Raw genomic sequence first — 72,089 nt, forward strand, 5'->3', positions numbered from 1 at the left:
AAGAATCAGACATGACTGGGTAACCGAACAACAACAATGTGGCCCCTTCGTAACAATTAATGAACCAGTATCCATATATTATTATTAACTAAAGTCTATCGTCTATTCAGAGTCCCTTAGTTTTTACTTAACATAGTTTTCTATTCAGGATCCTACCCAAGATTCCGCATTATGTTTAGTTATCATGTCTCTTTAGGACTGTGCTTTGGCTGTGATAGTTTCTCCTTAGAATGTGACAGGCTCTGACTTTCCTTAGATGCAAGACCATATTTAGGGAGTGTAGAGTAAGGCTCTACCCTCTCTACAGTGAAGATGTATCCATATAATTTAGTTATTTGTTTGGGTTATGTAATTTATTTGGATTTCTTCTGCACAGGAGATATGACTTGTCTCCCTCATTTATTAATTTATTCATCTGTATGAACTTATGAATATTTATATTTCTCATTATAATACAATACTACTTAATTTTATTGCTCTAGTTGTTGCAGCTTTGGCCACCGGGTGCTCTTTCAGTTGACCCTGTGCCCTCTGACATACCCCACATCAATATATTTTTAAAGGACCCCTTTTTAATATAAGCTCTAATGCTAGAATATGCCTAATTTTTCTGGAGATGAACCACTGTGAAAAGACAATGTGAAAAAAGAATCATAACTTGGCAATGTGAAAAGCAAGTGATGATTATTTCAATAGTCAGTGTTGAAAATGTGAGGTAATAAAAGGATAGAGGAAGTGGCAGAACACTATGCAAAGCATTATGGACACAATAAGGATCTTTCACTGGTAGAGAGCTTGATAATGGGGTCACAAAGTTCTCTCTAAGCCTTTTAAATCATTGTGCTGTCCATATTTAGCAAAACAAGATGGTATTAGCTTTTCTCAGATGTACACATTAAAAATCCTGGACACTGTATTCATTGTTTTAGTTTAATATGTAGCAGGAAGGCATCTGTATCACTTTGGGGAAATCATAAGAGTCCAGATTGCTTACTACACTCAGATTCAGAAATACTTCCTCTCTTTGGGAATTGGACTACCTCAGTTTTGCAAACTGAAGCTAAAGCTCCAATACTTTGGCTACCTGATGTGAAGAGCCAATTCATTGGAAAAGATCCTGATCCTGGGAAAGATTGAGGGCAGGAGAAGAAGGAGGCACAGAAGATGAGATGGTTGGATGATATCACTGACTCAATGGACAGTTTGAGAAAACTCCAAGAGATAGTGAAGAACAGGGAAGCCTGGGGTGCTGCAGTCCATGGGGTCGCAGAGTCAGACACAACTTAGTGACTGAACAACAAAATTTTGCGAAACTCTATTAAGTAAAATCCTTTTCTGACATGTAGGTGACATTTTTAAAGAAATTATGGGCCTAGTTCTTCCACTGCTGGAAGAGTTGTGTTCGAAGAAAATTCCTAGGTTTTCAGGAAAACAGGCCAAAGGTTCAGTGGGGACAAATGCTAGAGGAAGGAAAATGATTTCTTGTACTACCCAAACCCACAAACACAAAAATCTTCTAGCGTTCTTCTTTAATCAGTACTGTAAAAGTGGAAACATGCTATTACCAGAAGAAAACAAAGAAACAAACAAAAAAAAGAATCAGATCTAAGGGTAATCTTTCATGCCCATACTCATGTTTTGAATCATCGCTCCACTCCACTATGAACACCAATCACTATGCCACTTCTTAGGAACAAAAGTGCCATATAAAAATCAAGACAGTGCTAAAGTTAAGATAGTTCCTCAGATTATACTGATAATTCTGTTCACTTACTACTTTTTAAGATCAATACACTTGGAGGAAATATTTGTAATTGCCAGTTGTCAATTGTATGACCTGAACAACCGTTGTCTCTGAGTCTCACTTTTTCTTTTTAATCTAATAACTTAGTTCTTTAGGTTGTAGTGAGAATTCAAAGAGGAAAAACTATGCATCAAGGTTAAAATTAGGGATATCAATATCTACATATAATACAAGTCATCAGTTAAAAATGCCAACTGATTCAACTACCTAACATCTAATCATAACTTAAAATATCTGGAGATTAAAATCCCCTAAATGGTGTGCACACTATTTCCTTCACCTATAGCACACATTAGTGAATTCAAAGTGTTGCTCATTTTTCATTAAATCTTCTTGATAATTCTGAGTGGTCAGTACATTACAAGGCTTATTATCTACTTTCCAGTGGAAGGAAATTGATGAGAGAAAGTTGTGAGTCACCCTCGTGAATCATTAATTGAATGAAATATTACCACATTTCTTCAGTTGTACTAGAGGATTCTGATGGTTCTTCCTTTTTTAAATTAGTATAACTAGAAAACCAGAAAATTAAAGTAGAACGAAATGCTTTCTAAATCACTTCTCTGGTCATCACATTCCTATTCCCTTGTTTTTTAACAGTGAATAACACAAAACACTATTTTTTGAAGTTCTAACTTGCAGTTTAAATGTTATCAAAGCCAGTTTATGTAGTTTACCATGTATTTCTACTGCTTGTTCAGGTATGCATTGAATTTATTTCAGTTCATGATTTGTGTTTTAATGCCAATGTAACATGGGCTGACCTCTGGCTCATAATGTGGTAAATGGAATTCCCTTTGGGCAATAGTTCCAAACACATCTATTCTGTTATCATCAATTGTCTTGATAATAAAATAGGAGCCTAAATTGGTAAATTTGTAAAAACAAGATTTTTTCCCTTCTACTTTATTTTGAAACTGTAAGAATAAGAATGCTGTGACATAGACAGTGGGTATAATTGCTAATTAAATACCAAGAAAACAAGTGGGTTTTATTGCTTTTCTTGGGTCATAAGAATAAAACACAAAAACAGCCTATGGGCTCATAAGGGCTTGAAATTTCTTTCTGAAAAGCCGTGTGCAGAGAATATATTTACAGGAGAGAAAGACAAAAAGAAATGCAGAGAATGAGAGGGAATCAGAAGAGCATTCCCAAGGGATAACTCTATCTGGAATTTGGAAACTAAAAACAGAGGAAGCTAATGGACCACGCCACCAGCAAATCTGAGTGTAAATGAGGGGGATTAGTGAAAAGTAGGTTTGAATTCTAAAAGACTGTTTCATACAAGTTCATCATTACTGTTAATCTCCTAGCTTCTGTTATTTTCAGCATCAAATAACACAAATTATAGCCCTGTTCGTTTATGCCTTCTCCCATTGATTCATTCATTCACCCATTTATTCTTTCACCAAATAATTTATCGAATGTCCAAAACAAGCAGAATCTTTTCTTTCCCTCTGATCTGTGGTTCCAGAGAAAGACACTCACTAAAGTGCTTCTAATCGATCTCATCGACTCACAGTACTTTTATTTCTGTTAGCAAATGAGCCCGGAAAAGTGCACGTGGTCCTGAGTGGGCATCCGGAAGCCCTGGGCTCCCCACACAACTTTGCACATCAAAAACACTGTGAAGGGAGAGGACAGCTGCGTGGTGAGACTCTCCCAGGATCCCACGGGGCTTAAGTTGGTTCAAATAATGTTTTCATCGTTTCAAGTATGCATGAACTTTCCAGACTCTTGCTTATCACCTTCCCAGGAGAACAACTCCTTTCTGTGTCTGAGTGATTCTACAAGGCTCATTTAGACCTTTCAGGATCTTGATAGGGCCTTCCCTGGGGGCTCAGCAGTAAAGAATTTGCCTGCAATGCAGGAAACCTGGGTTTGATCCCTGGATCAGGAACATCCTCTGGAGAAGGGAATGGGTACCCACTCCAGTATCCTTACCTGCAAAATCCCATGGACAGAGGAGCCTGGTGGGCTAAAGTCCATGGGGTCGCACAGAGTCGGACACCACTGAGGCATGCATACAGAGGATCTAGATAATTTATGTTAAGATACACGATTTCACTTCTCCCAGGTCCCAACTTGAGTTGTAGCCACTTTTAACCTCTTACTGTTAATCACATCAATCTTATATGACAGATCCAGAATTTTCTTAAAATAAATACTCTATGCCTGTAATAAACCTTTCATCAAGGGCCATTTGGGACTCTAAATTTGGTTTAATGTTTCTACCACCCATGTGTGGTACATCCCTTTATTTTGTATCAAGATTAATTTTTTTTTCTGATATTGATTATATAGAATTAGTCAATCAGATCTGTTGCCTGAGCTTTAAAACCCTCACTGAACTTTTACACAAGACAAGCTTTTATTGAGAACTTTGTTTTTGCCAGACATAATACTGGGTGCTGGGGTACAGAGATAGATGAAACAAAACCTTTACTTTCTGGTAACTTAGCATTTAGTAGAAAAGTCAAGTCAATACATTAACTATTCACTTGGATAGTCTTTTCAAACAGGACTACTTTGGATGTCCATTCTATACGTTTTGATAGTTTATTTTCAATTTTTAAAAATTATTATATAATTTACAGAAAACTGTTTTCTGTTTTTAGTGTATATTTTTGTGAAGTTTGGCAAATGCATACATTTGAGTAACCACCATCACCACATTCACGATGGTTTCAGGAGTTCCACCCCATTCCCAAATTCTTTTATTCTTCTGTGTGGTCACCCACACCCACCCCAAGCCCACACTCACACACACACACATACAGACTCCCTAGCAACAAATTAGGAGAACTGCTCTTGCAACTGAATCTTTTCCAGAATGTCTCCTAGAGTAAAGTCATAGAAGAATATATATAAGACAGACACTTTGTGTCTGACTTTTTCACTTAGCTTCCCAGGTGGCTGAGAAGGTAAAGAATCCACATGTGATGCAGGAGGCCCATGTTCAACCCCCAAGCTGGGAAGATCCCCTGGAGAAGGTATAGGTACCCACTCCAGTATCCTTGGACTTCCCTGGTGCCTCACATGGTAAAGAATTCACCTATAGTGAGGGAGACCCGGTTCAACCCCTGGGTTGGGAAGGTCTCCTGGAGAAGGAAATGGCAACCCACTCCAGTATTCTTGCCTGGAGAATTCCATGGACAGAGGAGCCTGGCAGCCTACAGTTCATGGGTCGCAAAAAGTTGGACACGACTGAGCGACTAACACAACACTTTTCACTTAGCAAAACACACTGATTATTCATCTATATTGCTGACTACATCAGTAGTTTATTACTATTATTATTATTATTATTGAGTGAGTAGTACTTAATTACACAGACACCACGGTTTATTTATTTTCCTGCTGAGACACATTTGGGTTGTTTTACGTTTTAGGATATTATGAATAAAACTGCTGCACACATTTATGTACAGGCTTTGATGTGGACATAGGATTTCAATTTACATGGCAAACATCTAGGAATGCAATTCCTGGGTTACACGGCTCATGTGTTTAATATATAAGAAATTGCCAAATTGTTCTCTACAGTAACTGTGCCAATTTGTTAATCTATCAGCATTATGTGACAGCTCGAATTCTTTGCATCTTGATGAGCACTTGGTATTACACACCTCCTTTTTTTAATGTTAACTATTGTTATAAGTGTATAGTAATATCTCTTTGTGATTTTTTAACCTTTGTATTGTCCTAATTATTTATCTCAGTTGTTAAAGAATCTGCCTGCCATACAGAAGACCTGGGTTCGATTCCTGCATTGGGAAGATCCCCTGGAGAAGGAAATGGCAACCCACTCCAGTATTCTTACCTGGGAAATTCCATGGACAAATTACATGGAGCCTGGAAGGTTACAGTCCATGGGGTTGCAAGAGTCGGACACTACTTAGCAACTAAACCAACAACTATAGTTTACTTATTTTTTATTCCTATGTCTTCTCTGGGAAAGCACCCAAATCTCTTGCCCACTTATCTACTATATTATTTCCTTATTAAGTTTTGAAAATTCTATTATATATGCATATATATATATATATATATATATATATAACACATTTCCTGAGTGCTGAGAATGAATGGATGTTGAATTTTGTAAATGACGATTTCTGAATTGAGAATTTCATATCTTTTTCCTCTTAATTAGTCTGCTAATTGGTGAATTATATGAAATTTTTGGGTCCAGATTATAATGCCTCTTTGTGCATGTTAATTTACATTTTCGGTTTAAATGAACGTTCACTCTGATGACACTGAGCACAGTGTTATGACTGTCAATTAGTTCAGTCTGGTTGACAGCGTTGTTCAGGTGCTCTACATCCCTGCAGAATTTCTATTTAGCAATTTCACTGATGAGAGAGAGAACAGTAGAAATCTCCAACTACAACTGTTAATTGTACATTTCTTTTCTCAGTTCTTTCAGTTAAATATTTTTGTTTGTTAAAATTTTGTTGTTGGATGCATATACATTTAGGATGGGTATGCTTTTCTTGGTTAACTGACCACTTTTCCATTATGGAATATACTTCTCTATAGGTAGTAATATGCTTTGTTCTAAAGTCTACTTTAATATTAATATTGCTACTCTGCCTTCCTTTAGTATTTAAATTTTAACATCTTTATATTTTATGCTTAAATTGGGTTTTCTGTAGAAAACCTATATTTGGGTCTTAATTTTTAAATTCTATTTAAAAATTTGTTTCTTCTATTATATTGATGTCATTAGACCATTCACAATTAGTGTAATTTATGGATACAATAAATTCAGTACAGTCGTTCAGTTGTGTCTGACTCTTTGCAACCCCATGGACTACAGCACGCCAGGCTTCCCTGTTTATCACCAACTGCCGGAGCCTACTCAGACTCATGTCCATAGAGTCGATGATGCCATCCAACCATCTCATCCTCTGTCATCCCCTTCTCCTCCTGCCTTCAATCTTTCCCAGCATCAGGGTCTTTTCCAATGAGTCAATTCTTTGCATCAGGTGGCCAAAGTGTTGGAGTTTCAGCTTCAGCATCAGTCTTTCCAATGAACACCCAGGACTGATCTCCTTTAGGATGGACTGGTTGGATCTCCTTGCAGTCCAAGGGACTCTCAAGAGTCTTCTCAACACCACAGTTCAAAAGCATCAATTCTTTGGCACTCAGCTTTCTTTATAGTCTAAATCTCTAGCTTTGACTAGATGGATCTTTGTTGGCAGAGTAATGTTTCTGCTTTTTAATACGCTGTCTAGGTTGGCCATAGCTTTTCATCCAAGGAGCAAGTGTCTTTTAATTTCATGGCTGCAGTCACCATCTGAAGTGATTTTGCAGCCCAAGAAAATTAAGTCTGTCACTGTTTCTATTGTTTCCCCATCTGTTTGATAAAAAGTGATGGGACCAGATGCCATGATCTTAGTTTTCTGGATGAGTTTCAAGCCAACTTTTTTACTCTCCTCTTTCACTTTCACTTATTTAATTGCTGTCATTAGACCATTCACAATTAATGTAATTTATGGATATAGTTGGATTAAAATCTACTAACTTGCTAGCCATTTTCTGTTTGCTCTGTTCTTTGCTTCTTTTACCTCTTTCTCTTTTCTTTTAGGTTAACCAATGAATTTTATTGCTTCCATTTATGTCCACTTGGATTTATTTATACTTTAACACAATACACTTTTTAGTGGTTCTTTCTATATCCTGGGTGGGGAGGTGGGGAGGGAAAATTTAAGAGACTGTTCCAGGTGGAACATTTATATTAATACTTTAGTATCTACTACACTATGGGAGGGTTATCAGACTCTTGCTCCTCACTGGGTCTTATTTAAATCAGGGTAACAGGGTTTCTTTTTCTCACTTTTCCCCCCAAAAATCTGAGTGGACCCTGACATGAGAGATGGAGGGCTCAGCTCCAGGGCAGACAATGGTGAGGCCCTCCTTGGGAATTCGTAAGGTTTCCTTCCTCTTAGATTCCCTCCTAGAAAACTTTAGCTAGGCTGGGAGAAAAGAGAATTTCTTCCCTTATTCCTTTCATGCTTTTTATATGCTAATCCTTCTCAAGGAGTAGGTATTTGGCATTAAAGTAATTTTCTTGGATTCCATCATAACATCATTCATGGAATAATTGAAATCTGGATTTTAGGAAGCCACAGACCTATATGAAGGGGGAAAAATGCCACAGCTGATATATCAAAATATTATCCTGCCAACTCTTCATACCCTACTAAAGTGTAAACTTTTTATGGTGAGGATTTATTAAAGGTCAAGAAACTGTTTATGATATCTTTATTAGAAATTTCATGCTGTGGTGTTCTCCTATCATTATAAAATTCAAATTTTGTAAGACCTACCACATGCATTTAGCAACTAGTATATTAACCGATTCCAAGGACAAAATAAATATATAAATTTCAACATGCTGCAATTGTTTCTCCTTCTTAAGCTTAAAATGCATATGCTCCTGGGTCAGGCTGGAACCACAGCCAGAACTGTATTTGCCACCTTCAGTCCACGGCTTGAGCGTTACAAAATGTGTGCAGCAGACTGTAGAATATGGGTGAAAGGTTTCAGAAGTCAAGAGACACAGTGTTTTAGAAAGTGAATCAATTTAGGTCAGAGTATTGTTTTGTTATATGGCATATACAGGAAAAAACATTTCTTCATTTCACATGGGATATGATATGCTGCAATTTTATCTTTATTTCTAAAGCTTCTGCAAACTGTAATTCACCGGTTGGCATGACTTCAGTGGATGCTAACTTACTGAAGAAGAGGTTTTTTTTTAAAGCTTTATTTATATTTTCTGCACCACACTGTGAAGTGCCCCCAATGCTTTGTTTCTCAGAGGCAGGATTAGAGCACAGATGGGAGAAGAAAGGCATGAAATTCTATACTTTGAAACATTCAGTCAAGATTTATATTGTATCTCTAGTTACCTGGCGCCTCTATAATACCCTTCAGTGGAGAATTTCAAAAGCCCATGCAGTTTCACATTTGTATAAAATTTTAAAACTGTTATTTGTGAGAAGATTAATCAAACTGCATTGAAAGTGACATTGTAAGAAACAGAAAGGGGCTTTTTTCGTTTGCTTGTTTGTTTGCTTTGTTAATACAATCTAACATCAACTAGATCTAACCCTGTTTAGAAAGCATAAAAGCCTTCAATTTTTCTGTTTATTTCTTCTTGGCTCTAGTCCAGTTAGGCCATTGACAATTAAGGGAAAATACTGCTTTCTCTCTCATGTGTCTTACATAGGCATACATAGTACAAACTAATCTGTACCACAACCACATCAAATACTTTATTTTTGGTTGCCCTTTTTATACTTACCATTTTAGTAAATTATAATCTAACTCTTGCATAAACACGGTCTAAAAATATAAGCCAGCAGCTATCTCCCAAGATATAACCTTGCCAAATGGGTCACATTGAAAAAAAAAAAAAACAGTCGATTGTAGGAGATGGATATTTTTCCAAAAATTAAAATAGTATTCTTTTAAAAAGTAAGGATTCTATTATATTGAAAAATTATCTGTGGGAAAGAAACATAAACCATGAGAATGTTTAACTTCTACTTAAATATTTTATGTAGCTAAACTTAAAATATTTTGGATTACTGACATGCAGAAAAGAATTAATCAGTTATGTCCTCCCCTTCAGTAAAATTTGGTTAGACTATAGAAGCCAATGTAAACCTGAAATAAAGAGCTTAATTTAGGATTAAGTGCTTATGCTACTGTTAGCAGGGCTGGAATAGGGATGTCAGGAAAGCACTGCTGAGGGTCAGAGGTCGACAGTATATATTTGAGACCAGTGGTTCTCCACTGAGGGTGATTTTAATCCCTTAGTCTTGAGACATATTTAATTGTCATGATGGGGATTGGGGAGGGTCATTCCTGCCTGTAATGAGTACAGGCCAGGCCCTGATGCTGGGAAAGACTGAGGGCAGGAGAAGAAGGGGATGACAGAGGATGAGATGGTTGGATGGCATCACTGACTCAATGGACATGAGTCTGAGCAAAATCCAGGAGATCGTGAAGGACAAGGAAGCCTGGAGTGCTGCAGTCAATGGGATGGCAGAGCCAGACATGACTTAGCGACTGAACAACAACAACATTTTAACCATATAACCTTATTCCCTTGTGTGTGGTTTGGTGAGGATGGATGCAGGTCCAAAGAGAGAAACCAGAAAGAGATTGCAGATCTGTTGCACCCACAGTTCACACAGGGCCACTGAGAAGACAGCCTTGGGGGGGGGGGGTGGTCACCAGACTGGGGGGGTGGTCACCAGACTGGGGGGGGTGGTCACCAGACTGGGGGGGTGCAGAACTGTGCAGGTTGCTGTGGTTTCTGGGAGAAGGAGCAGGTGAGGCAGGGTAAGCTGGGCATGGGGTTCGGGATACAACTTCTCAAAATGCGACACCCTGGGATAGAAAATAGCTCATGCTGAAGGAGTTTGAGAAAACGGAAGTAGCAGGAAGATCACTCTGACCCCCTCCTTCCGCATCCCCCTACACACTGGCTCTTCTTCCCAAAACAGGTCCTGTGAGAGGTACCCTCCCTGCACCGGGAGGACGGAAGACGTTCACCAGAAATTGGTACAAAGAAACATGTCAACCGTATCCACCTGGTTATTATCTCATCCTTCACTACCCCTGGGCTTCCCTGGAGGCTCATAATGCAATGCAGGAGACCGGGGCTCAGTCCTGGGTTGGGGAGAGCCAGTGGAGAAGGGAATGGCAACCCACTCCAGTATTTTTGCCTGGAGAACCCCATGGACAGAGGAACCTGGCGGGCTACAGTCCATGGGGTGGGGTCGCAAAGAGTCAGACACAACTGAGTGACCAACACTTATTACCTCTAGCCTAAACCCCTTTATCTTGTACATTCTTCACAAACTTACTCTTTCTTTGTTTAAAAAGATACAGAAGCTTCTTTCTCTGGTCACTTTTTTATGAGACAAGATGGGATGTGAAATAAATAAATACATCTGGTAACTATGGAGAATGAGATGGCCTCAGAGTGTGGATGAAATCTACTAATCTTGATAGAGAAAAATATATAAAACAGACAAAACTAATTAATGGATATGGAGTTGGGATATAAAGAAGTGCAATTTTACTGTAATGCTATAGAAAAATTTTTGTGATAAGACTTATTTGGGAGGAAATAGATAAACCAATTAGTTCTACCAATGGGATCTGAAGTAAAATATTCCCTCAAATTTTAGCTTCATTGTTAGTCACTGAAGCATCTTTAAAAGATGACACTCTTAAAATTGGTTTCCTTATTTGTGCAATGTAGTAAGTTCCCAAAATTTCTTTGGATTGTTGCTGACAAGTGAGACACAGTAGGAAAGCATCCAAGTGATGTCTGATGCAAAGCTGATGCCCAATGTGTGTGTGCCTGAGTGCTAGGAAGCTTCCACGGTGTCCAACTCTTTGTGACTCCATGGGCTGTAACCTGCCAGGCTCCTCTGTCCATGGGATTCTCCAGGCAAGAATACTGGAGTGGGTTGCCATTTCCTTCTCCACTGGATCTTCCCAACCAAGGGACTGAACCCAGGTCTCTGATGTCTCCTGCATTGGCAGGTGGTTTCTTTACCACCAGACCCCATCCAACCTTGCCTCTCATCCTCTATGATTATAACAATGAAATCCAGTCCAATTCCTCTTTCAATAAAGAAAGTTAAGTGTATTTCTTTAAAACGCAAATAAGGAGAAGGGGATGACTGAGGGCAGGAGAAGAAGGAGATGGTAGAGGACGAGATGATTGGATGGCATCACTGACTCAATGGACATGAGCTTGAGCAAACTCCAGGAGATGGTGAAAGACAGGGAAGCCTAGCATGCTGCAGGCCATGGGGTCACAAAGAGTCAGACATGACTGAGTGGCTGAACAATAGGAAGAAGAAAGAAAGTAGAGCATTAGGAGCTTTAATGACAGGAGTGTTGAAGTTAAATGGAAGTAGAATTTGGTTTTGTTTCATCTGAAATGGAGATTATACTAATATTTTCTTAATATGAAGAGTATAAAGATTAAATGAGATAAAAATTATTTAACACAACTTATTATATACAGTAAAAGTATGTATTTGATAAACCTTAGTGGATAAAAGAATCTTAATAGAAACAAAGATAATAACAGAATTTCCCTGAAAAAAATAAACAGTTAATTCTTTGGAAAGATTAATCCATTTGACAAGTCATCTGGATTCTGGCTGACTTATTCTGGATATAAAATTGGCTTCCATATAAAAAAGGAGGGGGAATTTCTATAGTTCTCCAGTATTTTCCCTTATTCAGAAAATGTTTTTTCTCTCTCCCACGTCTCCTGTTAGTGCTATTGTCTATCTACAGTTATATCTACACAAGATGGGAAGAGATGGAGTGCCCTATTTTCAGGGTCAAAATGGACTATTTGAGCTGTCTGTGTGGGCTTTTTGGGTGGTAGAGCTAGGGTGCTTCATCATAAAATCTGAAGCTGGTTTATCTACAAAATCTCTCCAGATTGAAGTGTTTCTATGTGAGACAAAATTTGATTAGAGTTCTAAAATTGGGGTTTTTAATCAAAGTTGGGGATTTGACATAAATTTAATTTCCTTATGGAAATACTGAAAAACAGACTTTTTATGCACTTACGTTAAACCCAAATAGCTTGACATTATTCAGGTTTGCTTCATTTTGAGCACCAATGCCTCCTCGCTGTACGTTAAGCTCGTCTTCTCTCCAGGGCTCTTGTGAGCTCTGAGTATTTATTTCGAGCCTTCTTGTGTATGCTGCAGCTGACTTATAGCTCTCTAAAACTGACTCAATGCTCTCTTCCTCTGGTAAGAGTTCGCTGCTCTAAGAATAAATTGCAATTACACACTTCCTTCCCCTCCAGCTTTTTTTTTTTTTTGTAGTACTCCTTTCTCTTCTCTATTTTTTCCTCCTTTTCAAACCATCCCTTTACTCTCGCCTTTGTATCTTCACCCCATGACACGGCATTCATTGTCTCCTCTATAATTTCTCTTTTCCACAGGCTGTACCAACATGCTATTCAGTGAGCAAGTACCCATTAAACACCTACCACGTGTCAGACGCATATGTCTGAAAGGGCATCTTTGCCATTCTGTGGCTTCTCTTTTAATACGTGCATATCTGGCTCCCTTTGGTTGTTCTATCCTGCAATTTCTTCCTGACTGTCTCTTTGTGTGGTGGGAGGAGGATAAATTTTCTGACAGAAATTCTATTATTTGGAGGGAAAGACACACTCGTTTTCCAAGCACAACATATCGGACATAACCATCTCCACAGGACACTGAAATATTATCACAATTTAGGTCTTTTGATTTTAGGTAAGTGGATGCACTTCAAAAACGGTTGGGAAAAACGCAATCATCATCTTACTCTTCTTATAATACAAGGTCAAAAATCCCTCTTGGCTATATGTTTTGGAACATTTTCATTGTTTGAGGAAAAAGTCAACACTCCTTAAAATGGACTGCAGTTTCTTTTTTTATCTGTTTTCTGCTAACCCCAGTTTTATCTATCAAATATTCCCTCTTGGCCTTCAATATTCAAATACTGTGCATGCTGAGTAACTTCAGTTTTGTCCGACTCTTTGTGACCCTAGAGATTCTCCAGGCAAGGATGCTGGAGTGGGTTGCCATGCCCTCTTCCAAGGGATCTTCCTGACCCAGGAATTGAACCTGCATCTCTTATATCTCTTCCATTGGGTTCTTTACCACTAGCACCACCTGGAAAGTCTCTACCCCTAATTTTAAGATGTGTTCCTTCTAGCTTCCATCTTGTTCATGGTATCTGCTGTTATGTATATACGTGAAGCATTTTCTCACTCTTCTGACTTTGCTATTAATAGTATAATTTCTTTTTTTGTCACAGTATGGGTGTTCCTCTCTCCACAAAGCCTTCCTTGAATTTCCAAGATTGGACTGTATGCCTAGTCTTGTACTTCCATGGCAGCCTATGTGACACTCATTCTGGTACAGAGGTAGTGTTCAGGAAACATTCTTTCAATTAACGTGGATAAATTTTAACACTGATAATAACCAATGCATATTTTATTGTTTAATAAGACATACTGAAGATCTTTCCAAAATAATCTAATTCCTGAAACTGTCACCAAGTAGCAAATTTCTCTCTACATTTCTCCAATGAATAATAAAACTAACATTTTGTTTTCCCTAACTGTTACCCCCTTATTGTACTAGCTGATTGAATATTTGATCAATTCAAGTTGCATTGCTTTACCATGGCTTCTCAGTTTCTCAGTGGCAAGGGATTGTTATTTGATAGCAATGTAGTAAGGAAGACAATATATTTTAATTGTTTTACTGCATTTTAATAGAGGCCAGTGATTGTTTAACAGAACACCTAAGACTAAGATAATGGGTACAGTTAATTGTTTTTTGAGTATGGACATTAACCATGCAACTTATATTTCCATTTAACTGCATAGAAAAAAAGATAAGAAAATGTATTTATTAAAAATTAATAAAGAATAAAAAATGTTGACTGATTGCCACTCTTTTTATTTAGCTCTTTATGTATGAGGTCAGTGAAGGTAAAACCCATAGACAGTTGGGACACCTTCTGACACGTCAAACATCTTCCTAAGGCAGGGATCAGCTTCTCTGTTATCTTTTCTAATTACTCTTTCCATTTTTAATTAAAGGGAGAGAAAGTCCTTCTCTTCATGTCAACGTATATCTTGAGAGTCATCAGTAGATTTAAGTATGTGATTCATGGAAAGGAAACAGGAGTTTGGAGAAGTCAAATATTTTAAATTGGGTTTAGATGTTTTAATATTAAAAATACAAATTACTGGTCAGAGCTCTTTGTTGTTGGTGCTGTTTCTGTTGTACAAATAAGGAATGCTATTCTACTTTATAGTTAGAAGTTATAACCTCTTTCTCCAATTTGTGTGGATTTGAGAGTATCCGAAGTGTGGCAGGGAACCAGGGTGATGTTAATCACACTGCATGCATTTAACGTTTAAAATATACAAAGCCCTTTCTTATGGATCACTTCTTTAAAAATTCCCTACTTAATCCCTCTGAAGGGTATTAGAGAGCTATTTTTGCCTCAGTCACTGTAAACTTCTTGACAGAAGGGGTACGTCATGATCTCTTTGCATTTTTAGCACCTGGCATAGCTCCTGGAAAATTGTTGGTGCTCAACGCATTTTTTAAAAAAATGAACAAATGAGCAAGTAGTGAATCAAGGAAAAATAAGTAACTTTTGAAAATGCACAGTTTTAGTAAAAAGCAGAAATAGAAATTGGGCCCAGGATTCCTGAATTCTAAGCTATTTTGAATTTAAGAAAATGCAATAAATAATAGCAAACTTCCTGAAACCGAGGAGGTAGAACTCTATGTCAAAAAGTCTATATATGCATTAAGACACATCCTGTTGGGATGTGGAAGGCTAGAATAGTGCAAAGATTATGGAACTGAAAGTACAGTCAGGACAGAGAATAATTAAGACTGTGTGAAGTGCCAAGGTAGACTGGCTGACTTAGATTCTTTGACACACAATCAGATTTTTGTGGCTTTGAGAGAGATAAGAATCTATTCAGAATTAATAGCTCCTGTTTCTGTGGTAAAGTATATGTAAATCCAAATTTACCTTTTTTAGCTGTTTCCTCAAATAATTCAAAAGTTGTCATATCATCTAGCAATATTCTACTGCTGATACATACCGAAAGAAATGAAGGCAGAGACTCAGGTATTTGTACACCTGAATATTTAAATATCTGTATATTCATAGCAGCCTTATTCACAATGACCAAAAAGTGGAAGCAAGCTAAATGTCCATCCATGGATGAATGGATACACAAAATGTGGCATATAATACAGTGGAATATTATTCAGCCTTAAGAAGGAAGGAAATTCTGACATGTGTTATAACATGGATGAAACAAACTTGAAGGCATTATACTAAGTTAAATAAGCTGATCACAAGAGGACAAATATTGTAGAAAATTAATTTTAAAACAGTCAAAAATGATATCATAAGTGATTCTTTCTTTTTTGTTTTAGGAATTTTTCTGTTTTCAAACATGAAAAGTCTTTCTCAACCAATCTATCTTGTTTCAAGCCCCTCTGTTCTAGTATCAGAGAAGACTCTTTACTCTGTTGTCTTGCAAAAGTAACTCCAGAAGTCTGTCTGAAATGTAGGACTATAGGGACTATATAAAAATCTTATTTTTGCAAAAAGCTATGCCTCATTTTGAGGGTATGTATGCCATACGCTTTGGTAACTCAATAAACTTTCAAAGGAAATGAAATAAAAATTCCTGCTTTTTGGCTTATTCCTTTAGTTTGTTTTATTTTCTTAGCTGTTGTCAATTCCTTATTTATTAGGAAAAGAAGAGTTAAGGAGAAAGAAGAAACCTAATAAAATATTGCCACAACATTTAAGAACATTATAAAATACTTTGAGACAAATTGTTAGAGCAATGTAAATTGAAGAAAATTTTAAAATGGTAATTACAATTACTTTTAATTTATGACACATAAAAATGGTCTAATTCTAAACCAGTTAATTCTGTTACAAAACCATAAAAGTTATACAAAAAGCATTGTAAGAATGTGAGTGAAAGAGAAACTATTTGAAATTAAAATAAATAAAATGTCTGCTTATCTTCAATTTCTTTATTTTTTACTTCTACTTACAAAGGGTAATTAATATTAAATTTTGTCACCCTATCTGCAAAGACTTGCTTGTGTATTTCCACATGCATGTATGTATATTCTTTGATTTCATAATCTTATAAAATGGCCTTTTGCCCAAAACAACATGTATAGATCTACTGTATTTTTTTATTATCAGCACAGCATCCTAAGTTTTGATTTTGTATAACTACTCTGCCCATATCCATTATTTCTGTCCCCTTGCCGTTACCAGCCTTCTCACATCTGTTATTCACACTGCCGCTGAAGTGATCTTTTAGAAATTTTTTTAAAAATCCAAAATTTTTAAAAAGCAGGGCACTATGTAACATCCAGCAATGACTCTTTATGAGTTTTTACAGAGCAAACTTTCTGCTTAATATTTGATGAATGAAAGAAAGAAAAATAGAGCCTTATACTAAGGAGGGAAAAAGGAGGAAATGAAGAGAAGGAAAAAATCTAACTACATGCATTTTCATCTTTCACTATTTTTAAACTATTTTGAGTGAGTATACTTACTATATATGTTTAGGCATAATTTTGCAAAGATTTATTTGCAAAGATACATAATATCTTTATAAGATACATGGCAAAGGAATCTGCACTATTGGAAGTTGGCCTAAAGGGTCAAATGAGTTTGATTCCGATATGGCGCCAATTTCCACTCCCACTACAGTGTATATTAATGACTGCTACCCTATATCCTGACCAATATTGTATATTACAAAGTTTAAAAAATTTTGCTAGCATGGAGGCATTTTATTTTTTAACAGAATGAGATTGAGCATCTTTTCATTAGGCGTCTAATTTGCTTTCCCAAAAATGTCTCTTTCCATCCCTTTAATGTCCTACAACAAATTGATGTTTTCTCATGTTTTCAATTATGCGTATTTCCTCCTTAGAACCCATATGCTTTCATTTTAACATATATCTAATGATTAAGTAGCACACTTTAATGGTTGATATAGTTGGAAATATACGTGTGTGTGTAACTCTAAACTGCACCAGGCATTTGGATTAGTGTGTGGTAGTATTTCATAATCTACATTATCAAGTATTTATTTAATAACAGTATGAGGTCATTTGTTTCACCTGGAGAAACTAGCTAGAGAATATATAACCACTTCCAGCCTCGTTCTGACGCAGATATGCATAGAGTCCCTCTGGGAGAGGGTGGATGAAACTCCAAACTGGTATTAGTGGAACAAGACACAGAACATGAGGTTGAATAAGTAACATCAGCCTCATATATTAAAGCAAATCACTGTTTTTATTTTTGTAAGTTTTAGCAATAGGATGAATAATGCCCTATAAAATTTGTATTGCTGCATTATATTTTCATCTAAATGTTTTCCTAATATAAATTACTTTCTGATACATGACAAATACTACTTTTAATTGACAATAAAGAACCAACATAAAATTGTTCACTGCTAATATTTATTTTTCATATTTATAGAGTGTGTATTTCTATGAATTTGAGGTAAATATTACAATACAAAATAAATTTTCAGGTAATTTTTCCCCAATGTTTAAGGGAATGGTAGATAGTAGTACTGTTTCTGTAGAATTTTAAATTTTTTAATTTAGTTTAATGGAAGAGATATAATGTCCAGGTATTTTACAAAATGCTAACTTCCCCCCAAAAGATTTTAGTATGAACTGATAACTTATAATGAAAAATTATTTACGCAATATATAAATGCTGTGATTTAATGAAATCCCATGTTCAGTACTGTAAAGAAAAAAATGCAAAACTAGGAGTCATATAATAGGGACAAATGTAATTATATCCTTTGGTTAACTTCCTATTCACAGTAATTTTTGTAAATTTAGTCTTTAATAATCTATTTTTAAAGTAAAATACAGAGATATGTTCATTTTTCTGTCACTGAAACCTGAATGTGTGTGCAAAATCAGTGTTCTTATTTATAAAAATAGTTTATTTTTTAATTTTTGTTTATTATTTGTTTTCCTGATGTCTGTATTGTTAAGAACAGAAATAATTAAGCTTTAAATTGTTATCTTTGTTATGACATAAATAGAATGGAATAATTTGGTTTTTTATATGAAACACAAGATAAAGGTACATTCCTCTTGGTAACTGAAATGTCTGGGAAGTTTAATTTGACTTATTGCCTTTAGTTATGATTTGCCCAGGTGGCACAGTGATAAAGAATCCACCTTCAAACGCAGAAGACACTAGAGATGCAGGTTTGATCCCTGAGTGAGGTAGATCCCCTGGGGCAGGAAATGACAACCCTCCAGTATTCTTGCCTGGAAAATTCCATGGACAGAGGAGCCTGGCAAGCTACAGTCCAAGGGGTTGCAAAGATTCAGACATGACTGAGCATGCATGCATGCACCCAATTAGACTTAAATTACTCTACATTTATACTTACTAAACATGTTCCACTGTGACTACTCACAGTTTTCTGCACTCTCATAATCTAGACTTTAAAAGTGGAGCAATTTTTGAAGAAAATGGTATTCACAAAAATATTCAAATATGTATTAATAAAAATGTATTTTTATTCAATCTGAAAAGAACAAATTTACAAAATTGAGCCAAGAATAAAATTTATAAAACTTTCTTAAAGAAAACCATTATAAGGCCTACATTATATGGTTCAACTTAATAGAAATTTTATTGTAGGGCTTCCCTGGGAGCTCAGACAGTAAAGAATCAGCCTACAATTTAGGAGACCCAGGTTTGATCTCTGCACTGGGAAGATCCCCTGGAGAAGGAAATGGCTACCCACTCCAGTATTCTTGCCTGGAGAATTCCATGAACAGAGGAGCCTGGCAGACTACAGTCCATGGGATCACAAAGAGTTGGACATGACTGAGCAACTAACCCACACACACACACACATAATATATTGTGGCCAACCATCTGTGTATATAAGGCAAAACAAAACAGCAAATGTTGTGTTGTAGAACCATGCATGTCAGTTGCTATCCCAAATAAAAAAGAACACTTGATTCTTAAGAGGAAAACAGACTTTTAGCACTCCCCTGCTATGAAAATCAGAAATACTAGAGAGGAGATTAGTATATTTTGGTGACAAGAACATAATAATCTGTAGAAGGAGATGTTCAAATGTAATCAGATTTTTATCACATTGGGAAAATGACTGCTTGCTCAGCATGAAGTACAGTAGGACAGCTGTAAGCTTCTGCAGGTTATTTGCACTACCATAATGTTCTGGCTGATCTTCAAAGAGGTTTCCAAGCAGAGTTCAAAATGTAAACCATGAAATTCTCACCACAATCCAGATTAAAGGTTGAATCTGCACACTAAATCTCAGATAGGAGGTAATCAGAGAGTTGGTGATCATTTAAGGATCAGATGGCAGCTGTTGCTTTAGCTTTCCGGGACTCTCTACAGAGAAGAACAGAACATGTGCCTTCACTTCATGCTTTATTTTATAGGTTCTAAATGCTTTAAAATTGTTACTATGGCTTTTTCTTTTATGGGTCATAGCTTTGTCAAACTCATGCTTAATTCTCATCTTGAGCCAAATGTCTACCAAGTTCTGTATCACTTACAATGTCTGAAGCTGCAAATAATACACAAATCAAATTGACTTAAAGAGTAAAGACATTAAATCTTAACTCATATGACTAGCACTCCAGAATTAGGCTTCATTTTAGGATTAGTTGGTTTTTCAGTTCAAATATAAAAGTTGGCTTTATCCTAAGGTTGAGGAACTTCGGTTATTGCTGCCAGCGACATTAGGGTCTGAGCTTCATTCTTCATTCTTTGTGTATAACGTGAGGAAAAGGGCATGGCTTCCCAATGTTATCTTTGAGGAAAAATGTTTCCAGAAATCTCACCATTTTGGAATGTAATGCATTTCTTCTAAAAATAGAGAGCTCTTTGCTTGTCCTGAAACTTAAACTCCCACGTGGAGGTGAAACAGAATAAAGCTGACTGTAATTCTGGGGTGACATTGCAAATGTTTCCTAATTGTGAACAAGCTCTTCAAGGATTCTGATGCTCTCAGCAAGGATGTGCTCAGTTGCTTCAGTCGTGTCTGACCTTTTGTGACCCCATGGACTGTAGCCTTCCAGGCTCCTCTGTCCATGTGATTCTCCAGGCAAGGATACTGGAGTGGGTTGTCATGCCCTCCTCCAGGGGATCTTCCCAACCCAGTGATTGAACCTGCATCTCAGGTCTCCTGCATTAGCAGATGGGTCCTTTACCACTAGAGCCAGCTGGGAAGCCTCCACACCAATGATGAGCTCATTTCGAATCCACGGAACTGAAGGAATATGACGAAACATTCAGAGCCCACATCCATGCCTGGTGTGGACTCCAATGAATACATTACTGATCAAAGGTAATCAATGATGGATCACATGGGATCAGATGGCAGGGGCCCCTCCTAGGAGGTATGGACAGAGGACCCTCCTTCTCACCCTCCACTCCCCACTGAGACACACACACACACCCCTACCAGAAGTGACAGGGTGCCCTCTAGCACACTGGTTAAGAAAGTAAATGTACAAGTATTTACAGTTAATTAATGCATTTACACTTACATTTAATGTCCCAGGGACACAAATGTTGTTAATATTCATGCCCTGGGCCAGTGCTGACTTGGATTTAGTATCACAGAACTGGCTGGGGTTTTCTCATATCTCTGGTCAGGATTGGAACACATGCTCATACGTAAATAAGTATCAATAAATCAATGACAGGTGTGTTGGGGGGATATATTCATCCTTAGATCAATTACGTTTATCTCCCAAGCGGATATTCTCTTTTTTAAGTTAATTTTTATTGGAAAATAGTTGCTTTACAATGTCGTGTTAGTTTCAACTGTACAGCAAAGTGAATTGGGAGTTTGGGATGGACATATATACACTACTGATACTTATTATTAAATAGGGAACTAATGAGAATATACTTATAAGCTCAGAGAACTCGACTCAGTATTCTGTGGTGACCTAAATGGATAGGAAATCCCCAAAAGAGGAGCTATATGCCACTACTTCTTTAAACACCATACCAGCTTCTCAGGGATGACTGGCAGAATGGACATGAAGGGAGCAGTCTCACTGTACATGACTGCTTGGCCCTTTCACCTCCCCAACATCCATCCAGAGCTCTCTTTCAGCTTAAAGAATATTTGCTTTGACATAAAATGTTCTCACCCACTTTTCAGGATGGGGGCATGGTAAGAGCCCTTTGGCTTTTATTTGGTTGAATTTTCTTTTTCTTTTTAACCAGATAATCTTGAATTTAAGTCATGTGACTTTGTGGTCACTACTTCGCTTTCAAGAGTGTTTTCAAGTTTGTCTTAAACATTTTCCCCATATTTTCTATAATTTTTAACATACACCTACTGCTTTCAGTTGATGTAATCCTCATCATCACCGATCAGTTGGTAACCTGAGTTCCTTATCCTGGATCTGAAACACTAGAAAATGAACCTAGTTAAATTCTTTTAAATGATAAATATTAAGCTACTAGGTTATTTATTTTATCATAAGAACTTGAAACTGAACTCTTTAATTTTTATCAAGGGAAACACATACTTAATATAATTTCAATTATTTTGTCACTATCTACTACATATGTCTTCATATATGCAGCATTATGTATTTCTTATTAAAAACCGCAGTATTGTATCATAAGAAAAATCTACCCATTTTGAAATGAGTGAATTTTAAATTAACTAGACTTGTCAGGAATCCTGTTAAGTGTGCACATGCAGATATCACTGTGTTTTAGAGGCAGCTATACTTAAGGACCGGGCTTCCCTGATGACTCAGAGGGTAAAGCAACTGCCTGCAATAAAGGAGACCCGGGATCGATCCCTAGGATGGGAAGATCCCCTGGAGAAGGAAATGGCAACCCACTCCAGTGTTCTTGCCTGGAGAATCCCATGGACGGAGAAGCCTGGTGGGCCACAGTCCATGGGGTCGCAAAGAGTCGGACAGGACTGAGCGACTTCACTCACTCACTCACTCACTCACTCATACTTAAAGACCACGGCTCAGCGATAAAGAATCTGCCCGCAGTGCAGGCAGTGCGGGAGCCACAGGTTGGAACCCTGGGTTGGGAAGATCCGCTGGAGGAGGAAATGGTAACCCACTCCAGTAATCTTGCATGTAAGATCCCATGGACAGAGGAGCCTGGTGGGCTACGGTCCATGGGGTCACAGAGATTCAGACATGACAGAGCGCAGCACGCATACTGAAGGACAGCAAACTGCTTTTAGAATTTAACTTCTAGAATGAAGGAATGATGTGTCTCTTGTGTCTTTACCCACTTAGTAATAAATACAAAAGAGCTATATGGCAGCAATAAGCAGTAATTTCTAATGGTTCTGCTGGTAAAAGAATAATTCCAACTCACAGTGGTCAGATGAATGGCAACCTTAAAATTAGGTAATCAAGACTGTCCATTTTAGAGCAAGTTTTCACAAAATAACATTTATATATATATTATATTTATATTTATGGCTAAATGTCCTTAAGATGATTATGGTTAAAATTATTGTACATTAAATCCATTGGTTAACTGTACTTTTTCCATGAATTTTATCTGCTTTTGCCTAGCTGAATTGTAGTTAGTTTCTTTTCAATTTGTATGAGTAATATATATTAAGGGTATTGTGTTGGAAAAATCCAATTAGAAACATTATTACTAAATTTTTAAATGTGAAAATATGTAATTTAGAACCTCCACATATAAAAAAATAAACAGCATTCTAGCCTTCATAAACATAGCACAATGACACTTATATCAAGATTTAAAAATTTATTATGCAATAAGTTTAAAGTTAAAAATGTGTTATATACTGAATATATTATGAAATTAAAAAAACACTGTAAAACTTCAAACACCTTTTAAAAACATCAATGGTTAGGGTATTTTTTGTACTGTGTGTCTGGAGCAAAACTATTCTATTACAGTATCTGAAAATTCATTCATTAATTTCATGTAAGCTATTGACTGACTTAAGAATAAGCATAATAATGACAAATCTTTTTCAATAGTGCCATTATATGCACATAGAAACACTCAGATGAAGCTATTTTTTAAAAAAAATACATATAAAAACATAGGTACATTTTTTAGTCACTTCCTGTAAAAGTTTAGTCTTTTATTGTTCAGGCAAATCAAGTCATGTTGCAATTGATGTAGACTTAAAGTGGTTTAGGATAGAAACCTGTATTTTGACACTAAATGGTTTAAGTTTAATACTTAAATTATATTCTCAGTCTTATTTTTAACACGCTTCTTGTTGTGGGTTCTTTCTCTTCTTTTTAAAAACAAATTAGCCACGAGTTATAATTACGTGTCTTAGTGTAATTAATGTAAATATGGTGTGTGGAAGAATCTGAGAAGGATGCCAGAAAATGCCTTCGAAATTAAACGTGGCAAAGTACCAAGGGTATAAGATTGCGGGGTGATTTCTATAGCACTTCTCCCTCTCCTTCACCCCCAAAGCCAAATTTTGTTTGCAGTGTTTTTAGTGCAAACTTCAGGAAACTACTTTCCAAATCTAAATTTGAGATTTGTATACCCTTTAAATTAATCTTAATGTTTAGATCTGCAGAAATGTAGCTTCAAAAGTTAAGGAGTAAGTTTTTTTACGTCTCAGATAACAGTCTTAAGGAATATGTACTTGTCTTCAAGAATTCAAGTTTATTGGAGATTCAGAATGAACTTGCCATTCTTCCATGCTTATCATTTTAAATATTTTTTAGGAAAGGATACTTGACATTGGGGACTGTTAAAAATATTATATATATACCCTGTAAATGTTTATCACTGCATTAAGGCCCTTCACCATCTGGCTGTCTACCACTTTTTCACTTCATCTCCTACCACAACCTTTTTAACTCTGCCTCAGCAACCCTCAGGTCTCCCAGCTATTTCCTCGAACATTTCAGGTACCTCTGTCTCAGGGGCAGATATCCACACCCCTCATTTCTTCACCTTTCCAATATATAAATAAACAGTTGCTTCAAATCTCTTTCTTGGATCATTAAGGGAGGCAAACCCCAAATTACTTTGAACTTTAAACTCAGTATGCTCAGCACTCAAGGTTAATTGTGAGTCAGCCAGACTTTTATATTCATTCATTTATTATACAATTATTTACTGAACAATCATACATTGATTTAAGTGTTGGAATGAAGTGGTGAACAAAATAGATAAAAATCCTTGCACTTATCAAGCTTGTAATCTGGTGGGTGGGTATTTTACACCTAAAAAAATACTGATATAAATGCGAAGTGGAAAAATAAAGCAAGAAGGAATCTTGTGTGTGTCTTAAATGTGCCTGAGAGCTATCACGACTTGGACACAGGAACCTGGGGAAACCTCACTAAGAATGTGGCATTTGAGTAAACATTGAAATAGGTGAGGAAATGCGGAATGTGGATACCTGCTCCTGAGGCCTGGAGTGTTTGAAGGAAAAGTCACTGAGGCTGCGGAGGCAGAATTAAGGAGGCTGTGCTGGGAGATGACGTCAGAGGCAATAGAGGGCCAGGACATGGAGGGACTAATGTAGTGACAAGGAGTTATTCAGTTTAGGAGTGCCCTGACTCCTCTGTTAAGGGATCACTTTTGTGTCCCTGTGAAAATGAGACTTAAGTGAGGCAAAGTTTGCAGCAGAGACAGAGGTGCAAGGATATAGCAGTTACCCAAGTGATAAATGAGGGTGGTGTGGCCAAATGATGGGAGCAGAGGTGTTTAGAAATAATTCTGAACATATTCCAAAATTAGAATTGATAAATCAAATATTCGGAATAAAAATGTATATTTTTTGGGGGGGTGATATACCATTAGAATTGATGGACAAAAAAATAAAAGTTGGTATTTCAGGATATAGAGGAAACACTGGACTAGGGTTTTACAGACACATGTACTAGCTTCAAGATCATCAGCAAAATTCTTTAAGCTTTCAAATCCTTGGTTTTACCAGCAAAATAGGGCTAGGTTAAAACTGGTCAATTCATACTACTGACAGTATTTTTTTTTTTTTTTTTTTACATAGTCCCGTGCGTGCACCTCTTGTTAGAGCCCACATTCTTGTCTTTTTTTTCCTTTTAATTTTTTATTTTTTTCTAACACCAAAAACATTTTATTTTGGGATACAGCCAATTAACAATGTGATAGTTTCAGTGAAGGGACTCAGTCATACATATACATTTATCCACTCTCCCTCAACACTCCCTCCTATCCAGGCTGGCACATAACATTGAGCAGAGTTCCATGTGCTATACAATAGGTTTTTGTTGGTTATCCATTTTAAGAATAGCAGTGTGTACATGATCTTCCCAAAATCCTTAACTATCCCTTCTCCCTGGCAACCATGAGTTTGTTTTCTTAGTCTGTGAGTCTCTTTCTGTTTTGTAAATTCATTTGTATCCTTTCTTTTTAGATTCCATATATAAGGGATACCAGTGATGATTTTTGTATATACATTTTATTGAAACAAATCCATGCTTAGTTATTAATGTATTGTTATTGGCTGCTTTTGCATTACAACAGCGGAGTCAAGAAGTTGCACGGAGACTGTATAGCTTGTGAGCCTAAAATATTTACTATCTGGTTCTTTACAGAAGTTTTCTGATTCTTGGACTAGATAATAAAAATCGCTGCTCTATGAATTCAATGAAGAGAGAATGCAATTATTTGGGATTTTAATTAGTTTTTATAATTAATATTGCAAGAAGGCCTATAAAAGCTGAATATTTCATATGCAATTAATCAAGTAAAATCAAACCATGAGTAAGAGGTGGTTAGGCTGAAGTTCAGAAAAGACGTGTGTTTCTTTACCATTAAATAGTGTATCCTAATAATAATTTATTTCTACATTTACTGAGATTAAGAGATAATCAGAGTTTGTGGTCAAATGAAAAAACAGGTTTTTATCTATATATAATGGAAATAGTGTTAGACTTTATTTTCTTGGGCTTCAAAATCACTGCAGATGGGGACTGCAGCCATAAAATTAAAACATGCTTGCTCCTTGGAAGAAAACTATTAGAAACCTAGATAGCATATTAAAAAGCAGAGATATTACTTTGCTGTCAAAGGTTCATGTACTCAAAGCTATGATTTTTCCCGTAGTCATGTATGAATGTGAGAGTTAGACCATAAAGAAAGCTGAGTGCCAAAGAATTGATGCTTCTGAACTGTGGTGTTGGAGAAGACTCTTGAGAGTCCCTTTGGACTACATGGAGATCAAACCAGTCAATCCTAAAAGAAATCAGTCCTGAATATTCATTAGGACTGATGCTGAAGCTGAAGCTCCAATACTTTGGCCACCTGATGTGAAGAACTGACTTGTTAGAAAAGACCCTGATGCTGAGAAAGATTGAAGGCAGGAGGATAAGGGGATGACAGAGGGTGAGATGGTTGGATGGCATCATCAACTCAATGGACATGAGTTTGAGCAAACTCGGGAGTTGGTGATGGACAGGGAAGTCTGGCATGATGCAGTCCTCGGGGGTCAAAGAGAGTCGGACACGACTGAGGGACTAAACTGAACTGATACACACACACACACATATACACAAACTTATATAATTTCTCATTTTGCTAAATTATTCATTTATTCACATTCACTTACTTCTCATTTATTCATACCTCATTCATTTATGTATACACATATGTTTAGCTTCTCTGGTGGCCCAGACGGTAAAGAATCCACCTGCAATATAAGAGACATGCATATGATCCCTGGGTCAGGAAAATCCCCTGGAGAAGGGATTGGCTACCCACTCCAGTATTCTTGTTTGGAGAATCCCATGGACAGAGGAGCCTGGCAGGCTATAGGGTATGGGGTCACAAAGGGTAGGACAGGACTGAGCGACTAACATTTTCACTTTTTCTCATGTGTTTAGAAACAAGTCTGGAATGACATATTTTGCAATGTTAATGAAGTGTGATTATTGTTGACATTCAGTTCAGTTCAGTTCAGTCGCTCAGTTGTGTCCAACTCTTTGTGACCCCATGAACTGCAGCACACCAGGCCTCCCTGTCCATCACCAACTCTCAGAGTTCACCCAAACCCATGTCCATTGAGTCAGTGATGCCATCCAGCCATCTCATCCTCTGTTGTCCCCTTCTCCTCCTGCCCTCAATCTTTCCCAGCATTAGGGTCTTTTCAAATGAGTCAGGTCTTCACATCACATGGCCAAAGTATTGGAGTTTCAGCTTCAACATTAGCCCTTCCAATGAACACCCAGGACTGATCTCCCTTAAAAATGAAGGCAATACATGCAAAAGTTAAAGTAAAAGCCTGGTGAGCACATATTCTGTGATCCTGAATCCTCTATTCATCTAGAGCTATAAAGAGAAGGTCAATACTGAAGGCCAAGTGAGAGAAGAGGCAGGCTATAGTGGTGGATTATCTAGTAATTAATATAGCTTTATTGACAGCTTTGGTCTGTTCCAGCGGCGTTTAAGTACACATACTTCACAAAAAAAAGAAGCAGATGAAAAGAGAATGGAAAAGGAAAATTTCCTTTTCATAATTTTTCCCTCAGCACCTTATAAGTAACACAGGCAGCTTAGCTGATCATTAAGTGTGGCTTCCCCAGTAGAGCCCTTTGCCCCTTAGACTGTCATTTATTCTCCATTTTGTCCTGCATATAATTTTAAAGCAATCTAATTTTTTGAACTTTGTGCTCATAAAATTGTGAATTACTCTTTTCTTGTGCAATCCTTCTAAATAAGCAGGCATCCCTTACCATTTATAACAAAACAAACCTCATATAAAAACCTTTCTAAAAATAAAATGAGAATGCTTTCCTTAGTCTATTGGACTCAGCAGTGACCACCTGTGAATAAATAGTCTCCTCCCTCCAATTCACGTATTTATGTCCCTGAATACAGCAGAGAAAGCTAATCCCTAAAGCCCTATTTCTACAAAGCTTTAAGAAACTAACCAATGGTGAATAAAATTAGAAAGACATTGCAAGATGTAAAGCAGAATGGTAATGAAATTAAAATTTTTCAGACATGGGACGGGAACAATAAAATAAAAGGAGATACCTAGGAATACACCTACTAAGGAGGTGAAAGACATCCTTAGCAAACCATAGGACACTTATGAAAGAAATTGAAGACGATACAAACAGATGGAAAGATATACACTGCTCATGGACTGGAAGACTTAATATTGATAAAATGTCCATATTACCCAAGGCAATCTACAGAGTCAGTGCAATCACTATCAGCTCGATTAAAACAGTTCCTGTGTGCTTATTTACTCAGTCGTATCTGACTCTTTGCGACCCTTTGGACTGTAGCCTGCCAAGCTCCTCTGTACTTGGGATTTCTCAGGCAAGAACACTGGAGTGGGTTGCCATTTCCTTCTCCAGGGGATATTCCCAGCTCAGGGATCAAACCCACGTCTCCGGTGTCTCCTGCATTGCAGGAAGATTCTTTACCCACTGAGCCATCAGTGAAGCCACCGACTGTTCACTGTTAATTCTATCTTGTTTATTTACTTGACTGATGCTGAAAATTTTATCATTGCATTTTTTATGAGGAACTGAGTATGTATTTACTCTTCAATTATTTGACTTTTTGAGTTACAGTCCTTTTTCTTCATAATCAACTAACAGAATCTTTCTTATAGCTTTTATCGTCCCAGATTTTGGGTGAGAATCCTAGTGCAAGCTTAAAAATTTTTGTCTCTCTTTTTTTTTTTATATTTTTCTCTTGATGGTATTTTTTCTATATGCCTGGAAACTTGTAAATGTTTCTTTATCTTCAGTTTAAGACTTTTATTCCTAGGCTTTAACATTAGTAAATGAAAAAAAAGTTTCATTTACCAAACACAATGAAACTTAATCTGATTAAGTTAAACTTAAACTTTCTTCTATTATTTGTCTGATTATTTCTTCCCCTCTATTTGTTCATTTTACTTCTAGAATTCCTAGTATTCACATTAACTCTCTGGGATCTTGGTTCCATTTGTCTTGCATTTTTTCCCCTTTGGTCAGTATTTCAATCTACTTTTATTTTCATGGTCAACAGATACCTGTATAGGGAATGGAGTAATCTACTTATACTTTGTCCTATGCTTTGTGTTATTTATTTAACTTGATTTTCCACACCACTGGTTTAGATCTCAGTGGAAACCTTTCTTTCATCAGGTGATTCGTTTAGAAGATAGTGTTTTTAAATTACTATTTCTCTAATCTATAGAAAGATTATTTTTTCCTTTATTTGAATTACCTTATTTTTTCTATTTTTTTTCCATTTTCATTTATCTCTCCTGGTTACTCTATTTGTCTGTATGTGTTCTACTTCTTTCTGTTTCAGTTATGAAGATAAGGCACTTCAGCTCTCAAACTCCCCTTCTGCACATGGCTTTTGATCCTGAGACTGTAGTTCAACTAACTTCATTCTGCTTTGTCAGCTGTTCCCCTTAAAGCTTTGTCAATAGGGGTACGAGAGAGAGAGAGAAGAGAGAGAGAGAGAGAGAGATTGTAAGCAGGAGAAAGAAGTGACTTCTTATTTTCTGTTTTCTTCTTGCCAACTTCCTGTTTCTTTCTGAGTTTTTGTTGCCCTAGCGAGGCTTCATCACCTTGGTAGCAGCTGTGTTCATCCACAGTAGCAGTTGAACCTTGTTTGTAGTCTTTCCAACTACGACAAGACCAGCTTTATCACCTTGCTTCATATATACCATCACCAGATGGCTGACACCCCTCCTTAGAAGTTTGGGTTCCAGCCCCATGGGATCCCCTTCTCCCGCTCAAATATACCATGACTGGTGGAATAAGATCCCTTCCTAAGAGGTCTGAATTTTAGCTCTGTGGGGCCTCTACCCCAAGTTTTAATATTTCTAAGTGTTTTCCTTTAAGCCCAGCCCTATGGGTAGGACCTGCTTACTTGAAATTTCTCCCTCCATGAGACCCTAGCGTAAGTGCATGCTAAGTCACTTCGGTCATGTCCAACTCTTTGCAACACTATGGACTGTAGCCTCCCAAGCTCCTCTGCTCATGGGATTCTCCAGGCAAGAATACTGGAGTGGGTTGCCCTGCCCTCCTCCAGAGGATCTTCCTGTCCCTGGGATTGAACCTATGTCTCTTATGTCTCCAGGATTGGCAGGCGTGTTCTTTACCACTACTGCCACCCAGGAAGTCCATGAGACCCCAGAGTTCTCCTTTTGGTTTTCAGTTACCTAATTTACATTGTTTTTACATATCATTAAGCATTCTTCATTTCACATTCTCTCTGTTAAAAAAAATTGGTATGATTTCTGTCTCCTAACTGGACTTGGACTGAGATACTGACTAATCATTCTCTTTGTTGGGGTTCCTTAAATGGTTGAGTTTTTTTTTTTCCTTTGTTAATCCACAGAGTATGAGAGCTGGTTGTTGGAACACTCTAAATGATGCACAGATAGTTGAAACCACTCCCTTGTGGGCTGGAAGTGTATGGGCAAGCAATGTGCTGGCGCTGCTGCTAGGGTACTTAGAAGAAGGATCTCTGCCCCTCAAACTCTCAATGCTGTCTCAGTGCAAAGGACAGGAAGGATTGGATCTTCCCAGGATGTGCTTCTTTCTGACATCTGTCTAGGATCCTTGTAAATCTAGTCCCCAGGGTCTCAGTCAGTCCCATAAAAGATAGAGCACCTTGTTAGTTGTTAGTCATCATCTGGAGAAGATCTTCAAATTCAGAGTCTTGTTTTTCATAGCCCTAACAGCAATTTGACTTGGTAGATGCAAATAAAGTGAGAATACAGGCAAAGGGCTCTGCATATTTTTGACATTTTGGGGAGACCAAGTCTTCAAATAAAAACATGACAGTTACTAATTGTTTTGCCAAGTGACTCTTTTAAAGACAACAAATATTCTTATTTGATCTTTTTTTCCAAATTTGAAATCTCAGATAAAAGAAATCATTCCCAACTTCAATTAGAAGGTATGATTTTCATTTATATTACAATTAAACAAGTAAATTAATCTTAAAATAATTTTATACTAGTGCTTGCTTATAGAAAATAACTTTAAAAATTAATTTTAACAATCATTTTTGGATTTCTTATATGTTATTTTGTACATAGATTTTTGAATAATGCTTAAGAGTTTTTCTTCTTACCTGGAAGAGAACAAGATGGTGGAGGAGTAGGTGGATGTGGAGTACATCTCTCTCCATGGATACATCAGGAACACACCTTCAGACACAGAAATGCATGCAGAACACCAGCTGAGAGCGGACAGGAGTACCTGACCAGAGGAAAAGAATATATAGACCCACGCAAAACTCGGTAGGACAAAGGAACTAGGGAAAAACAGGAGTGTTAGTAGGACTGGACTTGCCCTCAGTGGGTGGGAGAACAGAAGCAAGGGTTTGATTCCCACATCCGGGCAATTGTCTGAGTCAGAGGAGAAACATTCGAGGCTGAGAGTGAAACAGCTGATCTGTGGCAGCCTAAATAAAGTCCTTGCCACAGCCATACTTACCCCAGACAGGGTCACGGGTCCCCTGGAAGGTGCAGTGGCTGGGAGCTGAATTGTGGGGATTGTGGAGGGATCCCAGGGTGAGGGCCGCTATGGACTGTGGAGAGACAGAGAAAGAGAAGGTGAGGGAGGAGATTGTGGTGCAAAATGCCTGTGGAGAAAAGCCAGGCAGCCATGGAAGCAAGGTGATACTGCTGAGTCACGGATAGAGGGTGGAGCCATCACCACAGCCTCTCTCTTCCCACACGCCAGCATCGCCAGCATCAGCAGCTGAACAATAGAGAGGCTGGCCGATCAAATGCCTGATGCACTTAACTACAGAGCAGGACCCCACCCAGGGTGCCCCTTTAAGTGCCTGACACTGATCTACAGAATAGGACCCCACCCAGGGTGCCCCTTTAAGTGCCTGACACTGATCTACAGAATAGGACCCCAGCCAGAGGGGCCCCTCTATGTGCCTGACATGCCGAACAACGGAGAAGGACCCCAGGCAAGGGAGCCCTCTAAGGGCCTGAATGGGCAGAGCTATAGAGAAAAACTAGTCAAAGATGGCTTCTCATCGCCAGCTACAAGAGGCTTGATAAAAGACTCTGATAGGGCCATCACTCCTGTGGTGGAGGCAGTCCATGTCCCTTCACACTTGGCACAGCCAGGGTCCCTAAAAGCCAAGCAGCTGTGCCACCTTCACGCTCAACTCACTGGGGCAGAGCTGCCACAGGCAAAAAATAGTCTTGCATCCATGCGTGCAGGGTCAATTCAGTGGTGTCCAACTCTGTGTGACCCTGTAGACTGTGGCCTGCCAAGCGCTATGTCGGGGGGGACGGGGGGGTCCTCCAGGCAAGAATACTAGAGCCTATTGGCCAATACAGGTTGCCATACCCTTCTAGAGCACTGTATCTCCTGCTGCCCTAGCCGCCAACTCCCCTGAGGACCTGGTGCTGCCAGAACCCCTGCGACCCAAGCTCCGCACCACCTCCACACCCGGCCCTCACAGGGCAAACCCAAGTCCTCCAGGGCAGCCTCAGGAGCAAACCCCAGTGGATGACCCACACACAGAGGTGGAAATAAAAACCACAATTGAAACTCAGGGGCAGTATGGCTAAGGAAGAAGACCCAGAACAGTCCCACCAGCTCTACAAGCTGAAGATTAAATCCACACGATCAACTAGGTGGACTCTTTGTCTGTGGAACATATAAAAGGACATTGAGAGCTCCCACAAAAGAAAACACACTAGTTCTGAGAGCTGTGGACATTGGAGGCAAGAACACACAGGAGCAGGACCAGATTAGAATCTGAGCTGCCCCACAGCAGGTACAGAGATCAGCACAGTGCTGGAGGGCATCCTGGGGAGGGGAGGTGGACTGTGAGTCCCAGCGAGGGAAAGGACCCTGACAGCAGTGACTCTAGAATAACATTTATTATTCTTATGTTTTGATCTGTTCTATAGATTCTTTTGGATTTCCCCCCACCCCTTCTTTTACCCTCTGTTGTAGTTGTCAATTTTATTGGCACTATGAAACCTAATTAAGCTTTTGAGCTTTTTTTCCCCACTCAGTCACATTTTCTATTGTTGTTATACACCTCTGCTCCTAGGTTGGGCTTTTGCAGTTCTGTGGAGTTGTTCCTTTTTTGTTGTTGTTTCTTTTTCTTTTTTTTTAATTTCAATTTTTAATTCTTTAAACCTATTACTATTTTTTCTACACTTATTCCTTTGTTTGATTTTCCTACTGTTCTTTTCCCCTTGCAGTTAATCTTTCAGTTCAGTTCAGTTCAGTTGCTCAGTCGTATCCGACTCTTTGCGACCCCATGATTTGAAGCACGCCAGCCCTCCCTGTCTATCAACAACTCCCAGAGTTTACTCAGACTCATGTCCATTGAGTCGGTGATGCCATCCAGCCATCTCATTCTCTGTCGTCCCCTTCTCCTCCTGGCCCAAATCCCTCCCAGCATCAGGGTCTTTTCCAATGAGTCAACTCTTCGCATGAGGTGACCAAAGTATTGGAGTTTCAGCTTCATGTATGTAAATCTTCTTAACCTACTTCTATTTAACTTTGCATATCCTTTTTGTCTTTTCTTTCTTTCCTTTCCTCTCAACATATATGTTAGTTTTATTTTCACTGCTTTTGGCACCCTGCTTCAGTTTAGTTTTCCAGTTTGTGCTTCAGTTGGTTTTGTTCTGGTAGATATAATCTTTGGTTTCCTTTGTTCACTGGGTCAATCTATCGTACTTTATTTTTGTTGGACTGTTTTGATTTTGCTTATGGGTGTGTGTGTATATATATATATGTGTGTGTGTGTGTGTGTGTGTGCGCAACACTTTTTATTGTTATAAATCTCTGCCTCTACGTTGGGCTTTTGCAGTTCTATGAAGTTTTCCTTTTTTATTTCCTCCTTTCTTTTTCTTTTTCTATTTTTTATAATTCTTATGTTTATTTAATTTTTAAAACTCTTCAAAAAATTGGCATAGAAGAAACCTACCTCAACATAGTAAAGGCCATAAATGATAAGCTTACAGCAAACATTATTCTCAATGGTGAAAAACTGAAAACATTCCCCCTAAGATCAGGAACAACACAAGGGTGCCCACTTTCATCACTACTATTCAACATACTTCTGGAAGCTTTAGCTACAGCAATCAGAGAAGAAAAAGAAATAAAAAGAATCCAGATCAGAAAAGAAGTAACACTCTCCCTGTTAACAGATGTCATGACACTGTATATAGAAAACCCTAAAGATAGTATCAGAAGGTTACTAGAACTAATGAGTGAATTTAGCAGGGTTGCAGGATACAAAATCAATACACAGAAATCATTTGCATTTCTATATACTAACAATGAAAAATCAGAAAGAGAAATTAAGGAATCAATCCCATTCAGCATTGCAACAAAAAGAATTAAATATCTAGGAATAAACTCACCTAAGGAAGGGGACAAAAGAACTCTACACAGAAAATTATTAGACACTAATGAAAGAAATCAAAGATGACATAAACATGTGGAGAGATAGTCCATGTTCCTGGGTAGGGAAAATCAATCTTGTGAAATGACTATACTACCAAATGCACTCTACAGATTCAATGGGACCCCTATCAAATTACCAAAGGCATTTTCCACAGAACTAGAACAAAAAATTTCACATTTTTTGTAAATTTTGTGTTTCATGTGGAAACACAAAAGACCCCAAATAGCCAAAGCAGTCATGAGAAAGAAGAATGGAGCTGGAGGAATCAACCTTACTGACTCAGATTATACTAGAAAGCTACAGTCATCAAGACAGTACGGTACTGGCACAAAAACAGAAATATAGACCAATGGAACAAGACAGAAAGCCCAGAAATAAACCTGTACACCTATGGGTACTTTATTTTTGACAAAGGAGGCAAGAATATACAATGGGACAAAGATAGCCTCTTAAATAAATGGTTCTGGGAACACTGGACAGCTACATGTAAAAGAATGAAATTAGAACACTTCCTAACACCATACAAAAAGAAAAACTGAAAATGGGTTAAAGACCTAAATGTAAGACCAGAAACTATAAAACTCTTAGAAGAAAACATAGGCAAAACACTCGATGACATAAATCAAAGCAAGATCTTCTATGATCCACCCCCAAGAGTAATGGAAAGAAAAATAAAAATAAACAAGTAGGACCTCATTAATTTTAAAAGCTATTGCACAGCAAAGGAAACTATAAGCAAGGTGAAAAGAAAACTCTCAGAATGGGAGAAAGTAATAGCAAATGAAACAACTGACAAAGGACTAATTTCCAAAATATACAAGCAGCTCATCCAACTCAATGCCAGAAAAATAAACAACTCAATCAAAAAGTGGGGAAAGACCTAAAGAGACATCTCTCCAAAGAAGACATACAGATGGCTAAAAAACACATGAAAAGATGCTCAACATTGCTCATTATTAGAGAAATGCAAATCAAAACTACAAAGAGATACCACTTCACACCTGTCAGAATGGCATCATAAAAAGGTCTACAAACAATAAATGCTGCTGAGGGTGTGGAGAAAGGGGAACGCTCTTGCACTGTTGGTGGGAATGTAAATTGATACAGCCACTATGGAAGACAGTATGGAGATTCCTTAAAAGACTAGAAATAAAACCACCATATAACCCAGCAATCCCACTCCTAAGCATATACCCTGAAGAAACCAAAATTGAAAAAGACATTTGTATCCCATTGTTCATTGCAGCACTATTTACAATAGCTAGATCATAGAAGCAACCTAGAAGTCTATCGACAGATGAATAGATAAAGAAATTGTGGTACATACACACAATGGAATACTACTCCGTCATAAAAAAGGAACACGTTTGAGTCAGTTCTGATGAGGTGGATGAACCTATAACCTATTATACAGAGCAAAGTGAGTCAGAAACAGAAAGATAAATATCATATTCAAACACATATATATGGAATCTAGGAAAATGATACTGAAGAAATAACTATAGGGCAGCAATGAAAAAACAGATATAGAGAATAGACTTATGGACATGGGGAGAGGGGTGGACAGGGTAAGATGTACGGAAAGGGTAACATGGAAACTTATGTACAGTTCAGTTCAGTTCAGTCTCTTAGTCATGTCCAAATCTTTGCGATCCCATGGACTGCAGCATGCCAGGCCTCCCTGTCCATCACCAACTCCCGGAGTTCACCAGACTCATGTCCATTGAGTCAGGGATGCCATCAAACCATCTTATCCTCTGTCTTCCCCTTCTCCTCCCACCTTTAATCTTTCCCAGTATCAGGGTTTTTCCAAGAATCGATTCTCTGCATGAGGTGGCCAAAGGATTGCAGTTTCAGCTTCAACAGTCCTTCCAATGAACACTCAGGACTGATCTCCTTGAGGATGGACTGATTGGATCTCCTTGCAGTCCAAGGGACTCTCAAAAATCTTCTCCAATACTACAGTTCAAAAGCATCAATTCTTTGGCACTCAGATTTCCTTAAAGTCCAAATCTCACATCCATACATGACCACTGGAAAAACCATAGCCTTGACTAGATGGATATTTGATGGCAAAGTAATATCTCTGCTTTTTTATATGCTGTCTGGGTTGGTCATAACTTTCCTTCCATGGAGTAAGCGTCTTTTAATTTCACGGCTGCAATCACCATCTGCAGTGATTTCGGAGCCCAAAAAAATGAAGTCTGACACTGTTTCCACTGTCTCCCCATCTATTTGCCATGAAGTGATGGGAACAGATGCCATGATCTTAATTTTCTGAATGTTGAGCTTTAAGCCAACTTGTTCCACTCTCCTCTTTCACTTTCATCAAGAGGCTCTTTAGTTCTTCTTCACTTTCTGCCATAAGGGTGGTGTCATCTGCATATCTGAGGTTATTGATATTTTCCCTGGAAATCTGGATTCCAGCTTGTGCTTCATCCAGCCCAGTGTTTCTCATGATGTACTCTGCATAGAAGTTAAATAAGCAGGGTGACAATATACAGCCTTGACGTACTCCTTTTCCTACTTGGAACCAGTCTGTGATTCCATGTCCAGTTCTAACTATTGCTTCCTCACCTAATTACAGATATCTCAAGAGGCAGGTCAGGTGATCTGGTATTCTCATCTCTTGAAGAATTTTCCACAGTTTGTTGTGATCCACACAGGCTTTGGCATAGTCAATAAAGCAGAAATAGATGTTTTTCTGGAACTCTCTTGCTTTTTCGATGATCCAGCAGATGTTGGCAATTTGATCTCTGGTTCCTCTGCCTTTTCTAAAACCAGCTTGAACATCTGGAAGTTCTCAGTTCAAGTATTGCTGAAGCCTGGCTTGGAGAATTTTGAGCATTTCTTTACCAGCGTGTGAGATGAGTGCTATTGTGTGGTAGTTTGAACATTCTTTGGCTTTGCCTTTCTTTGGGATTGGATGAAAACTGACCTTTTCCAGTCCTGTGGCCACTGCTGAGCTTTCCAAATTTGCTGGCATATTGAGTGCAGCACTTTCACAGCATCGTCTTTTAGGATTTGAAATAGCTCAGCTGGAATTCCATCACCTCCACTAACTTTGTTCATAGCGATGCTTCTTAAGGCCCACTTGACTTCACATTCCAGGATGTCTGGCTCTAGGTGAGTGATCACACCAGCGTGATTACCCGGGTCATGAAGATCTTTTTTGTACAGTTCTTCTGTGTATTCTTGCCATCTCTTCTTAATATCTTCTGCTTCTGTTAGGTCCATACCATTTCTGCCCTTTAGTGAGCCCATCATTGCATGAAATGTTCCCTTTGTATTTCTGATTTTCTTGAAGAGATCTCTAGTCTTTCCCATTCTATTGTTTTCCTCTATTTCTTTGCACTGATCATTGAGGAAGGCTCTCTTATCTCTCCTTGCTATTCTTTGGAACCCTGCATTCAGATGGGTATATCTTTCCTTTTCTCCTTTGCTTTTCACTTCCTTTCTTTTCACAGGTATTTGTAAGGCCTCCTCAGACAACCATTTTGCTGTTTTGCATTTCTTTTTCTTGGGGATGGTCTTGCTCCCTGTCTCCTGTACAATGTCAGGAACCTCCGTCCATAGTTCTTCAGGTACTTTGTCTATCAGATCCAGTCCCCTAAATCTATTTCCCACTTCCACTGTATAATTGTAAGATATTTGATTTGGGTCATATCTAAATGGTCTAGTGGTTTTTCCTACTTTCTTCAGTGTAAGTCTGAATTTGGCAGTAAGGAGTTCATGACCTGAGCCACAGTCAGCTCCTGGTCTTGTTTTTGCTGACTGTATAAAGCTTCACCATCTTTGGCTGCAAAGAATATAATCAATCTGATTTTGGTGTTGACCATCTGATGATGTCCATGTGTAGAGTCTTCTTTTGTGTTGTTGGAAGAGCATGTTTACTATGACCAGTGCGTTCTCTCGGCAGAACTCTATGAGCCTTTGCCCTTCTTCATTCTGTACTCCAAGCACAAATTTGCCTGTTACTCTAGGTGTTTCTTGACTTCCTACTTTTGCATTCCAGTCCTATATAATGAAAGGGACATCTTTTTTGGGCGTTAGTTCTAAAAGATCTTGTAGGTCTTTATAGAACCATTCAACTTCAGCTTCTTCAGCATTACTGGTCGGGGCATAGACTTGGCTTACCGTGATATTGGATGGTTTGCCTTGGAAACGAACAGAGACCATTCTGTCATTTTTGAGATTGCATCCAGGTACTGCATTTTGGACTCTTTTGTTGACTACAATGGCTACTCCATTTCCTCTAAGGGATTCTTGCCCACAGTATTAGATATAATGATCATCTGCATTAAATTCACCCATTCCACTCCATTTTAGTTCACTGATTCCTAAAATGTTGACGTTCACTCTTGCCATCTCCTGTCTGACCACTTCCAATTTGCCTTGATTCATGGACCTAACATTCCAGGTTCCTATTACCATATATAAAATAGATAGCCAACGGAAATTTGCTGTATTGCTCAGGAAACTCAAACAGGGACTCTGGATCTATCTAGAGGATGGTGATGGGGTGGGAGGTGAGAGAGAGTTTCAACAGGGAGGGCATATATGTATACCTATGGCTGATTCATGTTGAGGTTTGACAGAAAACAACAAAATTCTGTGATGCAATTATCCTTCAATAAAAAAATAATTTAAAAAAATAGCCCTTACCCAGGGATTAAAAAAAAATTTTTTTTTTCTTCTTACCTAAAATGGCCATTTGTTAGATTATTTTCTTGTGTTGTTTAATTGCTCAATTGTGTCTAACTCTTTGCGACCCCATGGGCTGCAGCATGGCAGCCTTCCTTGTCCTTCACTATCTCCCTGAGTTTGCTCAAACTCATGTCCATTGAGTCGCTGATGCCATTCAACCATCTCATCCTCTCTTGCCCCCTTCTCCACCTGCCCTCCATCTTTCCTAGCTTCAGGGTTTTTTCCAATGATTCAGCTCTTCCCATCAGGCAGCCAAAGGACTGGAGTTTCAGTTTCAGCATCAGTCCTTCCCATGAACAATCAGGGCTGATTTCCGTTAGGATTGACTGGTTTGATTTCCTTGCAGTCCAAGGGACTCTCAAGAATCTTCTCCAACAGTACAATTGTGAAAGCATCAATTCTTTGGTGCTCAGCCTTCTTTAGCCCAACAGTCACATCCATATGTGACTATAGGAAAACACCATAGCTTTGACGGACCTTTGTCAGCAAAGTAATGTCTCTGCTTTTTAACATGAGGTCTAGGTTGATCATAGCTTTTCTTCTAAGGAGGAAGCATCCTTTAATTTCATGGCTGCAGTCACCATATGCATTGATTTTGTAGCCCATGGAAATAAAGCCTGTCACGGTTTCCATTGTTTCCCCATCTATTTGTCATGAAGTGATGGCGCCAGATGCTATTATCTTAGTTTTTTGAACGTTGAGTTTCAAGCCAATTTTTTCATTCTCCTCTTTCACTTTCATCAAGAGGCTCTTTAGTTCTTCTTTGCTTTTTTGCCATAAGGGTGTTGTCATCTGCATATCTGAGGTTATTTATATTTCTCCTGACAATCTTGATTCCAGCTTGTGATCCATCCAGCCCAACATTGCACATGATATACTCTGCATATAAGTTAAATAAGCAGGGTGACAATATATAGCCCTGGAATTCTCCTTTTTTGATTTTGAACGAGTCTGTTATTCAATGTCCACTTATAACCATTGCTTCTTGACCTGCATACAGGTTCCTTAGGAGACAGGTAAGGTGGTCCTGTAGTCCCATCTTTTTAGAATTTCTTCAGTTTGTTGTGATCCACACAATTAAAGGCTTTAGCATAGTCAATGAAGCAAAAGTAGAGGTTTTTCTGGAATTCTCTTGCTTTTGCCTATGATCCAGTGAGAGAAGATTATTCTCTTAATGTGGCTGTAATCATTGTTCCAGTTCACTATGGTCTAGTGATATATGTGGTTTTCATTCATCTCTCAAAAGTGCCTCCCCAATATCATAAAAGTGTAACAGCCTGAAAGACTATGGTAGATTAGCTCCAACATTTCATCAAAATTGTGATGAAGAGAAGGCTAGAAACAAAATCTTTAAATAAGCATCATAGAAATCACTGCATTCATATCATCTTTGAATTTAAAGAGCAACAAACTGAATCATGATGTGTTGGGGTGAATTTCCTTTCTCTCTTTTCTTGATTTTCACTTTCTCAAAAAAATCATTTGGGTAAGAAAATTCAGGTGAATTGTAACACTACAACACAGGTCATTGCTCATTCAATTAAAGTTTGACAGGAGTATTTGAGAAATAATTTCACTAAGTTGAGTGATTCTGCTGCTTAAAATGGAACAAGAAATAGGCAAAATTAATTGTCTTGATGAACATTGAACATCAATGAGCTAAACATATTCTGTGTGTAAATATGAACGAAGTACAGATTGTCTATTTTTTCCTTCAATGATTATGACTATGGTGAGTCACATACTCTACTCGCTGGAAGCATTTTCATTAACTTCTATTTCTTTTATTAATTACATAGAGAAATATTCAAATGTAATCACAATCAATCAATCAGTGAATAAATATCTTCTCTCTTAGGTGTTGTGGGAAATGCAGAGAAACTTGACGTCATGTCAAATTTCTTTCCTTCCAGAAACTTACAATATAACAATTTTATAATTACCTTTTGTTTAGAAGTTATTATGTGCCAAATACTAGATATAATCTCTAATTTGATTTTATAACATTCCTACAAAGTCAGTGGGGCTTCCCTGATAGCTCAGTGGGTAAAGTATCTGCCTGCAATCCAAGAGACTCCGGTTCAATTCCTGGGTCAGGAAGATCCACTGGAGAAGGGATAGGCTACCCACTCCAGTATTCTTGGGCTTCCTTTGTGGCTCAGCTGGTAAAGAGTCTGCCCACAATGCGGGAGACCTGGGTTCAGTTCCTAGGTTGGGAAGATCCCCTGGAGAACAGAAAGGCTACCCACTCCAGTATTCTGGCCTGGAGAATTCCATGGACTGTATAGTACATGGTCACAAAGAGTTAGAAATGACTGAGTGACTTTCACTTCACTTCACTAAGCCAGTTTTATTAGTTCTGCTTGGTGGATGAAGAATTGAGACTAAAAATTACCTTACACAAAGTCACACATCTACAAATTTTCAGGACTGGAATGCAAATGCATAATGGCTGGATTCCATGCTCTGGTGTACAAGGTTAAGATCCTCCATTTTGGGTAGGACTTCCAGTCAAGGAACTAAAAATGAGACCTAAGTACCTTCTGAATAAACATCCCAGGATGCAGTGCTTCTTGAAATTTATATGCTGAATGTGGGGATCTTGTTAAAATGAAGATTTTTACTCAGTAGTTATGAGTGGAGCCCAAAGTTCTGACTTTCGAACATGCTCTCTTGTGATCTCTAAGCTTTTAGTCAGAGGACTATACGGAGTAAAAGGCTCTAGAGGACTCTGACCAAAGAAAAGCAAGACACAGGGTAAAAATAATAAACGTCAAGATGTTATCAATCAGTTAATTTTTACAAGCTTAAGAAATATAGCTATGATTTCAAACAGTTATATATTTATTGAAAAACAAAAAAAATTTTTATTTATAAATTAAAAAGTCAAGATCTCCTGAATTTCTGCTTATTGTCAAGGTGCAGTAGCAGGGATTCAATTTACCCTTCTGCCTGAAATAACTAAAAAAAAAAAAATCGTTGAAGTTTTCACCATGTTCATCCATTCTTCTCCAGAGATCAGAGAGCATCTTTATGACCATTCTTTGATCTCTTTAGCAGGAAAGTTTATCTTAATTCATTAAGGTCTTTATCTGGGAATTTGTCTAGTTCTTTGGTTTGATACATGTTCCTTTATCTCCTCTTTTTGTCTACCTCTGTTTTTGTCTGTATGAATTAGGCAAAATAGCTAATTCTAACCAGCCTCAGAGGTGTGGTTTTGTGTAAGAGATGGCCCAGGGGACCCAAAAGTCCCACAACTGCAATCTCCCCTGGTCTCCAGAGCCTGGTGCTCTAGGGGTATTCCTTAGGTGAACTGTGTGCCCTCACCAACTGTGGCAGAGCCAAGGCTGCTCTAGGGACTTCAGGGCCTGGTGACCTCAGTCCCAGCTGTGGCATTGTGCTAGGTGTACAGCGTGCCGAGCATACCCACTGGTGCTGGTAGGTCTCCAGAGAAAGTCACTGCAGGTTTCTTCCTCCTCGGCACCCACTTTAGGATTAGTGAGTGGGTTGCCCTCAATTATGATCAAAGTGCTTTTCAAACCGTTGCTTTTTCAGGAGGTTTCTGAGTGAGTAGGTATGTTGTTCAGTCGCTAAGTCATGTCTGACTCTCTGTAACCCCACGGGCTGCAGTTCCCCAGGCTTCCCTGTTCGTCACTATCTCCCAGAGATTGTTCAAATTCATGTTCATTGAGTTGATGATGCTATCCAACTATCTCATCCTCTGTCATCCCCTTCTCCTCCTGCCTTCAATCTTTCCCAGCTTCAGGGTCTTTTTCAATGAGTCGGCTCTTCGCATCAGGTAGCCAAAGGATTGGAGCATCGGCTTCAGCATCAGTCCTTCCAATGAATATTCAGGGTTGATTTCCTTTAGGATTGACTGGTTTGATCTCCTTGCAGTCCAAGGGACTCTCAAGAATCTTCTCCAGCACCACAGTTCAATGTTTTAAATTTTGTTTTATCGCTTTTAAAATTTTTTATTAAAGTTTTCAGGGAAGCCTTGCATGCTGCCATCCATGGGGTTGCAGAGTTGGACACGACTTAGCAACTGAACAACAATGTATTAGAATTTGGCAGTCATGATTCTGGTTTCCTAAAATTGAGATATAATTTATATACAGTAAAATTTAGTTCTATGAGTTTTGATAAATATATACCCTCACGTAACCATTATCAAAATCAAGACAGAAAAAGATTCCACTCACTCCACTCAATACCTGTTTTACTTCCCCACCCACCTTCACACCCTGGCAATCACTGATCAGTTTTATGTCAGCAAAAGTTTGCCTTTCCCAAAATGTCTATAAACTGCTATCAAACAGTACATAGCCTTTTGAATCTAGCTTATTTTTCTTAATATAATGCATTTGATATTCATCCACATTGTTGAACATACTAACAGTTTTTTCCTTTTTACTGCTGAGTGGTGTTGTTTATCAGCTCACATGTTGAAGGACATTTGGGTTGTTTCCAGTTTAGGGCAATTATGAATAAAGATTTTCATGGGGATATAACTTTTGATTTCAGTGGGTGAATATCAAGAATAACATTACTGGGTCATAGGATAATATATTTAATTTTAAACAAAACCGCTGAACTGGCTATGCCATTTTGCACTCCAAATAGAGCAATATAATACTCTTTATCCTTTTCAGTACATTTAGTATTGTCAGTATCTTTCTTTTTTTCCTCTTTTTTTTTAGCCATCCTGATAGGTGTGTAGTGATAGGTTCTTGTGGTTTTCATTTGCATCCCCCAATAATTAATAATGTTGAGTGTCTTTTCATGTGCTCCTTTTCCATTGACAAATTGTCATTGGTGAAATGTCTTTCAAATCCTATACCCATCCTATATATGTATATGTATGTGTGTATATATATTCCATATCATTAAGGTTTGAGAGCTCTTTATATATTCTGGACACAAATCCTTTATCAGATATATGGCCTATATATACTTTCTTTCACTCTGTTGCTTGTCTTTTTATTGTCTTAACAAGCATCTTTCAAATAGCAAAATTCTTTTTGACTAAGTTCAATTTATCAATTTTTTCCTGTATGGACCCCTGGATTCCTCATTTTATAGAGTAGCAATGTTAATAATGAGTTCATACTGTGTAACTCTTGTGCTAGCATTTGCTAATTTGCCAATTATTAGCTGTTCATAGTAATTATACTTTCTAGGTTCAAGTTCAATTCTCTTCAAAAATAAAGAGACATAGAGAGTTTTGACTGCATTTTTGGGGGGCTTCTATTCAACATATTTTCCCATAGAAACTTCACATGTAAGACAATTTATATTTTGTCAAAAGGCAGTTTTGTTAATGTAGAAGACAGCAAATCTAAACTTTAATTACATTTTCATACATTTTATATTTTAGTCATTAATTAGTATTGTAGTTAGAATTCTCCATTAGTCTTATCATATTAACTAATATAAACTCAAGAAATAGAAATTTTAAAGTTTCTAATTATGATTTAAAGGAATAAAGATAATACACATGAACCAACAGTTTCCCCATAAATTATCAAATGGTAGCCAAAGAAAGATTTTTAAAGTGTGAATAATCAATTTATTTAATTCAACTTCTGTTTTTAAAATTTAGATATTCATGAGACACTCCTAAATAGTCACAGGTTTATCTTATCACATTTAGGAAATCTAATTACTATTTAAAGTATCAAATTTACACAAGAAACAGAATAAGAAACTTCCTGGTCATGAATATTGTCTACAAATGACTGCAGATATAAAGATATTTAGCTTAGCTAGTTTTACTGGCAACTCCATTTTCCAGGGATTGAGGAGGGGTGCATTGTTATGGAAGCCTAGATTTCAGAAAGTATGTCTGAGTTTATCAAGGTTGAAGGATTGCATCATGCGATAAGAAAAGTGCTGAGAACACAGTTTTACCTCTTACTGAGGATGGACCAACTGAACTCTAACAAGGACTATGTAGAAAATCTTTCCGGGTGAGAGGACAGGGAGCCTATCTGTTGGAGAATATATAGAACAGAATTCTGCAAGAGTGATAAACTGTTACAGTGATGAAGTTTTACATTTACCTATAAACAATCTCTTTGGACACAGTCTGCAAATGGATAGGTCTTGGTAACTGAGCATGTCTTGAAGACTCCATGCGGAATGTGCCCTGATGATCTGATCAAAGAAGAGAAACTTCAAGTCACTGATAGTGGTAGTAAGAAGTCTGTCTAAAGAAAAGGGCAGTGAAAGTTCCATGTTAGGATACTGTGAAACCATTAAAAAATAGAAGTTGTTAATTTTGTTCAGATTTTTATATCACCTCTATTTTAATGTAAAACAAAAAGTATGTTATAACCTTGTGTGCGTGAGTGCTCAGTCATGTCCAACTCTTTGCAACCCCAGGGACTGTAGCCCACCAGGCTCCTCTGTCCTTGGGATTTTCTTGGCAAGAATACTGGAGTGGGTTACCATTTCCTCCTCCAGGGGAATCTTCCTGACCCAGGGATTAAACATGCATCTCCTGCATTTCAGGCTGATTCTTCACTAGTATCCATTGGGGAAGCCCATGTCATAACCTTAGTCCCATTAACTTAGAAATGTATATTACACACAGATTATCACCAAAAGATATAAGTATAATCATATTCTAAAATCCAGATACTTCATTTCATATAAAACCTAGATGTCTGCTCTTAGGTGGTTGTATAATCTTTCCCAGACTCAGTTTTGTCATTTTTACGTGAGAAAAATCAGTAATGCCCACTTAGTAATAGGCTAATACAAGTAGAATTACTTAGGATAATACCTGGTACATGTAAAGAATGAGTATTCAGTAATGAATATTGAACACTTCAATACTACTTCAATAAAGAGTAGCTGTTTTGTTGTTTTTCCTTATTTTCTACCAGTTTTCAGCCTCACTTTGCAGCTATAGGCATTAGCTATTTTGCACAACTTTTAAAAAGTCAATTGAATAGATAAGGAATCCTTACCTGTTTCATCCATCTCATTAGAACTGATTCAAATGAATTCTTTTTAATGGCTGAGTAATTTTACAGAGTGAAGTAAGCCAGAAAGATAAAGACCATTACAGTATACTAACACATATATATGGAATTTAGAAAGATGGTAACGATAACCCTATATGCAAAACAGAAAAAGAGACACAGATGTACAGAACAGACTTTTGGACTCTATGGGAGAAGGCGAGGGTGGGATATTTCCAGAGAACAGCATCGAAACATGTATATTATCTAAGGTGAAACAGATCACCAGCCCAGGTTGGATGCATGAGACAAGTGCTCAGGCCTGGTGCACTGGGAAGACCCAGAGGGATCGGGTGGAGAGGGAGGTGGGAGGGGGGAACGGGATGGGGAATACATGTAAATCCATGGCTGATTCATATCAATGTATGACAAAAACCACTACAATATTGTAAAGTATTTAGCCTCCAACTAATAAAAATAAATGGAAAAAAAAAGAATCCCTACCTATTTTATTGATGTTACATGAGTCAGATGATTAAACACAAGCATTATTAGATGACACATTAATCCATGTATTCATAATTATCCTGGGGGATAATTAATAGTTTCTGACAAGTCTGAGAAGAACTAGATTTTAGTTAAGGCCAGAATAAGGAGGGATTACTCAGATAAAATTCTGAGGATGTAGGACAGTTTCATTATGATGGGACAGAGATTCCAAAATACAGGGAATAGACTTTCTTGGTACCTGTAAAGCATGCTGCTTTTTGATTATTTTTATTTCAGGGAATAAAACTTTATATACTTTGAAGAATTACTGCAATATAAACTGGTATTTCTATTTGAGGGAATTGACAGTAAATTACATATAAGATTGGAGAAGGCAATGGCACCCCACTCCAGTACTCTTGCCTGGAAAATCCCATGGACGGAGGAGCCTGGTAGGCTGCAGTCCATGCGGTCACGAAGAGTCGGACACGACTGAGAGACTTCACTTTCACTTTTCACTTTCATGCATTGGAGAAGGAAATGGCAACCCACTCCAGTGTTCTTGCCTGGAGAATCCCAGGGATGGGGTCTCACAGAGTCGGACACGACTGAAGTGACAGCAGCAGTAGTAGAAGTATATATAAGATTAACATTTGCTAACAGAAACTCACTCAGAGAGTGAGATCTGAGAAATGAGGAACCTGAGTGATGTACTTAAACTTTTTTTGAAGTATTCAGACGCTGAATGGATATTTTAAGAAACAAAATCACAGTTTTTGTTAGTATAGTGAACTCTTCATTTGGAAATTCTTTATTCCACTAGTCTATGATAATAACAAATCAATATTAGTAGTAAAAGTGGGCACTTACTAAGTACTTATTCTGGGCAAGCATCGATCAGTGCATTTCATGATTTAACTCAGTTAATCCTTACAATAACACTCTAGGGTAAATTACAGCTATTACCCTCACTTTATAGAAAGGAAAGCACAGATACAGAGAGTTTAAATAATTTGGTCACTGTCACAAAAACTGGCATTTCAATACAAGCAGTGAGACTCCAGATATGAACCAATTCTAAATTCTTTTCTTTTCTCTAACAGGCAACATACATTCACTTGAAAACTCTGTGTGCTCATAAAAATCTTCCCTTTTATCTTGGGTTTCAGTAGTATTCTGCTGTTTCCAGACTGAATGTCCTTCTCACAGGTAGAAAAGTCAAAAATAAAATAGCTGAGCTCTGCATTTTCTCTGTCAGGACTTCTATTCAATCTAAACCTCCAAGTCCATGATTTTTACCTACTCCTTCAAAAATATCCTCAAACCATATTTTATTGATAACCCTAGAGCCAATCCAAATACTTTCTTCTATCACAATATCTGAGATCTGCTGGGAAAAATCAACAACAATGAAGACTTGGACCACTAAAAATATAAGATTGTAAACATTAGCTATATGAATGAATTAGTTAGTTCAGTCACTCAGTCATGTCCCACTCTTTGTGACCCCATGGACAGCAGCACCCCAGGTTTCCCTGTCCATCACCAACTCCCAGAGCCCACTCAAACTCATGTCCACCACATCGGTGATGCCATCCAACCATCTCATCCTCCGCCATCCCCTTCTCCTGCCTTCAATCTTTCCCAGCATCAGGGTTTTTCCAATGAGTCAGTTCTTCGCATCAGGTGGCCAAAGTATTGGAGTTTCAGCTTCAGCATCAGTCCTTCCAATGAATATTCAGGACTGATTTCCTTTAGGATTGACTGGTTGGATCTCCTTGTAGTCCAAGAGACTCTCAAGAGTCTTCTCCAACACCACAGTTCAAAAGGATCAATTCTTATGAATGGTTACATACAATAGACTGAGAACAGTATGACAGGGCTGTCTGCTGTCATCCTGTTTTTTTAACCTATATGCTGAGCACATCATGAGAAATGCCAGGCTGGATGAATTACAAGCTGGAATGAAGAGAGGCGGGAGAAATATTAACAAACTCAGATATGCAGATCATACCGCTCTAATGGCAGAAAGTGAAGAGGAACTAAAGAACTTCTTGATGAGGGTGAAGGAGGAGAGTGAAAATGCTGGCTTAAAACTAAATATTAAAAAAAAAAAAAACTAAGATTGTGGCATCTGGTCCCAATGCTTCATGGCAAATAGAAGGGGAAAAGGTGGAAGCTGTGACAGATTCCCTCTTCTTGGGCTCTAAAATCACTGCAAATGGTGACTGCAGCCATGAAATCACAAGATGACTTCTTGGCAGGAAAGCTAGGACCAACCTAGACAGTGTGTTGAAAAGCATAGGCATTACTCTGCTGACAAAAGTCTGTATGGTCAAGGCTGTGATTTTCTCAGTGGTCACATCTGGTTGTGAGAGCTGGACCATAAAGAAGGCAGAATGCCAACAGATTGATGCCTTCAAACTGTGGTGCTGTAGAAGACTCCTGAAAGTTCCTTGGACAACAAGGAGATTAAACCAGTCAATCTTAAGGGAGATCAACACTGAATATTCATTGGAAGGACTGATGCTGAAGCTCCTGTATTTTGGCCACTTGATGTAAAACTCATTGGAAAAGTCCCTGATGGTGGGAAAGATTGAGGGCAGAAGGATAAGAGGGCATCAGAGGATGGGATGGCTGGATGGCATCACCAATACAAAGGACATGAACTTGGGCAAACTTCAGAAAAAGGTGAGGGACAGGAATGCTTGGCGTGATGTAGTCCATGGGGTTGCAAAGAGTCGAACATGACTGGGTGACTGAATGACAACAATGAATAGTTATTTCTTTTCTGCATATAATGTAGTGACTATTCCCAATCTTTAATATCTACTCAGATTCAAGATAAGCTATCTCCCCACTTTGCCCTCCTGAGGAAGATGACCTTGCTTCCTACTTCAGAGTAGAAACAGGGCAGAATATGACATCCTCTCACCAGACTCTACCTATTTCTTGCTTAGCATGCCCTTTCTTCCTGCACGTACAATGAATGCTAATGCAGAAATCCTAGATAGCTTTACTGAGTAAACATTCCACATGGTTTGAAATTGAAAAACAGTGTAGTGATCAAAAGCACAAACTCTGAAGCTGGACATCTTCAGTTCAAATATGGTTCCAAATATTTGTTTTCTCTTTGACCATGGGCAGGTTTTTTTATTTTAGCCACTGGTGACTCAAACTCAGCATCTGTAAAATTGGGATAATGATTGTTCCTACTCATTGGGTTATTATGAGGATATGCCTACTAAGTTGTGTCAGTCATGCCTGAATCTTTGTGACCCTATGGACTGTGGCCCACCAGGCTCCTCTGTCCATGGGGTTCCCCAGGCAAGAATACTGGAGTGGGTTGCCATGCCCTCCTCCAGGGGATCTTCCCAACCCAGGGATCAAACCTGCATCTCCTGAGGCTTCTATATCCCAGGCAGATTCTATACTGCTGAACCACCAGGGAAGCCATTATTATGAGGACTAAGTCCCTAAGTAAATATAGACTGCTTAGAACAGGGCCTAGGACATAAGTGGAATGGTAGTTATTATTATTATTTTAATTACTTGTCTTTCATGAATCAACTCCAAGTTTATCCTCTTTCTAGGCTACTGTGTCTGATTTTCCACGTGGAGTTAAGTTAGTTCTTCTACTTCCGTAATTCCATAGTTCCTTATATTTTAGTTTTATTATGGCACCTACCACCTTAAATTATATTTAGCACTGTGTGGCAGTAAATAAAGATTGTACCTTATTTTTGTACACTAACCACACTCCCTCTCACCAGCTCATGGTCTCAAAAAATCATTGAGTAAATGAAACAAAATGCAACTTGTCCTTGTCGATAACTGAAAAATAAATGTAATATCATTAATAGGGAATAATCTAGGTCTTCCACATATTCAGTTAGTGTATAAAGCACTCATATTTACCTGTGTGTGTGTGTTAGTCACTCAGGTGTGTCTGACTCTTTGTGACCTCATGGACTGTACAGACTGCCAGGCTCTTCTGTCCATGGGATTTTCCAGGCAAGGATGCTGGAGTGGGTTGTCATTTCCTTCTCCAGAGGATTTTCCTGACCCAGGGATCAAACCTGGGTCTCCTGCATTGCATATCTAACTAGTTGTGAATAATATTTTGGGCTTTTGTGCTAGCTCAGACAGTAAGGAATTTAACTCTCTGATGTGAACAACCATGGACATCTTAGTAAATAAGTTCTTGCTCTATGTATTTTTCAGAATTTGTGGGAAAAATGAGAAAGTATTACTGTTGGATGAAAATTATTCTAATAAAATAGTAGACGGATATATTTGAACTTAAGTCTAGCTACACTTAGGCTCATAAAATTTTCAATCCTTGTACAATTTTGTGAGCTGTTATTAACGTGGGTATTATATATCTATGTGTAGGTATAAATAGAAAACTTCTTACTCATGCATAATTCATTCCCTTCCTTGAATGAACATAGAATGAAAAGGTCTGAGGTTATAATATTTTCATATCAGGTACTTTTAAGAGTGAGTTCAAACTATTTTCAAGGTAATATGATGACATTATTTTCCCATTTTATTGCGATGACATTTCCACTGATGATGCAAAAGCAATGATATGTGAAATGCTGTACCTTAGGATGAATCAAGGCAGCGGCATCTATTTGTACAACAGTCATTATATTCTTTATCACCATACAATCACAACTTCAAAAAATGCGTGGCTTCATCAAGGATATCCTTGGTAAAAGAGTAAGTAGGATTGATTTTTATTAAATCTTCCATCATGAGAACCTGTGATTATTTAATATTTGTGTGATAAAATTAGAGTATGCATATAGCACACTTCTGTTGAACATAGACAAAGAAACACAGCAAAAGCAACAGTATAACTGCTTGAGTTGAACTGGCTTTTTTTTCCATGAACACTGTTTTTTCTTGAATAAATAACAAGAAGACAAATTTTTATTATTCAGACATATATATCTGTATCTGGCAGATATTTCCTCAAAAATTAATGAAGTGAGCCTGTCCCTTCAAAGAAAATACTGAGAGCATTTGTTACAAGTGAATAAATTCAAGTTATTAAGCAAAATTTCAATTTTGGAAAATTTTATTCACATGATGATCTCCACAGCTTCCAATATCTACACACTTTTCTCATAAGGTTGGTGATAATATTTTTTATATTACAAAATGAAATGTGTCAACATCAGGAAGATCTGTATGCCTCACTAAATTTCCTGTACAAACAAAGTATCATTTCACAAAATTGTGCATGGCAAAATATTCATTCAAAGTACAAATTAAACTAATGGATTTTTATATAATAGAGTTTCAAAAAGTTGATTGATATGACAATAGACTTCAAAGCACAACTAACCTTTGAGAAACTATCACTTGTCAAGTATTGGTTAAGTAGCAAAGAAGAATATAGGCAATCACCTTAAAAGGCTGTTAAAATATATTTCATTTTGCCAACTAAAATGTGTATGAAGTCATATTTTCTCATATGCCTCAACCCAAACTATGTTTCAATAGATGGAATGCAAAAGCAGATATAAGAAACCAGCTGTTCTCTATAAGTACAGGTATAAAAAATTTTGTAAACATATAATAGCACATAAACAGAGAAGGCAATGGCAACCCACTCCAGTACTCTTGCCTGGAAAATCCCATGGACGGAGGAGCCTGGTAGGCTGCAGTCCATGGGGTTGCTAAGAGTCGGACACGACTGAGGGTCTTCACTTTCACTTTTCACTTTCATGCATTGGGGAAGGACATGGCAACCCACTCCAGCGTTCTTGCCTGGAGAATCCCAGGGACGGGGGAGCCTCGTGGGCTGCCGTCTATGGGGTCGCACAGAGTCGGGCACGACTGAAGCGACTTGGCAGCAACAGCAGCAGCAAAACACGTAAGAATGTTAAAAAGTCACTATTCTTGTCAAGTATAAATTTTTTTGTTTTGGAAATTATTGATAATCTTCCACAAAATAATGTTATTTATATTCACCTATAGTAGGTTTGTTATCATTATTTTTAATTAAAGATTTTCATTAACTTATAATATGTTAAATATCAACAGATATATACAATCTACATACAAGAAAGCTCTTTGTGGATCCTCAATAATTTTGAAGAGTATTATTAAAAGAGTCCTGAAACCAGTATGCTTGAGAACTATTCCCACATACAAACAGTTGAGGCAGTATTGCTGAATTATACAAAGGGAGAAGCCTTTTGGGCTGTTTGAAAGTTCCTATTCACACCCAAATATGTTCTGCAAAGGGAGGTAAAACACCTACTGTAAAAGGTTCTTTAGTGAAAAGTTCTCTTTCTGAGTGTGTAAATACTGCCCCATAATTGGGATACAACTACACAAAAGGGGACACTATTCTTATCTTTGCCTCTTAAGTGTAAGGTATTAAAGCTCAGGTGCTGTGTACCAAATTCTGTGCTACTAAAAACAGTGGAGGGTTTAGAAGAGCCTTGGATACAAGAGCTGTTCTCATTGGCTTATCTGCTTCTTACCGGGTCTTTTTCTTTTATCACTTGATTAAACATATGAAGAAAGCTTTCACTGATATATAGACCTGAGGACAGACAAAATAAAACATGCTTTCTATTAGAGAAAAGAAAGAAATGGTTTAAAAAAGAAAATTCACAACATGAATGAATTCTTCAAAGTGAAATTATAAAAGTACATTATGGACTTTTTAGCACCAGAGAAATGAAAGCTTGTGAATTTTTTGTACCAGGAATAGCTGGAAGGGTTAAAATTTATCACCTCAGTCTGCAGAAATTTTGTTATCCATTTCCTAATTTCTCCTCCACTTCCTGCTTTGAGTTCTTTGTTAAGAAAACTACATCAAGGATGTAGAAGCTAGTTTTTTGATGTCAGAGTGACACTTCCCTTGTTTCTTTTGATTGAAGAGAGGCCTGGAAATTTCATTAGTCCCTCATTAGGGTTTTCAAGGAGTCCAGCTATTGATTTCATAAAATGCCTTTCCTGTATTTTTCTATAAATGTATACAATAGCTGCTAACACAGCCTCCTCCGGGACACAGTGTTTTCCCGGGGAAAATCAGACACTCAACAAGCAATTTGACCTTTAGATCTCCTAGATGATGTAAGAGAACTGTTTGTTATTTCAATATGTTTTCACCCACTATATAGCTAATTACCTAGAAACTAAAATTTCCAAGTAATTATAAAACATATGGATAAATAATTTTAAAAATCATTCAACTCTTGATTTTTCTTAATGATGGGAGGGGGAGTTTGACATCTGGCACAAGGTTAGCACTTCAAAACTAATTCTTGATTTCTAAATAATAATAGCAATTAGAGTTCCTAGTTAGTTACAATCGTTCCTGTGTGTATGTTAAGGATTTATAAAGGTTCATGAACTCTTTGAGGTCAAAAGGATAACAATTAGCCATTTGTGAAAGAGAAGCTGTACAATCAACTTTTCTGGAAGTTTTTCCTCTTGTAAACTGTTTAAGACAAAAATCACAGTATAATGCCTTGCCATTTTCCATATTCCTGATTTTGATCCCTAATTTCTTTAGTTCAGCTTCCTCTCCTGTTAAATAAGAATAACAATACCACAGTCACCTATATTAAAAAGATAATGCAGAATAAGGGTTGCCAATTCAGATCCTAATTCTCTAATCCCTTTCTAAACAAAACTAAAACAAAACAAAATAACAGTAGAATTAAGAAATAATACATATTCAAGATTACAGTAAAAGTAGAGGTAAGAACATTGGACATCTAAAGACCAGAGGTAAAGTTCTTAGAGTTCTGTTTTCTTAATTTAAGGGCTTCCCTGGTGGTAAAGAACCCACCTGCCAATGCAGGAGACCTAAGAGAGGCAGATTTGATCCCTGGGTCAGGAAGATCCCCTGGAGGAGGAAGTGCAACCCATTCCAGTATTTTTGCCTGGGAAATCCCATGGACAGAGGAGCCTGGCAGGCTACACAGTCCAGAGTGTTACAAAGAATTGGACACAACTGAGGTGACTTAGCACAAGTGCACCCACCCGTGACTGCTCTACAAACTCTAAGAGTAGTTTAGCCTTAATGGCCATGGTTCTTCCCCTTACCTATTCAAGTTCTCCTCATCCTTCAAGATGCAGATCAAATTACTTTTTCATAAGAATCCCTAGTTCCATTCAGCCCCAATGAATGAACTCAGCACCTCTTATACATACAATTAAATCAGACAATATTCATTAATTCCCTCATGACATCATTTATCTAATGATTGTATGGTATTATTTGACTTTTCTTATATTTTTGTCTCTAAAATTAGATTGCATGCTCCTTAGGGTTATTGGCAACTTCTTATTTTTCTTTGGGTATTTTATAACTTACAATGAATATTGATTTTTATGTGAATGGCATGTTTCATGAGGTTTTCAATGAGTACACAAGATGCTCGCTTGGAAGTATTTAAGAAACAATACCAGAAAATAACTTACTTGTCCCTTCTGAAAGATAGATAAATTACTGTAATTTGGAATTGGAAAGAGATAAACAAATCATTTAGATTAAGGTTTTCCATTATAGATAAGAAAACGGGAGCCTAGGAAGATTTTGTGCATCAACTAGAATCAATACGGGCTCCCCAGGTGGCACAGTGGTAAAGAATCTGCCTGCCAATGCAGGAGATGCAAAAGACATGGGCTCTGTTCCTGGGTTCTGAAGATCCCCTGGAGAAGGAAACGGCAACCCACTCCAATATTCTTGCCTGGGAAATCCCATGGACAGAAGAGCCTGGCGGGCTATAGTCCATGGGGCCTCAAAGTATGACTGAGTATAGATGCACAGAATCAGTATATAAACCATCATTCATTTCCTATTAGACAACTGTCATTTTATGACTATGTAATTATTTAAAACAAATTTCAAATAGGCACAAATGATTTTAATGTGCACTTCGTAATAGATATGTATGAGTTCTATATGTCATTAGAAGCCCCTTATCTTTTCCTCCTTGGTAGTCATAAATCAAAATTGAGGCAATTGTTGATGATGAGCTATTTTCCTTCTTAAGGAGGAAAATGACTTATGATTCTATGTTTTCCTTCTGAAAAATGTGTGCATATCTTGTTTCCGAAGATTATGTGGAAAGATAGTGCAATTATAACTTTAAATGTGGTATTCTATGTTGTCATGTGAGATTCACTTGTGAACCAGAAGGGAAAATAGGTTGAAGATATATAATCCTCGCTGGTTTACAGGAATAAAGAGGCATGTAAGGAAAACCACTGTTCTGAGGAATAAGAAATCTGTCCATGTTATCTCCACATTTATCTGCTATACAACAGAACATATTCATTATAAACTTGAAATCCTATTCAACTCCTGTACTATTGTGTTCAATCTACATTCTTAAACCATTCAAAACACAGAAGCAATTTAATACCTTAAAGACCTAATAGAACAATTCTCTCTAATATTTTTATACTACAGGCATTAATGTGGACTTTTCTTAAACTATGGCAAAAATTGTATCACTCATCCAAAAGTTAAACTCAGGGAAAGTTCTTTGGTTTTGTATGTATATATGTATGTGTTTTAACACAAAAACAATGTGAAGATCTGTAAGTCCTTTTTTGAAATACTACCTTTTAATAAAATACCAGTTTTCTGGTGCAGAAATTATTCACTGAGCTAGGTAAACCCAGCCTTACAACCTGACTACAGTGTTCCTTTTACAAAAGTAATAAGATCTGATCTTAACAGGTCGGAAGCTTTTACTTTTCCCAGAAGTCCGCAAACACAGGGCTTTCCAGGTGGCACAGTGGTAAAGAATCGCCTGCCAATGAAGAGATGCAAGAGACTTGGGTACAATCCTTGGGTTCGGAAGACCCCTGGAGGAGGAAATGGCAACCCACTCCAGTATTCTTGCCTGGAAAATTGCATGGCCAGAGGAGCCTGGTGGGCTACAGACTATGGGGTCACGAAGAGTCATACACAACCGAGTGAGTGAGCACACACACACACACACACACACACACACACAAACACACAGAAACAATCACCAAAGTAATTTCCTCACCACTGAGGTGAGGTGGTAAAACATTGTGTAAAACAAACAAGACTATCTGTAAATGAAGCTGAAAGGATGCTCACCTCTAGGGAAAAATGAGACCCTGACTATCACTCCCTAACTGCTACATAACAATCACAAACATCAGAACGTATTTAAATATCTCTATCGAGACCTTCAGTTATGTATGAGCAAACTGCCATTCAGGCTCTGAAGGGTTCCTAAAGTCCCTGGTAAACATTCTAAATCTTAGTGGAGTGTTCTTTCCAGGAGACCACAACCGTGTCTAGGCTTCCCTCGTTTAACAACCAGATACTGGAGAGGCACTTGGTGCCAGCTCCCTGCCACGCACCTCTCAGGCCCAGCTAGAGAAGCTGGGAAAACCACACACACACACCCTTCCATTCAGCCCTTGTTGCTGTTCGGTTGCTAAGTAGTGTCTGACTCTTTGTGACCCCACGGACTGCAGCACGCCAGGCTTCCCTGTCCTTCACTATCTCCCTGACTTTGCTCAAACTCATGTCCATCGAGTCGGTGATCCCACCCAACTATCTTGTCCTCTGTTGTCCCCTTCTCCTCTTGCCCTCAATCTTCCCTAGAATCAGGGTCTTTTCCAGTGAGTTGGCTTTTTGCATCATCTCCAGAAATCCTGAATCAGGGATTTGTCTCCAGTGGGACTTGAGACTTAGCACTGCATATTCTGCTGCAAGGCAAGCAGTCAGAGCAAGTTTCCTGAGATGAATCAACTCATTTGAAGAATGGGAGGAATAGCTGTAATAGGAAGGACTCTGGAACTGAACTTCAGAATCATGGATTCAAGTCCCAGCATTTATGGCCAGTCTCCTTTCTCCCTGTCTCCCATCCACCCCCTCCTGTTGTGCAAGACAAGTTAGCTCTCATCTCAGATTCTTCTCAACTGATAATGCAACAATAAAACCCTCTATATACAGATTATGCAGTTGTTAGAATTAAATGAGAAAATCAATATAAAAGCACTTCATATATTTTTAAACACACTGCGAAGAACAAAGTTATTCTTTAAGGTCATAAAAGAGACAATAAGACAATAGATCTATTCCAGGAATATTACTTAATAGTGCAAAAAATATTTCACAGTTGCTTTATGAAAATTACTATTTTAAATAATTTATATTGTTTGGTTTAATAACTTGAGAATTTACCAGCTCTGGGCATCAAATGTATATACCATACTGAAAATTATAAGAATAGATGAAAAATAATACCACATGACACAGAGAAATTGCACATAGTAACATGCATACACATTTAAAACATACTCAAATATACACACACTTAGATAGAAAAGGAAATGCTATATTTTGGTATTCTGTTAAAGTTAAAACATGAACTTAGAATAGAAAAAGAATAGAATGATGTTCCAATTTCTAAAAGAAACAATTTTTTAAAAAATTTGGTATATGATGTTTGATGATTAGTTCTGCCTCAGTTCAGTTCAGTTCAGTTCAGTTGCTCAGTCATGTCCGACTTTTTGCGAACCCATGAATCGCAGCACGCCAGGCCTCCCTGTCCATCACCAACTCCCGGAGTTTACTCAAACTCATGTCCATCGAGTTGGCGGTGCCATCCAGCCATCTCATCCTCTATCATACCCTTCTCCTCCTGCCCCCAACCCCTCCCAGCATCAGGGTTTTTTCCAGTGAGTCAACTCTTTGCATGAGGTATTGGAGTTTCAGCTTCAACATCAATCCTTCCAATGAACACCCAGGACTGATCTCCTTTAGGATGGACTGGTTGGAACTCCTTGCAGTCCAAGGGACTCTCAAGAGTCTTCTCCAACACCATAGTTCAAAAGCATCAATTCTTCGGCACTCAGCTTTCTTCAAGTCCAACTCTCACATCCATACATGACCACTGGAAAAACCATAGCCTTGACTAGACAGACATTTGTTGGCAAAGTAATGTCTCTGCTTTTTAATATGCTATCTAGATTGGTCATAACTTTCCTTCCAAGGAGTAAGCATCTTTTAATTTCATGGCTGCAGTCACCATCTGCAGTGATTTTGGAGCCCAAAAAAATAAAGTCTGACACTGCTTACACTGTTTCCCCATCTATTTCCCATGAAGTGATGGGAACAGATGCCATGATCTTAGTTTTCTAAATGTTGAGCTTTAAGCCAACTTTTTCACTCTCCTCTTTCACTTTCATCAAGAGGCTTTTTAGTTCCTCTTCACTCTCTGCCATAAGTGTGGTGTCATCTGCATATCTGAGATTATTGATATTTCTCTGGCAATCTCGATTCCAACTTGTGCTTCTTCCAGCCCAGCATTTCTCATGATGTACTCCACATATAAGTTAAATAAGCAGGGTGACAATATATAGCCTTGACGTACTCTTTTTCCTATTTGGAACCAGTCTGTTGTTCCATGTCCAGTTCTAATTGTTGCTTCCTGACCTGTATATAGGTTTCTCAAGAGGCAGGTATGTAAATGATACCATTATAATGTGTATTATCAAAAACTGTTTCCTGGGTCTCCCATCAAATCATCACATTTAGCTGTGGAGACATGAACCACATTATAGCATCATTTTATAAAGATAAATGCATTCATTTGAGGCTGGGTTTGTACAAAGGAAAACATCAGGTCGAAAATGATTGCCCTTTGTCTGATGATTTCCTTGATGAAGGTACAAAGAATTTTCTACTACAGGAAAAGAAACTTAGCTCAAACAGTAAAATGGTTGACTGTTTTGTTTGGAACACACATTTTTATTTTGCAGCCACAGTGAGAGAGTTGAAATGCTGCCTGGTGAGTGTAAAGGAGAAAGATTAAGCCCTTATATCAAGAGTTTCTGCTAACCTTGCTACATTTAGCATCAGAAAGAAAAGTGGAGATTTGCAGCTTACCGAATTTTGAAGCCAACAAAATGAGATGGAAGGGAAAAAAATTGTTAAAGTAAAACTACACACGTTCTGTTTTAGTAATCTTGCCTGCTCCCAGGGCACTAGATAGCTATAATAGGATTAACTTCAAGACAGTTTTAATAAACAGAATTATTAAGTTATTGAGTTCATGCTATATCTTATATACACAGACACATTTTTCTTGTGGTTTAATTGAGGATTGGAATTTCAAGCTGGTAGAAGGTCTCCTAAATGTAATTACAATAGAGAAAGAAAAATTTTCTAGTCAAAACTCTTTTCTCCTTTCCAGTCAGATGCATTTGAATGAGGACATTTCTATTTGTTTGGATAAGGATATTTTAAGCCACCCTTTATTAAGTAGGAAAAGGCAAAGAACTGAACTAAGTTTTGAATTCAGATGGAGCTAAATTTTATTCTAGAATTCTTGCATCCATATTTTAAACAAATGTATAACCTTAAGTAACTCTTCTGAGCCTTCATCCTCATCAAAACCACAAATATTAATAATTATCAGTCATAGTTCTTAGTTGTAAGGAATGGACTTTGCCTGGTTAATGAGAAAATTAGTCTAGTAATAGAGTGAATAATTATGGAGTGCCTTCTACCTGCCTCAGAGCCTTTAAAGTGTTACATTTGTTGACTTTCCACATTCCTATTATTCCCTGTCACAGAGGAGTAATTGAAGCACATAGGGATTAAGTTACTTACCCAAGGTCTCACGCAGCTAAGAAGTGTCAGATCTGAGCCTGTGCTCTTAACTAATACTCTCAGCTGAGCCTTTAGAGCTTTCCTGGTGGCTCAGTGGTAAAGAATCTGCCTACCAATATAGGAGACGTAGGTTCAACCCCTGAGTCAGGAAGATCCCCTGGAGAAGGAAACGGCAACCCACTCCAGTATTCTTGCTTAAGAAATCCAATGGACAGAGGAGCCTGGCGAGTCCATGGGGTCGAAAAAGAGTCAGCCACGACATAATGACTGAGCACCAAAGTTGTATTATTGTAACTTACATACAATTTCCACTCTGCCCTCGTCAGTGTTATTGGTGGCCACTATTACTGCTACCATCCCAAGGAAGAGGGACAGAGCTTCTCACCCTGGGTCAGGCTCTGGTGATGTTGGATGTGAATAGGGAAGGAGGCTGTAGGGAAGGCTAGACAGGCAGCTTCTGCTCCTTACGCTCCTCTAGGCCAAGAATGCTGTCTCATTTTCAAAAGGACTCAGGGTGAGGAACTCTTCCAATAGTCTCTTTAAGTCTCTTAAACACTGGAAAAGCAAAACCAATAACAAAAATCCCACTTTAACTGTTCTAAAGATTAACAGAAATAATGTATATAAAGGGCCAACAGTCTAGTAAATAATTGGGCCTGCTCTCATGTCAGCTAGCCTCAAGCCCTACTTTTTTCCATTTCAAGTTGTATAACTTTAGATAAATGACACTACCCCACTGAGTTATTTGCTTCATTGTAAGTATTTGTGAGGATTAAACAAAATAAAGCATGTAACAAATTAATCATATTAAGTATCCCAAATGAACATATAAAGTAAATCTAGCCATATCTATGCAATGTTAAAATAACTGGTTAGTTTTTAAAAAAGAAAACTAAAACTAGTTTTGTTTTGTTTTGTTTTGTTTTTTACCAGTTGACAGAATTTCTCTTATTCAGGTTAAGTACAAAGCTCCAATTCCACTGAAAATTTATATATATTTGTAATCAATAATTTAGAGTTTAAAGAAGCAAAATATGATCATAAAATAGGTAAATTTAGGTCTTGATGTTACTATTCAATTTGGAGCTGTGTACTCTCTCAAACCATCTTGCCTAATAAAACCTAACACACATTAGTATCCTGGGATTGATAGAAGTAAGAACATAATCCAGAAGTTTAAGCTTTTTGAGTTGCTCTCCTATAACAGGAAAAAGAAGCACACAAACATAAACACAATCTAAGTAAACACAAGTGCTTGAACTGACACATCTCTCCCTGGAGAAATCCTCTGATGATGTGCTACTAGATTCTGTCCGAGGCCTTGCATTTGCTCATTGCTTATGCCAGTAACTTGGATGTACTTTGACCATTCTTATCAAGAACAGGCCTGTTACAATGCAGACAAATGAATAAGAAACTCTACCTATTGTAAGTACTCAACACAAAAATTGAAAATGGGGATAAATAAAAACTCATATTTATAAGCACAAGTCCAATTCCACAAGTACATAATATGCAAATCATAGCTTAGCCAATTTTGGATACAATGAAGATCTGTCACACAATAACATGAAGTAGCGGACAAGAGTCAGGGGTCTAGAATCTAACGTGATGACCATGGAGGCATCAGAAGTGACCCAGACGTACAAACGGACTTCAAAAGAGCAGTCAAAACATCAAAGCACAGTCTCCAGAGGGTACATCCAGCCCAACCCTAATTCTAAGGAACTTGGCCTTTAGGTTTCTTCAAAAATGTAGATAGAAGACAGCAGTGTTCGTCATAGAGTAGTGGGGGAAAGACACAAAAGCACAATCTCCATAAAGAAGAATACAAGGAAAAGGCGTAGCTAATGAGCCAGTACCAAGAAAATGAACTTTAAGGAAAAACCAATAAAGTCTATATGAACTAACTACACTGTGGATTTGCTTTGAAAAGTAAATGCACGATTAGTTCTCATTAGCGGAAATGTTATACCTATAATTAGAGGAGTGATACTCCTGACTTATTCTACCCCTGGAAAAAACCCTCACTTGATATGTGAGTTTGAACCTCTGTGGTTTAAAAGGTATAATTGCTACACTGAGGGGAGAAAAAGCAATTCAATACCATTCACCTTAGCCATGACTGAGGAGATTAAAAAGATTTGGTTGGACAAGGGAAAAACTTAGGAATGACATTATGATTGTGTTCATCTAATATTTGAAAGATAGCCATCAGTTTAGAGGATACATTAGATTTGTTTGACCCAGTGTTAGATTGCATAACTAATACAGATAAGATGGTGGAAAAAGATGTTGGTTCATACCTAAGTAAAATAAAATGCTTGTGTGTTTGTTGTTGTTTTGTATGCCAAATAATTACACAAAGAATACAAGACTATATCCTCTTTAATAAAATACTCAAACATAATAGGTACAAGAAAAATTATGAGAACCCTCCTTCAACATTTCAAGTTACATTTTCTTTCTGATTTCTTTTGCTATAGAGAAGTGTTGTATTTGTAAATGTTAACAATGTTAATCCTTTAACTTAAGCTTTCTGAGTTTTTTTTTCTTTCTTTCTTTTTTTTTTTTTAACTAAAATCCTTAATGTTAAATGTCAGGGGTGTGTGTAATTTCCTCGGTTCTTTCTTGCCTCAGCAAAGATTTGAAACAGTGACCAGTGTTACAGCTCAGTTACAGCTCAGAGTTTTATTCGGCAAACACAGGATTGTACACCCTCAAGGCATGAGGGCAGGTCAGCCCCAAAGGAGAGGCCTCAATCTGTCTTGACTTCCTCTTTTTATACATTTTGTCTCTTTCCCACTGAGCCTGCCTTACACAAATTGGGCTAGCCAAGAAGAGGGTGTGTTTGTTTCACCTGAAATTCTCACTCTGGTTCCTGGATTTTCTTTTGTTCCATTTTCGTGGGCTTTTCCCTTTCTTTATCTTTTAGCCACCACCATTTTGGAGTCCTTTTTCCTATTCTAACTTCCTAACATTAAAATTATAATACTTTTGTAAGTTTATGTTTTGCTCTATGAGTCTAAAGGAATTATTTTTATATATTTTGTGAGACTGTCATGTAACTTTATTTCCAAATGGGCAGGTCATCATCTTCACGTTTGTTGATAATGTGTGCCCTCAAGCAGAGGAAGCTTGAAACTACTGAGTCATGCTAAGGAAAATTACAAGCGTACTCTGCTCATTTCCCGCCCCAAATCCATCTTCTCATTTCTCCTTACTGTTGTAACCCCAACGGTGGTTACTGTAAAATGTGTCTTCTTAAAAATGGTTAGCTTCCAGTCTTTTATGAAACTAGAGATAGGTTACTTGCCACAGTGGGCAAGTGTGTGCGCAGTCTCTCATTTCAGACTTCTCACGATCCTGTGGACTACAGCCTGTCAGATACCTCTGTCCAGGGGATTATCCCAGGCAAGAATAGTGGAGTAGGTTGCCATATCCCCCTCCAGGGGATCTTCCCAACCCAGGGATCAAACCTGATTCAGGGATCGATTCCTTTTGAATCCTGCTTTGGCAGGCAGATTCTTTACCACTGAGCCACCTGGGAAGCCTTCTTGCCACAGAACTGTAGGTAAAATTCTTCTGGACACATCTAGAACAGTTTCCTTTTCAGAGTAGGCAGCATATTGAGTAGTTTCCTGTGTAGGATAGGCCTTTTTCCCTTTGTTACTTTGCTCTTCTTTTCTGGACTGCCAGCGGTGAAACCAGAATGATTAGCCATTTTATTGTTGTGAGATGTTTATGATGGTGAAAAAATCACATCCAAAGGACAGTGATCTTTAGACAGAAGGAGCTTTGGATATCAACAGTATTGAGAAGTTGTTACATTACAATGATACATCTTGTTAAGTGAAACTTTTATTCAAGTTGCTGGACTTATATTTCTGCTAAATCCAGTGGATCTTTAGCACTCACCATTAGGAACTGATCTCTAGGGTCAAAATATTCTATCAAAATTTTGAAATTTAAATCATTGACTTTTAGATTCCAGAGCTGCCAATAAAAATATGACACCACTAGCTTATTCTTGGTTGTTGAGCTTGTAGTTTTTCTCTGGCTCCTCAATAGCATTCAGAATTTTCTCTTTATTACCGTCTTGTAATTTAAGAATATATAAGTGAGTTTGTCTTTATTTGTATTGTGTAGCCCTTAGAGAGTCATTTTATATCAAGGATTCAAATTTTATCTAAGCCCTGAGAATTATTTGTTTTGCTTCATACCCTTTATCCAACCCTCTGGATGTCTCTCAAGTGGATGTTGGAATTTTCAAATCTATCTTCACAGTCTGTGTGCTCAGTCACTTCTTTTGCATCCAACTCTTCACAATCCCATGGACTGAAGCCTGCTAGGCTCCTCTGTCCATGGAATTATCCCAGCAAGAATACGGGTGGGTTGTCTTTTCCTCCTCCAGGGTCACAGTCTATGAAACCTGCCTTATTTTTTGCATCTCTTTTTGTCACTGTTTATTCTTTGGCTATCTTTACACTAGAGAACCCCTGATTACTAGTGGCTGCTACTTCTGAGGGTTATTTCAGAGGAAAGGCAGACTTGGCTGTTGATGGCATTGAACTTGGCTTCTCAGTAAGTAGCAATCCCCTTCTTATTGGATGATACAAATAATTAACTATTAGATTTAACTCAGGCTCTGTTCTGGTGTTTTAGTAGTCAATCCTTAGATCTCAGTGACATCAAATGACAAATATTTATCAGAGTCCCTTGGGACTCAGACTGACAGGCACTCTATCAAGTTGCGAGTCTAACATTTCTACATAAAGTTTCAGGTTTCACAATGGAAGGTGAAGTGTATATTTTCTAAATGCTTTCATCCTGGAGTGATATGTGTCACTTCTGTACATATTTTATTGACTTCAACAAACTTATAGAGCCACCAAGGAGTGGGTACTGAGGAAGGAGTAAGCAATCATCTGAGATGTCTATGATGCTCCCTTACACAGCATAGCTACTAAGCAGTCAGAATAGACATTGACCAGAGCACCAGACTGGGGTCTTTTCAGTCCCTTGGAGTGCCAGGCTTACCCCTTGGGTGCTGAGTCATGAAGGGAAAGATGAATCTTGGAAGAAATGCTTGGGAGGCTAGGCAGTAGAGGAATTCAGGGGACTGAGAGTAGCACTGATTAAATAGAAGAGAAGTCTTAAAATATTTAAACAACTGGTCTAGCTGGTCTATAGCAGCTACACATCAATCCTGCACTGTCCTTGCTCCCAGATGTCCAGATCCTCACCGCTGTAACTTGGAAGGGGATCTCTGCTGCAAAATCTGCAAAATCACAGGTGCCAGCCTATTAACTTTTCTGGATAAGAGCCCCAGTGATTCATCCTGACAATTGCCAAAAAGAACTCTCTGTCTGCATCCTTTGTCTCTGAGCACATTGTGCCCTAGATCCACTCCCATCTCTGCAGCAGTTCCCTCAAAATGGTTTGTGCTGTAGATCTTATGACAATCTGATCCCATTTACTCTAGATTTTTTTCAAAATTGCTCAAAATGTTTAGTCTGCTGGTGACACTATTTGCAGTTTGCCTGTGATAATATTGGTCTATTCTTTTTTAAAAACTAAATTCTGTCACTTCTATGAATTTGGAGAGGGAAGGAAGACAGTCACATTTGCTTATTCTGCCATTCTGACATGATGTTTTATTAAAAGGATTATCTACCAAAGTTCCCCCTTGAGAAGGGATGAAATTTCTATGACTAAAATTTTCCTGTGGGTGTAGGAAACGAGAGAAAACCAAAGGAAAGCAGTAAGGGTTAATATTGTAGACTTGGTCCTAAATCCCAGTTTTGCCTGTTAACAATTAAACGCCCTTTTGCAGCTCTTCTGTCTCCTCGGAATCCCTGTACTCTCATTTGTAAAATGGAGGTAATAAACCCACCTGAAAAATTGGCACAGATGTTGGAGACAATGTATATAACTAGATTTTGATCTTAGCAGCAAGCATTACACTGCAGCTCTTATTATTAGGGTGAAAAGTGAAAATGTTAATCACTCAGTTGTGTCTGACCCTATACGACCCATAGACTATAGCCTACCAGGCTCCTTTGTCTATGGAATTCTCCAGGCAAGAATACTGGAGTGGGTGACATTCCCTTCTCCAGGGGACCTTCCCGACCCAGGGATCAAACCCTGGTCTCTTGCATCTCAGGCAGATTCTTTACCATCTGAACCACCAGACAAGCCCCATGCTAGAAAATTCATTAATCATAAGATGATTGGTTAAGACTGTCTTTGAGTAGACTAAACAAACATTCCAAGTTTACTTGATCAGTCCTGGTTTATACCTGTTTTCTCAGCCAAGTATTATTAGCACATTCTTCACTTCACAAAAGTGTCCCAGTTTGGAAGACTGGGGATTATATGATAACACTAGTATTAAATACCTTTGAACTTCTGTGATTGCAGCATATAGTTGTGCCAATCAGTGAGGACAGATGTCTTTAGTAGAACTTCAGTAATAATGGTTAAACCAGCCTCGTTCTTAAACAACTACAGCCACAAAGCTTCTAATTAGAGGATGTAGTGGTTGGGTGCTCAGGTGCCGAATCTGACAGGCAAAGGTTGGAATTCAGCCTTCTGATGTAGTAGCTCCAGAACTCAGACAGGAACACAACCTAAGTCTCAGTTTCCTTCTCAGTAAAGCTGAGACTCAGAACTGTTAAATGAAAACAGGATAATGTACATCCAATGCTTATCACGTTGTCCGGCACATATTGAGTAGCATAGATACTTTCTTCAGAAGACACAACAGAGCATGGAATTTGTCACTGATTTTTTTTGTTGTTGTTGTTCGGTTGCTAAGTCATGTCTGACTTTTTGCAACCGCAGGGACTGAAGTGCACCAGGCTTCCCTGTCCTTCACTATCTCCTAGAGTTTGCTCAAACTCATGTCCACTGAGTTGATGATGCCATCCAAACATTTCATCATCTGCCCTAGATTTTGGCACTTTTTAACTTGTGTGAATTGATTTTAGTATCTACGTTTGCACTGCACTATTCTTCCCTGATTTGAAGCAATGTTTTTCAACTTATCAGTGCTTTGTTTTAGGAAACATTGAGATTAAATAGAACTGTGCTTAGTCCTGCAGTGATGTTCATGAGTAATAGAGATAAGCTGAACCTGTGTTCACCAAACACCAAATGGAATGCTCCCACTTGTTTCTATTCATTTTACAGCCCAGACGAGACTGAAACAACAGGATCATCAGGGTCTCAAAAGGAAAGGACTCCATGTTGACTCCTGATTTATTGATTCCCTCCATTATTCCAGCTTTTGGGTTTCTATGTTAGTGAATGGAATGATTTTGTTGACATTTCCAATAGTGGTCCCTCGCCCTCAAAGATGCATACTATAAAAACAGGAACTTTGCCCTTTTAGCACTGAAATAAGTACAACTGGTTATGAACCACCCACAGGCAGCATTCTAATAAAGCCCTTCAAACCAAGACTTCCCTTCCACATGGGCCAAGGAAGACAAACAGAGCTGTGAGAAGAAAACGCTGACTCTCATTTCTATTGAAACTTGCATGTATTTTCAACTCATAGAATTTTGATAAATGCCATCACTCCAAGGTCAACCCCAGGGTATTGTGAGATTTTTCTTTCCAGGTGTCCTAAATATTTCCCCTTCTCTTCCTTTTAAGAAATTCTCATCTCTTAATTGTCATGTGTTGTCTATTAAGAAAACATGCACATGGAATGCAGACTCCCTATATTTCAAACATTTCTAGCCTTCAAGGATGGGGGAAGATTTCAACAAGCGAGAAGGCTGACTTCCAGCAATAACACAGCTTCAATAAATACATGAAATATTTATAGAACACATAAAGAACAAAGGAAATAGACTACTTCCTCTGTGTATGATTTCTCTCCATGTTTCAGTCAGCCAGGTCTCTTGCCACTATTTTTTCCTGAGCTGTCTGCTAAGCAACAGTGAGTGAGATGTACCTGGTGAATGTACTTTCAACATATGGTCTTTCCTAATTTTCGAAAAGAATCTCAGATGTTATGATGATTGCATTAACATTTTCATTCTGAGCAGTTTCTTTTTTTGGAGGAAATACATTGGGAAGTCTAAATCCTTTAATAAGTTATAACTTTTTCAAGACACTGTAATTTTAACTCAGAACAATAAGAAAAATTGTTGAAATACTGCAATTATTGTTAGAATTAGGATCTATGTACAGTGAGATAGCACCTCACACCAGTCAGAGTTGCACCATCAAAAAATCTCCAAACAAGAATGCTGGAGAGGACATGAAAAAAAGAGAACCCTCCTACACTACTGGTAGGAATGTAAATTGGTAAGCCACTGTGGAGAACAATATGGAGATTACTTAAGAAACTGAAAATAGAACTACAATATGATACAGCAACCCCACTGCTGACCATATATTTGGAGAAAAGTCGGGTTCGAAATGATTCATGCACCCTAGTGCTCATTGCAATGTTGTTTACAATAGCCAGGAGGACATGGAAGCAACCTAAATGTCCAGTGACAGATAAAGAAGATACAGTACATATACACAAAGGAATATTACTCAGCCATTAAAAAATGAAATAATACCATTTGCAGCAACATAGATGGGACTGAAGATGATCATACTAAGTGAAGTAAGTCAGATAGAAAAAGACAAATATCATGTGATATTACTGATATGCAGAATCTAAGAAAAATGATACAAATGAACTCATTAGGGATAGACTGGAAGTTTGGTATTGACAAGTACACACTGCTACATTTAAAATAGATAACCAACAAGGATCTACTGTATAACACACGGAATGCTGCTCAATATTCTGTAATAACCTAAATGGGCAAAAAATTTGAAAAAGAATAGCTACATGTACATGTATAACAGAATCACTTTGCTGTACATCTGAAACTAATGACATTGTTAATTAACTATCTGCCAATATAAAAATTAAAAAAAGAGAAATTGGAAGACTGTTATTTTCTCAAAAAGAAAGTTATTGGCTTCATCTCTAATGCTCACAACTAGAGATACTCTTATTTCCCTGGAATTTACTTTACAAAGGCTTTGCAAATAGATTTATTTATAGCAGTAAAAATTTAAATGATTTCTGTAGTGAGAAAAGCAAAATTAAAGATAACAAACATTGACTTGTGGGCAAATTACTGATATATACTCTCCACTTCAATAGTAGCATGAGTGGATATCTCCCCCATAATATCATTCATCAAATAACTTCCCCCAAATTATATCTGTTATCCTATCTTTCCGACATTTAGGTCCTGCCTTTATGCACTGTTGTTAAAAGGAAACTTCAATTGAGTAATTAATCTTTATGATGCTGACTGGCTTATATTTTATCAGGAGCTGTGCTAAGTGTTTTGCATACATTTTGTATTCACAACAGCCCTATCAGACTGGTGTAAACATTATCCCCATAATGATATAAGAACACTGAGATGTGAACACTTTATATTGTTTGACCAATATCACAAAGGGAAGAAGAAAGGCTTGCATACACCTAGATGTTTATTCCATGTATGCATGCCCACCCCAGCAGAGACAATGATGTAAGTTTAGATTGCAGCATTTCCTTTCCCCTCAAAGCAAAGGTGTTAACTGGTTCAGGATAGTCTTTTTGGTGTCAAATTTGGCCTGCTGAATACATGCATGGGGTTTCCCTGGTGGCTCAGTGGTAAAGAATCTGCCTGCCAAGCAGGAGACTTGAGTTCAATTCCTAGGTCGAGAAGTTTCCCTGGAGAAGGAAACAGCAAGCCACTTCAGTATTTTTGCTTGGGAAAGCCATGGACAAAGGAGCCTGGAGGGCTACCGTCCATGGGGTTGCAAAGTCGGACACAACTTAACAGCAGAGCATGACCCATGCATTTGTCTGTTGATGTCTTATGCACAGATACATGTTGCACACACTGACCTAGGATGATAGTAAGCATCAGGGTACACAGACTCATTCTGGAATCAGTAGGCCAAGAACAGCATCCTAGAGCCCCACTTTTCTGCCATCCGGCCTACCCTCTGTGCTTCCTCCTTACCTATGCTGCCTGGTTTGTTTAGGGGCAGATCAGTTTTCACTTAGAAATGTGTCCTCCACATGAGGAATTCAAATTGTCTGAACTCAAAGACTGTTAGGAGGGATGTGTAAGCCAGCACAGGACTTTCTGAGAATCAGGAAAAAAAAAAAAAAAGATTGCTTCTTAGAAAACTGCTTGGAGAAAAGTTCAGCATGAAGGAAAAGGAAATTACTGTATACACATTGAGTTGGAAAATTAGCTTAAGTAATTAAAGCAACTTTAAGCAAATGTATTCAGTTGGCAGTTAGGACATAGTAGCCTAAGGTATGTCTGTGGACACAGAGCAGAGACTAGAAATAGATCCATTATAAACACATGAGTACAAAACCACACATATACCTATTCAACATCTTTATTTAGTTATTCTACTGTATGACTTAATGGTGTGACTAAATATGGCAGATAATTGCTGTAAGAATATTCTTTTAGTTTGGCAACCTGATTTCTACCAACTCTATCAAAATGGCTCAATCCTTTAACAATGCCATATGTATATTTACTATGAGTGGATACTTCTTTTTTCAGTTGCCTTTTTCCCTTATACTAGCCTTGGCTCTTTATCTTGAAAATAATAAAGACAGCATGTTGGCTGTCTCAAGCCAGTCTTCTAGCTGACTCTCATCATCTTGATGCTACTGGAGTGCTGCTTGTAATTGTTATTATGTCAATAAATGTTCCACTCTATACCTCCTTCCCTTTTAAGGCTCAGATAGAAAATTAGTTCCTTTATGAAACTTCCCAGAAGCCCATGAAATAGCACTCTCTCCAAGCCTCGGTTCCCACAGCAGTTTGTGGAACCTTTGTAAGAGGTATTTCTATCATGTGTCTTTGTATACAACACTATAGTACACTGAGAAATCTCATACACCACCTCTTCCACTATAGTGAGTACAGTATTTGCATAGATGAGCGGTTTGATTCATTTCTCTCATTCTATTTGCTAGTAAGGCTAACACTCTGCTCTGAGTGTGTGAGGTCACTTAAATGTTTGCTATATAACAACAGTTTCTATGTGTGTTTTCTCGGGGCCTTTAATAAAAATTATTTCTTTTAATCTTCAGAACTATTATCCTCCTTTTACAATTGAGGAAGCTGAGACTCTGGGAAGGCAAATGGTTTAATTTTAAAAGTCGATAAGAGTCTTTTCTCAGCTATTCATAAGGCCTCCTCAGACAACCATTTTGCCTCTGTGCATTTCTTTCTCTTGGGGATGGTCTTGATCACTGCCTCTTGTACAATGTCATGAACCATCATCCATAGTTCTTCAGGCACTCTATCAGATCTAATCCGTTGAATCTATTTGTCATTTC

General features: G+C 37.9%; 1 long non-coding RNA gene across 1 annotated transcript; it reads right to left on the reverse strand.

Moving 5' to 3' along the window:
- Window positions 1-21,824: 21,824 nt before the first annotated feature.
- On the reverse strand, window positions 21,825-32,200 carry LOC110122684 (uncharacterized). Its single transcript, XR_002309308.2, has 3 exons — window positions 31,927-32,200; window positions 31,562-31,689; window positions 21,825-21,899 (listed from the first exon to the last, which is right to left on the reverse strand). It is a non-coding gene; the product is annotated as an uncharacterized lncRNA (long non-coding RNA).
- Between the last annotated feature and the right edge of the window lie 39,889 nt (window positions 32,201-72,089).

The sequence above is a fragment of the Odocoileus virginianus genome, chromosome 12 (genome assembly GCF_023699985.2).
Source record: "Odocoileus virginianus isolate 20LAN1187 ecotype Illinois chromosome 12, Ovbor_1.2, whole genome shotgun sequence".
Classification (NCBI taxonomy): Eukaryota; Metazoa; Chordata; class Mammalia; order Artiodactyla; family Cervidae; genus Odocoileus; species Odocoileus virginianus.